Source organism: Paroedura picta, chromosome 4 (genome assembly GCF_049243985.1).
Source record: "Paroedura picta isolate Pp20150507F chromosome 4, Ppicta_v3.0, whole genome shotgun sequence".
Taxonomy (NCBI): Eukaryota; Metazoa; Chordata; class Lepidosauria; order Squamata; family Gekkonidae; genus Paroedura; species Paroedura picta.
In genome coordinates, this window is record NC_135372.1 from 24,805,941 (window position 1) to 24,878,029 (window position 72,089).

A 72,089-nucleotide genomic window follows, 5' to 3' on the forward strand; every position below is an offset into this window, starting at 1 on the left:
ATACAACGCCCACCCGGAACAACATATAAAGCTAAACGAACCGTTCACTGGGCACTTATCCGTACGTAAATCCCTATTGTTTTACCTGTTTTTACAAGGAAATAAAATGTGAAAAAAATGTTTCTACATCCCATGGCCTTTCCCAACCATTTAAATTATTCTCTTACAGGTCTAACACTTCCGAAAAACCAATACAACGCCCACCCGGAACAATATATAAAGCTAAACGAACCGTTCACTGGGCACTTATCCGTACGAAAATCCCTATTGATTTACCTGTTTTTACAAGGAAATAAAATGTGAAAAAATATTTCTACATCCCATGGCCTTTCCCAACCATTTAAATTTTTCTCTTACAGGTCTAATACATCTGAAAAAGCAATAGAACGCCCACCCGGAACAATATATAAAGCTAAACGAACCGTTCACTGGGTACTTACACGTACGAAAATCCCTATTGATTTACATTATTTTACAAGGAAATAAAATGTGAAAGAAATATTTCTACATCCCATGGCCTTTCCCAACCATTTAAATTTTTCTCTTACAGGTCTAACACTTCCGAAAAACCAATACAACGCCCACCTGGAACAATATATAAAGCTAAACGAACCGTTCACTGGGCACTTATCCTTACGAAAATTCCTATTGATTTACCTGTTTTTACAAGGAAATAAAATGTGAAAAAATTATTTCTACATCCCATGGCCTTTCCCAACCATTTAAATTTTTCTCTTACAGGTTTAACACTTTCGAAAAACCAATACAACGCCCACCCGGAACAATATATAAAGCTAAACGAACCGTTCATTGGGTACTTACACGTACGAAAATCCCTATTGATTTACCTGTTTTTACAAGGAAATAAAATGTGAAAAAAATATTTCTACATTCCATGGCCTTTCGCAACCATTTAAATTTTTCTCTTACAGGTCTAACACTTCTGAGAAACCAATACAACGCCTACCCGGAACTATATATGAAGCTAAACGAACCGTTCACTGGGTACTTAGCCGTACGAAAATCCCTATTGATTTACCTGTTTTTACAAGGAAATAAAATGTGAAAAAAATATTTCTACATCCCATGGCCTTTCCCAACCATTTAAATTTTTCTCTTACAGGGCTAACACTTCCGAAAAACCAATACAACGCCCACCCGGAACAATATATAAAGCTAAACGAACCGTTCACTTCGTACTTATCCGTAAGAAAATCCCTATTGATTTATCTGTTTTTACAAGGAAGTAAAATGTGAAAAAAATATTTCTACATCCCATGGCCTTTCCCAACCATTTAAATTTTTCTCTTACAGGTCTAACACTTCCGAAAAACCAATACAACGCCCACCCGGAACAACATATAAAGCTAAACGAACCGTTCACTGGGCACTTATCCGTACGAAAATCCCTATTGTTTTCCCTGTTTTTACAAGGAAATAAAATGTGAAAAAAATATTTCTACATCCCATGGCCTTTCCCAACCATTTAAATTTTTCTCTTACAGGTCTAACACTTCCGAAAAACCAATACAACGCCCACCCGGAACAATATATAAAGCTAAATGAACCGTTCACTGGGCACTTATCGGTACGAAAATCCCTATTGATTTACCTGTTTTAACAAGGAAATAAAATTTGAAAAAAATATTTCTACATCCCATGGCCTTTCCCAACCATTTAAATTTTTCTCTTACAGGGCTAACACTTTCGAAAAACCAATACAACGCCCACCCGGAACAATATATAAAGCTAAACGAACCGTTCATTGGGTACTTACACGTACGAAAATCCCTATTGATTTACCTGTTTTTACAAGGAAATAAAATGTGAAAAAAATATTTCTACATTCCATGGCCTTTCCCAACCATTTAAATTTTTCTCTTACAGGTCTAACACTTCTGAGAAACCAATACAACGCCTACCCGGAACTATATATGAAGCTAAACGAACCGTTCACTGGGTACTTAGCCGTACGAAAATCCCTATAGATTTACCTGTTTTTACAAGGAAATAAAATGTGAAAAAAATATTTCTACATCCCATGGCCTTTCCCAACCATTTAAATTTTTCTCTTACAGGTCTAACACTTCCGAAAAACCAATACAACACCCACCCGGAACAATATATAAAGCTAAACGAACCGTTCACTTGGTACTTATCCGTAAGAAAATCCCTATTGATTTATCTGTTTTTACAAGGAAGTAAAATGTGAAAAAAATATTTCTACATCCCATGTCCTTTCCCAACCATTTAAATTTTTCTCTTACAGGTCTAACACTTCCGAAAAACCAATACAACGCCCACCCGGAACAACATATAAAGCTAAACGAACCGTTCACTGGGCACTTATCCGTACGAAAATCCCTATTGTTTTACCTGTTTTTACAAGAAATAAAATGTGAAAAAAATATTTCTACATCCCATGGCCTTTCCCAACCATTTAAATTTTTCTCTTACAGGTCTAACACATCCGAAAATCCAATACAACGCCCACCCGGAACAATATATAAAGCTAAACGAACCGTTCACTGGATACTTATGCGTACGAAAATCCCTATTGATTTACCTCTTTTTACAAGGAAATAAAATATGAAAAAAATATTTCTACATCCCATGGCCTTTCCCAACCATTTAAATTTTTCTCTTACAGGTCTAACACTTCTGAAAAACCAATACAACGCCCACCCGGAACAATATATAAAGCTAAACGAACCGTTCACTGGGCACTTATCCGTACGTAAATCCCTATTGTTTTACCTGTTTTTACAAGGAAATAAAATGTGAAAAAAATGTTTCTACATCCCATGGCCTTTCCCAACCATTTAAATTTTTCTCTTACAGGTCTAACACTTCCGAAAAACCAATACAACGCCCACCCGGAACAACATATAAAGCTAAACGAACCGTTCACTGGGCACTTATCCGTACGAAAATCCCTATTGTTTTACCTGTTTTTACAAGAAATAAAATGTGAAAAAAATATTTCTACATCCCATGGCCTTTCCCAACCATTTAAATTTTTCTCTTACAGGTCTAACACGTCCGAAAATCCAATACAACGCCCACCCGGAACAATATATAAAGCTAAACGAACCGTTCACTGGATACTTATGCGTACGAAAATCCCTATTGATTTACCTCTTTTTACAAGGAAATAAAATATGAAAAAAATATTTCTACATCCCATGGCCTTTCCCAACCATTTAAATTTTTCTCTTACAGGTCTAACACTTCTGAAAAACCAATACAACGCCCACCCGGAACAATATATAAAGCTAAACGAACCGTTCACTGGGCACTTATCCGTACGTAAATCCCTATTGTTTTACCTGTTTTTACAAGGAAATAAAATGTGAAAAAAATGTTTCTACATCCCATGGCCTTTCCCAACCATTTAAATTTTTCTCTTACAGGTCTAACACTTCCGAAAAACCAATACAACGCCCACCCGGAACAATATATAAAGCTAAACGAACCGTTCACTGGGCACTTATCCGTACGAAAATCCCTATTGATTTACCTGTTTTTACAAGGAAATAAAATGTGAAAAAATATTTCTACATCCCATGGCCTTTCCCAACCATTTAAATTTTTCTCTTACAGGTCTAATACATCTGAAAAAGCAATAGAACGCCCACCCGGAACAATATATAAAGCTAAACGAACCGTTCACTGGGTACTTACACGTACGAAAATCCCTATTGATTTACATTATTTTACAAGGAAATAAAATGTGAAAGAAATATTTCTACATCCCATGGCCTTTCCCAACCATTTAAATTTTTCTCTTACAGGTCTAACACTTCCGAAAAACCAATACAACGCCCACCTGGAACAATATATAAAGCTAAACGAACCGTTCACTGGGCACTTATCCTTACGAAAATTCCTATTGATTTACCTGTTTTTACAAGGAAATAAAATGTGAAAAAATTATTTCTACATCCCATGGCCTTTCCCAACCATTTAAATTTTTCTCTTACAGGTTTAACACTTTCGAAAAACCAATACAACGCCCACCCGGAACAATATATAAAGCTAAACGAACCGTTCATTGGGTACTTACACGTACGAAAATCCCTATTGATTTACCTGTTTTTACAAGGAAATAAAATGTGAAAAAAATATTTCTACATTCCATGGCCTTTCCCAACCATTTAAATTTTTCTCTTACAGGTCTAACACTTCTGAGAAACCAATACAACGCCTACCCGGAACTATATATGAAGCTAAACGAACCGTTCACTGGGTACTTAGCCGTACGAAAATCCCTATTGATTTACCTGTTTTTACAAGGAAATAAAATGTGAAAAAAATATTTCTACATCCCATGGCCTTTCCCAACCATTTAAATTTTTCTCTTACAGGGCTAACACTTCCGAAAAACCAATACAACGCCCACCCGGAACAATATATAAAGCTAAACGAACCGTTCACTTCGTACTTATCCGTAAGAAAATCCCTATTGATTTATCTGTTTTTACAAGGAAGTAAAATGTGAAAAAAATATTTCTACATCCCATGGCCTTTCCCAACCATTTAAATTTTTCTCTTACAGGTCTAACACTTCCGAAAAACCAATACAACGCCCACCCGGAACAACATATAAAGCTAAACGAACCGTTCACTGGGCACTTATCCGTACGAAAATCCCTATTGTTTTACCTGTTTTTACAAGGAAATAAAATGTGAAAAAAATATTTCTACATCCCATGGCCTTTCCCAACCATTTAAATTTTTCTCTTACAGGTCTAACACATCCGAAAATCCAATACAACGCCCACCCGGAACAATATATAAAGCTAAACGAACCGTTCACTGGGTACTTACACGTACGAAAATCCGTATTGATTTACATTATTTTACAAGGAAATAAAATGTGAAAGAAATATTTCTACATCCCATGGCCTTTCCCAACCATTTAAATTTTTCTCTTACAGGTCTAACACTTCCGAAAAACCAATACAACGCCCACCTGGAACAATATATAAAGCTAAACGAACCGTTCACTGGGCACTTATCCTTACGAAAATTCCTATTGATTTACCTGTTTTTACAAGGAAATAAAATGTGAAAAAATTATTTCTACATCCCATGGCCTTTCCCAACCATTTAAATTTTTCTCTTACAGGTTTAACACTTTCGAAAAACCAATACAACGCCCACCCGGAACAATATATAAAGCTAAACGAACCGTTCATTGGGTACTTACACGTACGAAAATCCCTATTGATTTACCTGTTTTTACAAGGAAATAAAATGTGAAAAAAATATTTCTACATTCCATGGCCTTTCCCAACCATTTAAATTTTTCTCTTACAGGTCTAACACTTCTGAGAAACCAATACAACGCCTACCCGGAACTATATATGAAGCTAAACGAACCGTTCACTGGGTACTTAGCCGTACGAAAATCCCTATTGATTTACCTGTTTTTACAAGGAAATAAAATGTGAAAAAAATATTTCTACATCCCATGGCCTTTCCCAACCATTTAAATTTTTCTCTTACAGGGCTAACACTTCCGAAAAACCAATACAACGCCCACCCGGAACAATATATAAAGCTAAACGAACCGTTCACTTCGTACTTATCCGTAAGAAAATCCCTATTGATTTATCTGTTTTTACAAGGAAGTAAAATGTGAAAAAAATATTTCTACATCCCATGGCCTTTCCCAACCATTTAAATTTTTCTCTTACAGGTCTAACACTTCCGAAAAACCAATACAACGCCCACCCGGAACAACATATAAAGCTAAACGAACCGTTCACTGGGCACTTATCCGTACGAAAATCCCTATTGTTTTACCTGTTTTTACAAGGAAATAAAATGTGAAAAAAATATTTCTACATCCCATGGCCTTTCCCAACCATTTAAATTTTTCTCTTACAGGTCTAACACATCCGAAAATCCAATACAACGCCCACCCGGAACAATATATAAAGCTAAACGAACCGTTCACTGGATACTTATGCGTACGAAAATCCCTATTGTTTTACCTGTTTTTACAAGGAAATAAAATGTGAAAAAAATATTTCTACATCCCATGGCCTTTCCCAACCATTTAAATTTTTCTCTCTACAGATCTAACACATCCGAAAATCCAATACAACGCCCACCCGGAACAATATATAAAGCTAAACGAACCGTTCACTGGATACTTATGCGTACGAAAATGCCTATTGATTTACCTCTTTTTACAAGGAAATAAAATAGGAAAAAAATATTTCTACATCCCATGGCCTTTCCCAACCATTTAAATTTTTCTCTTACAGGTCTAACACTTCTGAAAAACCAATACAACGCCCACCCGGAACAATATATAAAGCTAAACGAACCGTTCACTGGGCACTTATCCGTACGAAAATCCCTATTGTTTTACCTGTTTTTACAAGGAAATAAAATGTGAAAAAAATGTTTCTACATCCCATGGCCTTTCCCAACCATTTAAATTTTTCTCTTACAGGTCTAACACATCCGAAAATCCAATACAACGCCCACCCGGAACAATATATAAAGCTAAACGAACCGTTCACTGGATACTTATGCGTACGAAAATCCCTATTGTTTTACCTGTTTTTACAAGGAAATAAAATGTGAAAAAAATATTTCTACATCCCATGGCCTTTCCCAACCATTTAAATTTTTCTCTCTACAGATCTAACACATCCGAAAATCCAATACAACGCCCACCCGGAACAATATATAAAGCTAAACGAACCGTTCACTGGATACTTATGCGTACGAAAATGCCTATTGATTTACCTCTTTTTACAAGGAAATAAAATATGAAAAAAATATTTCTACATCCCATGGCCTTTCCCAACCATTTAAATTTTTCTCTTACAGGTCTAACACTTCTGAAAAACCAATACAACGCCCACCCGGAACAATATATAAAGCTAAACGAACCGTTCACTGGGCACTTATCCGTACGAAAATCCCTATTGTTTTACCTGTTTTTACAAGGAAATAAAATGTGAAAAAAATGTTTCTACATCCCATGGCCTTTCCCAACCATTTAAATTTTTCTCTTACAGGTCTAACACTTCCGAAAAACCAATACAACGCCCACCCGGAACAATATATAAAGCTAAACGAACCGTTCACTGGGCACTTATCCGTACGAAAATCCCTATTGATTTACCTGTTTTTACAAGGAAATAAAACGTGAAAAAATATTTCTACATCCCATGGCCTTTCCCAACCATTTAAATTTTTCTCTTACAGGTCTAACACTTCCGAAAAACCAATACAACGCCCACCCGGAACAATATATAAAGCCAAACGAACCGTTCACTGGGCACTTATCCGTACGAAAATCCCTATTGATTTACCTGATTTTACAAGGAAATAAAATGTGAAAAAAATATTTCTACATCCCATGGCCTTTCCCAACCATTTAAATTTTTCTCTTACAGGTCTAACACTTCCGAAAAACCAATACAACGACGACCCGGAACAATATCTAAAGCTCAACGAACCGTTCACTGGGTACTTATCCGTAAGAAAATCCCTATTGATTTACCTGTTTTTACAAGGAAATAAAATGTGAAAAAATATTTCTACATCCCATGGCCTTTCCCAACCATTTACATTTTTCTCTTACAGGTCTAATACTTCCGAAAAACCAATACAACGCCCACCCGGAACAATATATAAAGCTAATAGAACCGTTCACTGGGTACTTACACGTACGAAAATCCCTATTGATTTACCTGATTTTACAAGGAAATAAAATGTGAAAAAAATATTTCTACATCCCATGGCCTTTCCCAACCATTTAAATTTTTCTCTTACAGGTCTAATACATCCGAAAAAGCAATACAACGCCCACCCGGAACAATATATAAAGCTAAACGAACCGTTCACTGGGTACTTACACGTACGAAAATCCCTATTGATTTACCTTATTTTACAAGGAAATAAAATGTGAAAAAAATATTTCTACATCCCATGGCCTTTCCCAACCATTTAAATTTTTCTCTTACAGGTCTAACACTTCCGAAAAACCAATACAACGCCCACCCGGAACAATATATAAAGCTAAACGAACCGTTCACTGGGCACTTATCCGTACGAAAATCCCTATTGATTTACCTGTTTTAACAAGGAAATAAAATGTGAAAAAAATATTTCTACATTCCATGGCCTTTCCCAACCATTTAAATTTTTCTCTTACAGGTCTAACACTTCTGAGAAACCAATACAACGCCCACCCGGAACAATATATGAAGCTAAACGAACCGTTCACTGGGTACTTAGCCGTACGAAAAACCCTATTGATTTACCTGTTTTTACAAGGAAATAAAATGTGAAAAAAATATTTCTACATCCCATGGCCTCTCCCAACCATTTAAATTTTTCTCTTACAGGTCTAACACTTCCGAAAAACCAATACAACACCCACCCGGAACAATATATAAAGCTAAACGAACCGTTCACTGGGTACTTATCTGTAAGAAAATCCCTATTGATTTATCTGTTTTTACAAGGAAGTAAAATGTAAAAAAAAATATTTCTACATCCCATGGCCTTTCCCAACCATTTAAATTTTTCTCTTACAGGTCTAACACTTCCGAAAAACCAATAAAACGCCCACCCGGAACAATATATAAAGCTAAACGAACCGTTCACTGGGTACTTAACCGTACTAAAATCCCTATAGATTTACCTGTTTTTACAACGAAATAAAATGTGAAAAAAGTATTTCTACATCCCATGGCCTTTCCCAACCATTTAAATTTTTCTCTTACAGGGCTAAAACTTCCGAAAAACCAATACAACGCCCACCCGGAACAATATATAAAGCTAAACGAACCGTTCACTTGGTACTTATCCGTAAGAAACTCCCTATTGATTTATCTGTTTTTACAAGCAAGTAAAATGTGAAAAAAATATTTCTACATCCCATGGCCTTTCCCAACCATTTAAATTTTTCTCTTACAGGTCTAACACTTCCGAAAAACCAATACAACGCCCACCCGGAACAACATATAAAGCTAAACGAACCGTTCACTGGGCACTTATCCGTACGAAAATCCCTATTGTTTTACCTGTTTTTACAAGGAAATAAAATGTGAAAAAAATATTTCTACATCCCATGGCCTTTCCCAACCATTTAAATTTTTCTCTTACAGGTCTAACACATCCGAAAATCCAATACAACGCCCACCCGGAACAATATATAAAGCTAAACGAACCGTTCACTGGATACTTATACGTACGAAAATCCCTATTGATTTACCTCTTTTTACAAGGAAATAAAATATGAAAAAAATATTTCTACATCCCATGGCCTTTCCCAACCCTTTAAATTTTTCTCTTACAGGTCTAACACTTCTGAAAAACCAATACAACGCCCACCCGGAACAATATATAAAGCTAAACGAACCGTTCACTGGGCACTTATCCGTACGAAAATCCCTATTGTTTTACCTGTTTTTACAAGGAAATAAAATGTGAAAAAAATGTTTCTACATCCCATGGCCTTTCCCAACCATTTAAATTTTTCTCTTACAGGTCTAACACTTCCGAAAAACCAATACAACGCCCACCCGGAACAATATATAAAGCTAAACGAACCGTTCACTGGGCACTTATCCGTACGAAAATCCCTATTGATTTACCTGTTTTTACAAGGAAATAAAATGTGAAAAAATATTTCTACATCCCATGGCCTTTCCCAACCATTTAAATTTTTCTCTTACAGGTCTAATACATCTGAAAAAGCAATAGAACGCCCACCCGGAACAATATATAAAGCTAAACGAACCGTTCACTGGGTACTTATCCGTACGAAAATCCCTATTGATTTACCTGTTTTTACAAGGAAATAAAATGTGAAAAAAATATTTCTACATCCCATGGATTTTCCCAACCATTTTAATTTTTCTCTTACAGGTCTAACACTTCCAAAAAACCAATACAACGCCCACCCGGAACAATATATAAAGCTAAACGAACCGTTCACTGGGCACTTACCCGTACGAAAATCCCTATTGTTTTACCTGTTTTTACAAGGAAATAAAATGTGAAAAAAATATTTCTACATCCCATGGCCTTTCCAAACCATTTAAATTTTTCTCTTACAGGTCTAACACTTCCGAAAAACCAATACAACGCCCACCCGGAACAATATATAAAGCTAAACGAACCGTTCACTGGGCACTTATCCGTACGAAAATCCCTATTGATTTACCTGTTTTAACAAGGAAATAAAATGTGAAAAAAATATTTCTACATCCCATGGCCTTTCCCAACCATTTAAATTTTTCTCTTACAGGTCTAACACTTCCGAAAAACCAATACAACGCCCACCCGGAACAATATATAAAGCTAAACGAACCGTTCACTGGGCACTTATCCGTACGAAAATCCCTATTGATTTACCTGTTTTAACAAGGAAATAAAATGTGAAAAAAATATTTCTACATCCCATGGCCTTTCCCAACCATTTAAATTTTTCTCTTACAGGGCTAACACTTCTGAAAAACCAATACAACACCCACCCGTAAAAATGTATAAAGCTAAACGAACCGTTCACTTGGAACTTATCCGTAAGAAAATCCCTATTGATTTATCTGTTTTTACAAGGAAGTAAAATGTGAAAAAAATATTTCTACATTCCATGGCCTTTCCCAACCATTTAAATTTTTCTCTTACAGGTCTAACGCTTCCGAAAAACCAATACAACGCCCACCCGGAACAATATATAAAGCTAAACGAACCGTTCACTGGGTACTTATCCGTACGAAAATCCCTATTGATTTACCTGTTTTTACAAGGAAATAAAATGTGAAAAAAATATTTCTACATCCCATGGCTTTTCCCAACCATTTTAATTTTTCTCTTACAGGTCTAACACTTCCAAAAAACCAATACAACGCCCACCCGGAACAATATATAAAGCTAAACGAACCGTTCACTGGGCACTTATCCGTACGAAAATCCCTATTGTTTTACCTGTTTTTACAAGGAAATAAAATGTGAAAAAAATATTTCTACATCACATGGCCTTTCCAAACCATTTAAATTTTTCTCTTACAGGTCTAACACTTCCAAAAAACCAATACAACGCCCTCCCAGAACAATATATAAAGCTAAACGAACCGTTCACTGGGCACTTATTCGTACGAAAATCCCTATTGATTTACCTGATTTTACAAGGAAATAAAGTGTGAAAAAAATATTTCTACATCCCATGGCCTTTTCCAACCATTTAAATTTTTCTCTTACAGGTCTAACCCTTCCAAAAAACCAATACAACGCTCACCCGGAACAATATATAAAGCTAAACAAACCGTTCACTGGGCACTTATCCGTACGAAAATCCCTATTGATTTACCTGTTTTTACAAGGAAATAAAATGTGAAAAAATATTTCTACATCCCATGGCCTTTGCCAACCATTGAAATTTTTCTCTTACAGGTCTAACACTTCCGAAAAACCAATACAACGCCCACCCGGAACAATATATAAAGCTAAACGAACCGTTCACTGGGTACTTACACGTACGAAAATCCCTATTGATTTACCTGATTTTACAAGGAAATAAAATGTGAAAAAAATATTTCTACATCCCATGGCCTTTCCCAACCATTAAAATTTTTCTCTTACAGGTCTAACACTTCCGAAAAACCAATACAACGACCACCCGGAACAATATCTAAAGCTAAATGAACCGTTCACTGGGTACATATCCATAAGAAAATCCCTATTGATTTACCTGTTTTTACAAGGAAATAAAATGTGAAAAAATATTTCTACATCCCATGGCCTTTCCCAACCATTGAAATTTTTCTCTTACAGATCTAACACTTCCGAAAAACCAATACAATGCCCAACCGGAACAATATATAAAGCTAAATGAACCGTTCACTGGGTACTTATCCATAAGAAAATCCCTATTGATTTACCTTATTTTACAAGGAAATAAAATGTGAAAAAAATATTTCTACATCCCATGGCGTTTCCCAACCATTTAAATTTTTCTCTTACAGGTCTAACACTTCCGAAAAACCAATACAACGCCCCCCCGGAACAATATATAAAGCTAAACGAACCGTTCACTGGGCACTTATCCATAAGAAAATCCCTATTGATTTACCTTATTTTACAAGGAAATAAAATGTGAAAAAAATATTTCTACATCCCATGGCGTTTCCCAACCATTTAAATTTTTCTCTTACAGGTCTAACACTTCCGAAAAACCAATACAACGCCCCCCCGGAACAATATATAAAGCTAAACGAACCGTTCACTGGGCACTTATCCGTACGAAAATCCCTATTGATTTACCTGTTTTAACAAGGAAATAAAATGTGAAAAAAATATTTCTACATCCCATGGATTTTCCCAACCATTTTAATTTTTCTCTTACAGGTCTAACACTTCCAAAAAACCAATACAACGCCCACCCGGAACAATATATAAAGCTAAACGAACCGTTCACTGGGCACTTACCCGTACGAAAATCCCTATTGTTTTACCTGTTTTTACAAGGAAATAAAATGTGAAAAAAATATTTCTACATCCCATGGCCTTTCCAAACCATTTAAATTTTTCTCTTACAGGTCTAACACTTCCGAAAAACCAATACAACGCCCACCCGGAACAATATATAAAGCTAAACGAACCGTTCACTGGGCACTTATCCGTACGAAAATCCCTATTGATTTACCTGTTTTAACAAGGAAATAAAATGTGAAAAAAATATTTCTACATCCCATGGCCTTTCCCAACCATTTAAATTTTTCTCTTACAGGTCTAACACTTCCGAAAAACCAATACAACGCCCACCCGGAACAATATATAAAGCTAAACGAACCGTTCACTGGGCACTTATCCGTACGAAAATCCCTATTGATTTACCTGTTTTAACAAGGAAATAAAATGTGAAAAAAATATTTCTACATCCCATGGCCTTTCCCAACCATTTAAATTTTTCTCTTACAGGGCTAACACTTCTGAAAAACCAATACAACACCCACCCGTAAAAATGTATAAAGCTAAACGAACCGTTCACTTGGAACTTATCCGTAAGAAAATCCCTATTGATTTATCTGTTTTTACAAGGAAGTAAAATGTGAAAAAAATATTTCTACATTCCATGGCCTTTCCCAACCATTTAAATTTTTCTCTTACAGGTCTAACGCTTCCGAAAAACCAATACAACGCCCACCCGGAACAATATATAAAGCTAAACGAACCGTTCACTGGGTACTTATCCGTACGAAAATCCCTATTGATTTACCTGTTTTTACAAGGAAATAAAATGTGAAAAAAATATTTCTACATCCCATGGCTTTTCCCAACCATTTTAATTTTTCTCTTACAGGTCTAACACTTCCAAAAAACCAATACAACGCCCACCCGGAACAATATATAAAGCTAAACGAACCGTTCACTGGGCACTTATCCGTACGAAAATCCCTATTGTTTTACCTGTTTTTACAAGGAAATAAAATGTGAAAAAAATATTTCTACATCACATGGCCTTTCCAAACCATTTAAATTTTTCTCTTACAGGTCTAACACTTCCGAAAAACCAATACAACGCCCTCCCAGAACAATATATAAAGCTAAACGAACCGTTCACTGGGCACTTATTCGTACGAAAATCCCTATTGATTTACCTGATTTTACAAGGAAATAAAGTGTGAAAAAAATATTTCTACATCCCATGGCCTTTTCCAACCATTTAAATTTTTCTCTTACAGGTCTAACCCTTCCAAAAAACCAATACAACGCCCACCCGGAACAATATATAAAGCTAAACAAACCGTTCACTGGGCACTTATCCGTACGAAAATCCCTATTGATTTACCTGTTTTTACAAGGAAATAAAATGTGAAAAAATATTTCTACATCCCATGGCCTTTGCCAACCATTGAAATTTTTCTCTTACAGGTCTAACACTTCCGAAAAACCAATACAACGCCCACCCGGAACAATATATAAAGCTAAACGAACCGTTCACTGGGTACTTACACGTACGAAAATCCCTATTGATTTACCTGATTTTACAAGGAAATAAAATGTGAAAAAAATATTTCTACATCCCATGGCCTTTCCCAACCATTAAAATTTTTCTCTTACAGGTCTAACACTTCCGAAAAACCAATACAACGACCACCCGGAACAATATCTAAAGCTAAATGAACCGTTCACTGGGTACATATCCATAAGAAAATCCCTATTGATTTACCTGTTTTTACAAGGAAATAAAATGTGAAAAAATATTTCTACATCCCATGGCCTTTCCCAACCATTGAAATTTTTCTCTTACAGATCTAACACTTCCGAAAAACCAATACAATGCCCAACCGGAACAATATATAAAGCTAAATGAACCGTTCACTGGGTACTTATCCATAAGAAAATCCCTATTGATTTACCTTATTTTACAAGGAAATAAAATGTGAAAAAAATATTTCTACATCCCATGGCGTTTCCCAACCATTTAAATTTTTCTCTTACAGGTCTAACACTTCCGAAAAACCAATACAACGCCCCCCCGGAACAATATATAAAGCTAAACGAACCGTTCACTGGGCACTTATCCGTACGAAAATCCCTATTGATTTACCTGTTTTAACAAGGAAATAAAATGTGAAAAAAATATTTCTACATCCCATGGCCTTTCCCAACCATTTAAATTTTTCTCTTACAGGCCTAACACTTCCGAAAAACCAATACAACGCCCACCCGGAACAATATATAAAGCTAAACGAACCGTTCACTGGGCACTTATCCGTACGAAAATCCCTATTGATTTACCTGTTTTAACAAGGAAATAAAATGTGAAAAAAATATTTCTATATCCCATGGCCTTTCCCAACCATTTAAATTTTTCTCTTACAGGGCTAACACTTCTGAAAAACCAATACAATACCCACCCGGAAAAATGTATAAAGCTAAACGAACCGTTCACTTGGTACTTATCTGTAAGAAAATCCCTATTGATTTATCTGTTTTTACAAGGAAGTAAAATGTGAAAAAAATATTTCTACATTCCATGGCCTTTCCCAACCATTTAAATTTTTCTCTTACAGGTCTAACACTTCCGAAAAACCAATACAACGCCAAGCCGGAACAATATATAAAGCTAAACGAACCGTTCACTGGGTACTTATCCGTCCGAAAATCCCTATTGATTTACCTGTTTTTACAAGGAAATAAAATGTGAAAAAAATATTTCTACATCCCATGGCTTTTCCCAACCCTTTTAATTTTTCTCTTACAGGTCTAACACTTCCAAAAAACCAATACAACGCCCACCCGGAACAATATATAAAGCTAAACGAACCGTTCACTGGGCACTTATTCGTACGAAAATCCCTATTGATTTACCTGATTTTACAAGGAAATAAAGTGTGAAAAAAATATTTCTACATCCCATGGCCTTTCCCAACCATTTAAATTTTTCTCTTACAGGTCTAACCCTTCCAAAAAACCAATACAACGCCCACCCGGAACAATATATAAAGCTAAACAAACCGTTCACTGGGCACTTATTCGTACGAAAATCCCTATTGATTTACCTGATTTTACAAGGAAATAAAGTGTGAAAAAAATATTTCTACATCCCATGGCCTTTCCCAACCATTTAAATTTTTCTCTTACAGGTCTAACCCTTCCAAAAAACCAATACAACGCCCACCCGGAACAATATATAAAGCTAAACAAACCGTTCACTGGGTACTTACACGTACGAAAATCCCTATTGATTTACCTGATTTTACAAGGAAATAAAATGTGAAAAAAATATTTCTACATCCCTTGGCCTTTCCCAACCATTTAAATTTTTCTCTTACAGGTCTAACACTTCCGAAAAACCAATACAACGCCCACCCGGAACAATATATAAAGCTAAACGAACCGTTCACTGGGCACTTATCCGTACGAAAATCCCTATTGATTTACCTGATTTTACAAGGAAATAAAATGTGAAAAAAATATTTCTACATCCCATGGCCTTTCCCAACCATTTAAATTTTTCTCTTACAGGTCTAACACTTCCGAAAAACCAATACAACGACCACCCGGAACAATATCTAAAGCTAAACGAACCGTTCACTGGGTACTTATCCGTTAGAAAATCCCTATTGATTTACCTGTTTTTACAAGGAAATAAAATGTGAAAAAATATTTCTACATCCCATGGCTTTTCCCAACCATTTAAATTTTTCCCTTACAGGTCTAATACTTCCGAAAAACCAATACAACGCCCACCCGGAACAATATATAAAGCTAAACAAACCGTTCACTGGGCACTTATCCGTACGAAAATCCCTATTGATTTACCTGTTTTTACAAGGAAATAAAATGTGAAAAAATATTTCTACATCCCATGGCCTTTGCCAACCATTGAAATTTTTCTCTTACAGGTCTAACACTTCCGAAAAACCAATACAACGCCCACCCGGAACAATATATAAAGCTAAACGAACCGTTCACTGGGTACTTACACGTACGAAAATCCCTATTGATTTACCTGATTTTACAAGGAAATAAAATGTGAAAAAAATATTTCTACATCCCATGGCCTTTCCCAACCATTAAAATTTTTCTCTTACAGGTCTAACACTTCCGAAAAACCAATACAACGACCACCCGGAACAATATCTAAAGCTAAATGAACCGTTCACTGGGTACATATCCATAAGAAAATCCCTATTGATTTACCTGTTTTTACAAGGAAATAAAATGTGAAAAAATATTTCTACATCCCATGGCCTTTCCCAACCATTGAAATTTTTCTCTTACAGATCTAACACTTCCGAAAAACCAATACAATGCCCAACCGGAACAATATATAAAGCTAAATGAACCGTTCACTGGGTACTTATCCATAAGAAAATCCCTATTGATTTACCTTATTTTACAAGGAAATAAAATGTGAAAAAAATATTTCTACATCCCATGGCGTTTCCCAACCATTTAAATTTTTCTCTTACAGGTCTAACACTTCCGAAAAACCAATACAACGCCCCCCCGGAACAATATATAAAGCTAAACGAACCGTTCACTGGGCACTTATCCGTACGAAAATCCCTATTGATTTACCTGTTTTAACAAGGAAATAAAATGTGAAAAAAATATTTCTACATCCCATGGCCTTTCCCAACCATTTAAATTTTTCTCTTACAGGCCTAACACTTCCGAAAAACCAATACAACGCCCACCCGGAACAATATATAAAGCTAAACGAACCGTTCACTGGGCACTTATCCGTACGAAAATCCCTATTGATTTACCTGTTTTAACAAGGAAATAAAATGTGAAAAAAATATTTCTATATCCCATGGCCTTTCCCAACCATTTAAATTTTTCTCTTACAGGGCTAACACTTCTGAAAAACCAATACAATACCCACCCGGAAAAATGTATAAAGCTAAACGAACCGTTCACTTGGTACTTATCTGTAAGAAAATCCCTATTGATTTATCTGTTTTTACAAGGAAGTAAAATGTGAAAAAAATATTTCTACATTCCATGGCCTTTCCCAACCATTTAAATTTTTCTCTTACAGGTCTAACACTTCCGAAAAACCAATACAACGCCAAGCCGGAACAATATATAAAGCTAAACGAACCGTTCACTGGGTACTTATCCGTCCGAAAATCCCTATTGATTTACCTGTTTTTACAAGGAAATAAAATGTGAAAAAAATATTTCTACATCCCATGGCTTTTCCCAACCCTTTTAATTTTTCTCTTACAGGTCTAACACTTCCAAAAAACCAATACAACGCCCACCCGGAACAATATATAAAGCTAAACGAACCGTTCACTGGGCACTTATTCGTACGAAAATCCCTATTGATTTACCTGATTTTACAAGGAAATAAAGTGTGAAAAAAATATTTCTACATCCCATGGCCTTTCCCAACCATTTAAATTTTTCTCTTACAGGTCTAACCCTTCCAAAAAACCAATACAACGCCCACCCGGAACAATATATAAAGCTAAACAAACCGTTCACTGGGCACTTATTCGTACGAAAATCCCTATTGATTTACCTGATTTTACAAGGAAATAAAGTGTGAAAAAAATATTTCTACATCCCATGGCCTTTCCCAACCATTTAAATTTTTCTCTTACAGGTCTAACCCTTCCAAAAAACCAATACAACGCCCACCCGGAACAATATATAAAGCTAAACAAACCGTTCACTGGGTACTTACACGTACGAAAATCCCTATTGATTTACCTGATTTTACAAGGAAATAAAATGTGAAAAAAATATTTCTACATCCCTTGGCCTTTCCCAACCATTTAAATTTTTCTCTTACAGGTCTAACACTTCCGAAAAACCAATACAACGCCCACCCGGAACAATATATAAAGCTAAACGAACCGTTCACTGGGCACTTATCCGTACGAAAATCCCTATTGATTTACCTGATTTTACAAGGAAATAAAATGTGAAAAAAATATTTCTACATCCCATGGCCTTTCCCAACCATTTAAATTTTTCTCTTACAGGTCTAACACTTCCGAAAAACCAATACAACGACCACCCGGAACAATATCTAAAGCTAAACGAACCGTTCACTGGGTACTTATCCGTTAGAAAATCCCTATTGATTTACCTGTTTTTACAAGGAAATAAAATGTGAAAAAATATTTCTACATCCCATGGCTTTTCCCAACCATTTAAATTTTTCCCTTACAGGTCTAATACTTCCGAAAAACCAATACAACGCCCACCCGGAACAATATATAAAGCTAAACGAACCGTTCACTGGGTACTTACACGTACGAAAATCCCTATTGATTTACCTGATTTTACAAGGAAATAAAATGTGAAAAAAAAATTTCTACATACCTTGGCCTTTCCCAACCATTTAAATTTTTCTCTTACAGGTCTAACACTTTCGAAAAACCAATACAACGCCCACCCGGAACAATATATAAAGCTAAACGAACCGTTCACTGGGCACTTATCCGTACGAAAATTCCTATTGATTTACCTGATTTTACAAGGAAATAAAATGTGAAAAAAATATTTCTACATCCCATGGCCTTTCCCAACCATTTAAATTTTTCTCTTACAGGTCTAATACATCCGAAAAAGCAATACAACGCCCACCCGGAACAATATATAAAGCTAAACGAACCGTTCACTGGGTACTTACACGTACGAAAATCCCTATTGATTTACCTTATTTTACAAGGAAATAAAATGTGAAAAAAATATTTCTACATCCCATGGCCTTTCCCAACCATTTAAATTTTTCTCTTACAGGTCTAACACTTCCGAAAAACCAATACAACGCCCACCCGGAACAATATATAAAGCTAAACGAACCGTTCACTGGGCACTTATCCTTACTAAAATCCCTATTAATTTACCTGTTTTTACAAGGAAATAAAATGTGAAAAAAATAGTTCTACAACCCATGGCCTTTCCCAACCATTTAAATTTTTCTCTTACAGGTCTAACACTTCCGAAAAACCAATACAACGCCCACCCGGAACAATATATAAAGCTAAACGTACCGTTCACTGGGCACTTATCCGTACGAAAATCCCTATTGATTTACCTGTTTTTACAAGGAAATAAAATGTGAAAAAAATATTTCTACATCCCATGGCCTTTCCCAACCATTTAAATTTTTCTCTTACAGGTCTAACAGTTCCGAAAAACCAATACAACGACCACCCGGAACAATATATAAAGCTAAACGAACCGTTCACTGGGCCCTTATCCGTACGAAAATCCCTATTGGTTTACCTGTTTTAACAAGGAAATAAAATGTGAAAAAAATATTTCTACATCCCATGGCCTTTCGAAACCATTTAAATTTTTCTCTTACAGGTCTAACACTTCCGAAAAACCAATACAACGCCCACCCGGAACAATATATAAAGCTAAACGAACCGTTCACTGGGCACTTATCCGTACGAAAATCCCTATTGATTTACCTGATTTTACAAGGAAATAAAATGTGAAAAAAAAATTTCTACATCCCATGGCCTTTCCCAACCATTTAAATTTTTCTCTTACAGGTCTAACACTTCCGAAAAACCAATACAACGACCACCCGGAACAATATCTAAAGCTAAATGAACCGTTCACTGGGTACTTATCCGTAAGAAAATCCCTATTGATTTACCTGTTTTTACAAGGAAATAAAATGTGAAAAAATATTTCTACATCCCATGGCCTTTCCCAACCATTTAAATTTTTCTCTTACAGGTCTAATATATCTGAAAAAGCAATAGAACGCCCACCCGGAACAATATATAAAGCTAACCGAACCTTTCACTGGGTACTTACACGTACGAAAATCCCTATTGATTTACATTATTTTACAAGGAAAAAAAATGTGAAAGAAATATTTCTACATCCCATGGCCTTTCCCAACCATTTAAATTTTTCTCTTACAGGTCTAACACTTCTGAGAAACCAATACAAAGCCCACCCGGAACAATATATAAAGCTAAACGAACCGTTCACTGGGCACTTATCCGTACGAAAATCCCTATTGATTTACCTGATTTTACAAGGAAATAAAATGTAAAAAAAAAATTTCTACATCCCATGGCCTTTCCCAACCATTTAAATTTTTCTCTTACAGGTCTAACACTTCCGAAAAACCAATACAACGACCACCCGGAACAATATCTAAAGCTAAATGAACCGTTCACTGGGTACTTATCCGTAAGAAAATCCCTATTGATTTACCTGTTTTTACAAGGAAATAAAATGTGAAAAAATATTTCTACATCCCATGGCCTTTCCCAACCATTTAAATTTTTCTCTTACAGGTCTAATATATCTGAAAAAGCAATAGAACGCCCACCCGGAACAATATATAAAGCTAAACGAACCGTTCACTGGGTACTTACACGTACGAAAATCCCTATTGATTTACATTATTTTACAAGGAAAAAAAATGTGAAAGAAATATTTCTACATCCCATGGCCTTTCCCAACCATTTAAATTTTTCTCTTACAGGTCTAACACTTCTGAGAAACCAATACAAAGCCCACCCGGAACAATATATAAAGCTAAACGAACCGTTCACTGGGCACTTATCCGTAAGAAAATCCCTATTGATTTACCTGTTTTAACAAGGAAATAAAATGTGAAAAAAATATTTCTACATCCCATGGCCTTTCCCAACCATTTAAATTTTTCTCTTACAGGTCTATTACTTCCGAAAAACCAATACAACGCCCACCCGGAACAATATATAAAGCTAAACGAACCGTTCACTGGGTACTTACACGTACGAAAATCCCTATTGATTTACCTGATTTTACAAGGAAATAAAATGTGAAAAAAATATTTCTACATCCCTTGGCCTTTCCCAACCATTTAAATTTTTCTCTTACAGGTCTACAACTTCCGAAAAACCAATACAACGCCCACCCGGAACAATATATAAAGCTAAACGAACCGTTCACTGGGCACTTATCCGTACGAAAATCCCTATTGATTTACCTGATTTTACAAGGAAATAAAATGTGAAAAAAATATTTCTACATCCCATCGCCTTTCCCAACCATTTAAATTTTTCTCTTACAGGTCTAACACTTCCGAAAAACCAATACAACGACCACCCGGAACAATATCTAAAGCTAAACGAACAGTTCACTGGGTACTTATCCGTTAGAAAATCCCTATTGATTTACCTGTTTTTACAAGGAAATAAAATGTGAAAAAATATTTCTACATCCCATGGCTTTTCCCAACCATTTAAATTTTTCCCTTACAGGTCTAATACTTCCGAAAAACCAATACAACGCCCACCCGGAACAATATATAAAGCTAAACGAACCGTTCACTGGGTACTTACACGTACGAAAATCCCTATTGATTTACATTATTTTACAAGGAAAAAAAATGTGAAAGAAATATTTCTACATCCCATGGCCTTTCCCAACCATTTAAATTTTTCTCTTACAGGTCTAACACTTCTGAGAAACCAATACAAAGCCCACCCGGAACAATATATAAAGCTAAACGAACCGTTCACTGGGCACTTATCCGTAAGAAAATCCCTATTGATTTACCTGTTTTAACAAGGAAATAAAATGTGAAAAAAATATTTCTACATCCCATGGCCTTTCCCAACCATTAAAATTTTTCTCTTACAGGTCTATTACTTCCGAAAAACCAATACAACGCCCACCCGGAACAATATATAAAGCTAAACGAACCGTTCACTGGGTACTTACACGTACGAAAATCCCTATTGATTTACCTGATTTTACAAGGAAATAAAATGTGAAAAAAATATTTCTACATCCCTTGGCCTTTCCCAACCATTTAAATTTTTCTCTTACAGGTCTACAACTTCCGAAAAACCAATACAACGCCCACCCGGAACAATATATAAAGCTAAACGAACCGTTCACTGGGCACTTATCCGTACGAAAATCCCTATTGATTTACCTGATTTTACAAGGAAATAAAATGTGAAAAAAATATTTCTACATCCCATCGCCTTTCCCAACCATTTAAATTTTTCTCTTACAGGTCTAACACTTCCGAAAAACCAATACAACGACCACCCGGAACAATATCTAAAGCTAAACGAACAGTTCACTGGGTACTTATCCGTTAGAAAATCCCTATTGATTTACCTGTTTTTACAAGGAAATAAAATGTGAAAAAATATTTCTACATCCCATGGCTTTTCCCAACCATTTAAATTTTTCCCTTACAGGTCTAATACTTCCGAAAAACCAATACAACGCCCACCCGGAACAATATAAAAAGCTAAACGAACCGTTCACTGGGTACTTACACGTACGAAAATCCCTATTGATTTACCTGATTTTACAAGGAAATAAAATGTGAAAAAAAAAATTTCTACATCCCTTGGCCTTTCCCAACCATTTAAATTTTTCTCTTACAGGTCTAACACTTTCGAAAAACCAATACAACGCCCACCCGGAACAATATATAAAGCTAAACGAACCGTTCACTGGGCACTTATCCGTACGAAAATTCCTATTGATTTACCTGATTTTACAAGGAAATAAAATGTGAAAAAAATATTTCTACATCCCATGGCCTTTCCCAACCATTTAAATTTTTCTCTTACAGGTCTAATACATCCGAAAAAGCAATACAACGCCCACCCGGAACAATATATAAAGCTAAACGAACCGTTCACTGGGTACTTACACGTACGAAAATCCCTATTGATTTACCTTATTTTACAAGGAAATAAAATGTGAAAAAAATATTTCTACATCCTATGGCCTTTCCCAACCATTTAAATTTTTCTCTTACAGGTCTAATATATCTGAAAAAGCAATAGAACGCCCACCCGGAACAATATATAAAGCTAACCGAACCTTTCACTGGGTACTTACACGTACGAAAATCCCTATTGATTTACATTATTTTACAAGGAAAAAAAATGTGAAAGAAATATTTCTACATCCCATGGCCTTTCCCAACCATTTAAATTTTTCTCTTACAGGTCTAACACTTCTGAGAAACCAATACAAAGCCCACCCGGAACAATATATAAAGCTAAACGAACCGTTCACTGGGCACTTATCCGTACGAAAATCCCTATTGATTTACCTGATTTTACAAGGAAATAAAATGTAAAAAAAAAATTTCTACATCCCATGGCCTTTCCCAACCATTTAAATTTTTCTCTTACAGGTCTAACACTTCCGAAAAACCAATACAACGACCACCCGGAACAATATCTAAAGCTAAATGAACCGTTCACTGGGTACTTATCCGTAAGAAAATCCCTATTGATTTACCTGTTTTTACAAGGAAATAAAATGTGAAAAAATATTTCTACATCCCATGGCCTTTCCCAACCATTTAAATTTTTCTCTTACAGGTCTAATATATCTGAAAAAGCAATAGAACGCCCACCCGGAACAATATATAAAGCTAAACGAACCGTTCACTGGGTACTTACACGTACGAAAATCCCTATTGATTTACATTATTTTACAAGGAAAAAAAATGTGAAAGAAATATTTCTACATCCCATGGCCTTTCCCAACCATTTAAATTTTTCTCTTACAGGTCTAACACTTCTGAGAAACCAATACAAAGCCCACCCGGAACAATATATAAAGCTAAACGAACCGTTCACTGGGCACTTATCCGTAAGAAAATCCCTATTGATTTACCTGTTTTAACAAGGAAATAAAATGTGAAAAAAATATTTCTACATCCCATGGCCTTTCCCAACCATTTAAATTTTTCTCTTACAGGTCTATTACTTCCGAAAAACCAATACAACGCCCACCCGGAACAATATAAAAAGCTAAACGAACCGTTCACTGGGTACTTACACGTACGAAAATCCCTATTGATTTACCTGATTTTACAAGGAAATAAAATGTGAAAAAAATATTTCTACATCCCTTGGCCTTTCCCAACCATTTAAATTTTTCTCTTACAGGTCTACAACTTCCGAAAAACCAATACAACGCCCACCCGGAACAATATATAAAGCTAAACGAACCGTTCACTGGGCACTTATCCGTACGAAAATCCCTATTGATTTACCTGATTTTACAAGGAAATAAAATGTGAAAAAAATATTTCTACATCCCATCGCCTTTCCCAACCATTTAAATTTTTCTCTTACAGGTCTAACACTTCCGAAAAACCAATACAACGACCACCCGGAACAATATCTAAAGCTAAACGAACCGTTCACTGGGTACTTTTCCGTTAGAAAATCCCTATTGATTTACCTGTTTTTACAAGGAAATAATATGTGAAAAAATATTTCTACATCCCATGGCTTTTCCCAACCATTTAAATTTTTCCCTTACAGGTCTAATACTTCCGAAAAACCAATACAACGCCCACCCGGAACAATATATAAAGCTAAACGAACCGTTCACTGGGTACTTACACGTACGAAAATCCCTATTGATTTACCTGATTTTACAAGGAAATAAAATGTGAAAAAAATATTTCTACATCCCATGGCCTTTCCCAACCATTTAAATTTTTCTCTTACAGGTCTAATACATCCGAAAAAGCAATACAACGCCCACCCGGAACAATATATAAAGCTAAACGAACCGTTCACTGGGTACTTACACGTACGAAAATCCCTATTGATTTACCTTATTTTACAAGGAAATAAAATGTGAAAAAAATATTTCTACATCCCATGGCCTTTCCCAACCATTTAAATTTTTCTCTTACAGGTCTAACACTTCCGAAAAACCAATACAACGCCCACCCGGAACAATATATAAAGCTAAACGAACCGTTCACTGGGCACTTATCCTTACTAAAATCCCTATTAATTTACCTGTTTTTACAAGGAAATAAAATGTGAAAAAAATAGTTCTACAACCCATGGCCTTTCCCAACCATTTAAATTTTTCTCTTACAGGTCTAACACTTCCGAAAAACCAATACAACGCCCACCCGGAACAATATATAAAGCTAAACGTACCGTTCACTGGGCACTTATCCGTACGAAAATCCCTATTGATTTACCTGTTTTTACAAGGAAATAAAATGTGAAAAAAATATTTCTACATCCCATGGCCTTTCCCAACCATTTAAATTTTTCTCTTACAGGTCTAACAGTTCCGAAAAACCAATACAACGACCACCCGGAACAATATATAAAGCTAAACGAACCGTTCACTGGGCACTTATCCGTACGAAAATCCCTATTGTTTTACCTGTTTTAACAAGGAAATAAAATGTGAAAAAAATATTTCTACATCCCATGGCCTTTCGAAACCATTTAAATTTTTCTCTTACAGGTCTAACACTTCCGAAAAACCAATACAACGCCCACCCGGAACAATATATAAAGCTAACCGAACCGTTCACTGGGTACTTACACGTACGAAAATCCCTATTGATTTACATTATTTTACAAGGAAAAAAAATGTGAAAGAAATATTTCTACATCCCATGGCCTTTCCCAACCATTTAAATTTTTCTCTTACAGGTCTAACACTTCTGAGAAACCAATACAAAGCCCACCCGGAACAATATATAAAGCTAAACGAACCGTTCACTGGGCACTTATCCGTACGAAAATCCCTATTGATTTACCTGATTTTACAAGGAAATAAAATGTAAAAAAAAAATTTCTACATCCCATGGCCTTTCCCAACCATTTAAATTTTTCTCTTACAGGTCTAACACTTCCGAAAAACCAATACAACGACCACCCGGAACAATATCTAAAGCTAAATGAACCGTTCACTGGGTACTTATCCGTAAGAAAATCCCTATTGATTTACCTGTTTTTACAAGGAAATAAAATGTGAAAAAATATTTCTACATCCCATGGCCTTTCCCAACCATTTAAATTTTTCTCTTACAGGTCTAATATATCTGAAAAAGCAATAGAACGCCCACCCGGAACAATATATAAAGCTAAACGAACCGTTCACTGGGTACTTACACGTACGAAAATCCCTATTGATTTACATTATTTTACAAGGAAAAAAAATGTGAAAGAAATATTTCTACATCCCATGGCCTTTCCCAACCATTTAAATTTTTCTCTTACAGGTCTAACACTTCTGAGAAACCAATACAAAGCCCACCCGGAACAATATATAAAGCTAAACGAACCGTTCACTGGGCACTTATCCGTAAGAAAATCCCTATTGATTTACCTGTTTTAACAAGGAAATAAAATGTGAAAAAAATATTTCTACATCCCATGGCCTTTCCCAACCATTAAAATTTTTCTCTTACAGGGCTTACACTTCCGAAAAACCAATACAACACCCACCCGGAACAATATATAAAGCTAAATGAACCGTTCACTTGGTACTTATCCGTAAGAAAATCCCTATTGATTTATCTGTTTTTACAAGGAAGTAAAATGTGAAAAAAATATTTCTACATTCCATGGCCTTTCCCAACCATTTAAATTTTTCTCTTACAGGTCTAACACTTCCGAAAAACCAATACAACGCCCACCCGGAACAATATATAAAGCTAAACGAACCGTTCACTGGGCACTTATCCGTACGAAAATCCCTATTGTTTTACCTGTTTTTACAAGGAAATAAAATGTGAAAAAAATGTTTCTACATCCCATGGCCTTTCCCAACCATTTAAATTTTTCTCTTACAGGTCTAACACTTCCGAAAAACCAATACAACGCCCACCCGGAACAATATATAAAGCTAAACGAACCGTTCACTGGGCACTTATCCGTAAGAAAATCCCTATTGATTTACCTGTTTTTACAAGGAAATAAAATGTGAAAAAATATTTCTACATCCCATGGCTTTTCCCAACCATTTAAATTTTTCTCTTACAGGTCTAATACTTCCGAAAAACCAATACAACGCCCACCCGGATCAATATATAAAGCTAAACGAACCGTTCACTGGGTACTTACACGTACGAAAATCCCTATTGATTTACCTGATTTTACAAGGAAATAAAATGTGAAAAAAATATTTCTACATCCCTTGGCCTTTCCCAACCATTTAAATTTTTCTCTTACAGGTCTAACACTTCCGAAAAACCAATACAACGCCCACCCGGAACAATATATAAAGCTAAACGAACCGTTCACTGGGCACTTATCCGTACGAAAATTCCTATTGATTTACCTGATTTTACAAGGAAATAAAATGTGAAAAAATATTTCTACATCCCATGGCCTTTCCCAACCATTTAAATTTTTCTCTTACAGGTCTAACACTTCCGAAAAACCAATACAACGCCCACCCGGAACAATATATAAAGCTAAACGAACCGTTCACTGGGCACTTATCCGTACTAAAATCCCTATTGATTTACCTGTTTTAACAAGGAAATAAAATGTGAAAAAAATATTTCTACATCCCATGGCCTTTCCCAACCATTTAAATTTTTCTCTTACAGGGCTAACAGTTCCGAAAAACCAATACAACACCCACCCAGAACAATATATAAAGCTAAACGAACCGTTCACTTGGTACTTATCCGTAAGAAAATCCCTATTTATTTACCTGATTTTACAAGGAAATAAAATGTGAAAAAAATATTTCTACATCCCATGGCCTTTCCCAACCATTTAAATTTTTCTCTTACAGGTCTAATACTTCCGAAAAACCAATACAACGCCCACCCGGAACAATATATAAAGCTAAACGAACCGTTCACTGGGCACTTATCCGTACAAAAATCCCTATTGATTTACCTGATTTTACAAGGAAATAAAATGTGAAAAAAATATTTCTACATCCCATCGCCTTTCCCAACCATTTAAATTTTTCTCTTACAGGTCTAACACTTCCGAAAAACCAATACAACGACCACCCGGAACAATATATAAAGCTAAACGAACCGTTCACTGGGTACTTACACGTACGAAAATCCCTATTGATTTACCTGATTTTACAAGGAAATAAAATGTGAAAAAAATATTTCTACATCCCTTGGCCTTTCCCAACCATTTAAATTTTTCTCTTACAGGTCTAACACTTCCGAAAAACCAATACAAAGCCCACCCGGAACAATATATAAAGCTAAACGAACCGTTCACTGGGCACTTATCCGTACGAAAATCCCTATTGATTTACCTGATTTTACAAGGAAATAAAATGTAAAAAAAAAATTTCTACATCCCATGGCCTTTCCCAACCATTTAAATTTTTCTCTTACAGGTCTAACACTTCCGAAAAACCAATACAACGACCACCCGGAACAATATCTAAAGCTAAATGAACCGTTCACTGGGTACTTATCCGTAAGAAAATCCCTATTGATTTACCTGTTTTTACAAGGAAATAAAATGTGAAAAAATATTTCTACATCCCATGGCCTTTCCCAACCATTTAAATTTTTCTCTTACAGGTCTAATATATCTGAAAAAGCAATAGAACGCCCACCCGGAACAATATAAAAAGCTAAACAAACCGTTCACTGGGTACTTACACGTACGAAAATCCCTATTGATTTACATTATTTGACAAGGAAAAAAAATGTGAAAGAAATATTTCTACATCCCATGGCCTTTCCCAACCATTTAAATTTTTCTCTTACAGGTCTAACACTTCTGAGAAACCAATACAAAGCCCACCCGGAACAATATATAAAGCTAAACGAACCGTTCACTGGGCACTTATCCGTAAGAAAATCCCTATTGATTTACCTGTTTTAACAAGGAAATAAAATGTGAAAAAAATATTTCTACATCCCATGGCCTTTCCCAACCATTAAAATTTTTCTCTTACAGGGCTTACACTTCCGAAAAACCAATACAACACCCACCCGGAACAATATATAAAGCTAAATGAACCGTTCACTTGGTACTTATCCGTAAGAAAATCCCTATTGATTTATCTGTTTTTACAAGGAAGTAAAATGTGAAAAAAATATTTCTACATTCCATGGCCTTTCCCAACCATTTAAATTTTTCTCTTACAGGTCTAACACTTCCGAAAAACCAATACAACGCCCACCCGGAACAATATATAAAGCTAAACGAACCGTTCACTGGGCACTTATCAGTACGAAAATCCCTATTGTTTTACCTGTTTTTACAAGGAAATAAAATGTGAAAAAAATGTTTCTACATCCCATGGCCTTTCCCAACCATTTAAATTTTTCTCTTACAGGTCTAACACTTCCGAAAAACCAATACAACGCCCACCCGGAACAATATATAAAGCTAAACGAACCGTTCACTGGGCACTTATCCGTAAGAAAATCCCTATTGATTTACCTGTTTTTACAAGGAAATAAAATGTGAAAAAATATTTCTACATCCCATGGCTTTTCCCAACCATTTAAATTTTTCTCTTACAGGTCTAATACTTCCGAAAAACCAATACAACGCCCACCCGGAACAATATATAAAGCTAAACGAACCGTTCACTGGGTACTTACACGTACGAAAATCCCTATTGATTTACCTGATTTTACAAGGAAATAAAATGTGAAAAAAATATTTCTACATCCCATGGCCTTTCCCAACCATTTAAATTTTTCTCTTACAGGGCTAACAGTTCCGAAAAACCAATACAACACCCACCCGGAACAATATATAAAGCTCAACGAACCGTTCACTTGGTACTTATCCGTAAGAAAATCCCTATTTATTTACCTGATTTTACAAGGAAATAAAATGTGAAAAAAATATTTCTACATCCCATGGCCTTTCCCAACCATTTAAATTTTTCTCTTACAGGTCTAATACTTCCGAAAAACCAATACAACGCCCACCCGGAACAATATATAAAGCTAAACGAACCGTTCACTGGGCACTTATCCGTACAAAAATCCCTATTGATTTACCTGATTTTACAAGGAAATAAAATGTGAAAAAAATATTTCTACATCCCATCGCCTTTCCCAACCATTTAAATTTTTCTCTTACAGGTCTAACACTTCCGAAAAACCAATACAACGACCACCCGGAACAATATCTAAAGCTAAACGAACCGTTCACTGGGTACTTATCCGTTAGAAAATCCCTATTGATTTACCTGTTTTTACAAGGAAATAAAATGTGAAAAAATATTTCTACATCCCATGGCCTTTCCCAACCATTTAAATTTTTCTCTTACAGGTCTAATACTTCCGAAAAACCAATACAACGCCCACCCGGAACAATATATAAAGCTAAACGAACCGTTCACTGGGTACTTACACGTACGAAAATCCCTATTGATTTACCTGATTTTACAAGGAAATAAAATGTGAAAAAAATATTTCTACATCCCATGGCCTTTCCCAACCATTTAAATTTTTCTCTTACAGGTCTAACACTTCCGAAAAACCAATACAACGCCCACCCGGAACAATATATAAAGCTAAACGAACCGTTCACTGGGCACTTATCCTTACTAAAATCCCTATTAATTTACCTGTTTTTACAAGGAAATAAAATGTGAAAAAAATAGTTCTACAACCCATGGCCTTTCCCAACCATTTAAATTTTTCTCTTACAGGTCTAACACTTCCGAAAAACCAATACAACGCCCACCCGGAACAATATATAAAGCTAAACGTACCGTTCACTGGGCACTTATCCGTACGAAAATCCCTATTGATTTACCTGTTTTAACAAGGAAATAAAATGTGAAAAAAATATTTCTACATCCCATGGCCTTTCCCAACCATTTAAATTTTTCTCTTACAGGTCTAACACTTCCGAAAAACCAATACAACGACCACCCGGAACAATATATAAAGCTAAACGAACCGTTCACTGGGCACTTATACGTACGAAAATCCCTATTGTTTTACCTGTTTTAACAAGGAAATAAAATGTGAAAAAAATATTTCTACATCCCATGGCCTTTCGAAACCATTTAAATTTTTCTCTTACAGGTCTAACACTTCCGAAAAACCAATACAACGCCCACCCGGAACAATATATAAAGCTAAACGAACCGTTCACTGGGCACTTATCCGTACGAAAATCCCTATTGATTTACCTGATTTTACAAGGAAATAAAATGTGAAAAAAAAATTTCTACATCCCATGGCCTTTCCCAACCATTTAAATTTTTCTCTTACAGGTCTAACACTTCCGAAAAACCAATACAACGACCACCCGGAACAATATCTAAAGCTAAATGAACCGTTCACTGGGTACTTATCCGTAAGAAAATCCCTATTGATTTTCCTGTTTTTACAAGGAAATAAAATGTGAAAAAATATTTCTACATCCCATGGCCTTTCCCAACCATTTAAATTTTTCTCTTACAGGTCTAATATATCTGAAAAAGCAATAGAACGCCCACCCGGAACAATATATAAAGCTAAACGAACCGTTCACTGGGTACTTACACGTACGAAAATCCCCATTGATTTACATTATTTTACAAGGAAAAAAAATGTGAAAGAAATATTTCTACATCCCATGGCCTTTCCCAACCATTTAAATTTTTCTCTTACAGGTCTAACACTTCTGAGAAACCAATACAAAGCCCACCCGGAACAATATATAAAGCTAAACGAACCGTTCACTGGGCACTTATCCGTAAGAAAATCCCTATTGATTTACCTGTTTTAACAAGGAAATAAAATGTGAAAAAAATATTTCTACATCCCATGGCCTTTCCCAACCATTAAAATTTTTCTCTTACAGGGCTAACACTTCCGAAAAACCAATACAACACCCACCCGGAACAATATATAAAGCTAAATGAACCGTTCACTTGGTACTTATCCGTAAGAAAATCCCTATTGATTTATCTGTTTTTACAAGGAAGTAAAATGTGAAAAAAATATTTCTACATTCCATGGCCTTTCCCAACCATTTAAATTTTTCTCTTACAGGTCTAACACTTCCGAAAAACCAATACAACGCCCACCCGGAACAATATATAAAGCTAAACGAACCGTTCACTGGGCACTTATCCGTACGAAAATCCCTATTGTTTTACCTGTTTTTACAAGGAAATAAAATGTGAAAAAAATGTTTCTACATCCCATGGCCTTTCCCAACCATTTAAATTTTTCTCTTACAGGTCTAACACTTCCGAAAAACCAATACAACGCCCACCCGGAACAATATATAAAGCTAAACGAACCGTTCACTGGGCACTTATCCGTAAGAAAATCCCTATTGATTTACCTGTTTTTACAAGGAAATAAAATGTGAAAAAATATTTCTACATCCCATGGCTTTTCCCAACCATTTAAATTTTTCTCTTACAGGTCTAATACTTCCGAAAAACCAATACAACGCCCACCCGGAACAATATATAAAGCTAAACGAACCGTTCACTGGGTACTTACACGTACGAAAATCCCTATTGATTTACCTGATTTTACAAGGAAATAAAATGTGAAAAAAATATTTCTACATCCCATGGCCTTTCCCAACCATTTAAATTTTTCTCTTACAGGTCTAACACTTCCGAAAAACCAATACAACGACCACCCGGAACAATATCTAAAGCTAAACGAACCGTTCACGGGGTACTTATCGGTTAGAAAATCCCTATTGATTTACCAGTTTTTACAAGGAAATAAAATGTGAAAAAATATTTCTACATCCCATGGCCTTTCCCAACCATTTAAATTTTGCTCTTACAGGTCTAATACTTCCGAAAAACCAATACAACGCCCACTCGGATCAATATATAAAGCTAAACGAACCGTTCACTGGGTACTTACACGTACGAAAATCCCTATTGATTTACCTGATTTTACAAGGAAATAAAATGTGAAAAAAATATTTCTACATCCCTTGGCCTTTCCCAACCATTTAAATTTTTCTCTTACAGGTCTAACACTTCCGAAAAACCAATACAACGCCCACCCGGAACAATATATAAAGCTAAACGAACCGTTCACTGGGCACTTATCCGTACGAAAATTCCTATTGATTTACCTGATTTTACAAGGAAATAAAATGTGAAAAAATATTTCTACATCCCATGGCCTTTCCCAACCATTTAAATTTTTCTCTTACAGGTCTAACACTTCCGAAAAACCAATACAACGCCCACCCGGAACAATATATAAAGCTAAACGAACCGTTCACTGGGCACTTATCCGTACTAAAATCCCTATTGATTTACCTGTTTTAACAAGGAAATAAAATGTGAAAAAAATATTTCTACATCCCATGGCCTTTCCCAACCATTTAAATTTTTCTCTTACAGGGCTAACAGTTCCGAAAAACCAATACAACACCCACCCGGAACAATATATAAAGCTAAACGAACCGTTCACTTGGTACTTATCCGTAAGAAAATCCCTATTTATTTATCTGTTTTTACAAGGAAGTAAAATGTGAAAAAAATATTTCTACATCCCATGGCCTTTCCCAACCATTTAAATTTTTCTCTTACAGGTCTAATACTTCCGAAAAACCAATACAACGCCCACCCGGAACAATATATAAAGCTAAACGAACCGTTCACTGGGCACTTATCCGTACGAAAATCCCTATTGATTTACCTGATTTTACAAGGAAATAAAATGTGAAAAAAATATTTCTACATCCCATCGCCTTTCCCAACCATTTAAATTTTTCTCTTACAGGTCTAACACTTCCGAAAAACCAATACAACGACCACCCGGAACAATATCTAAAGCTAAACGAACCGTTCACTGGGTACTTATCCGTTAGAAAATCCCTATTGATTTACCTGTTTTTACAAGGAAATAAAATGTGAAAAAATATTTCTACATCCCATGGCCTTTCCCAACCATTTAAATTTTTCTCTTACAGGTCTAATACTTCCGAAAAACCAATACAACGCCCACCCGGAACAATATATAAAGCTAAACGAACCGTTCACTGGGTACTTACACGTACGAAAATCCCTATTGATTTACCTGATTTTACAAGGAAATAAAATGTGAAAAAAATATTTCTACATCCCTTGGCCTTTCCCAACCATTTAAATTTTTCTCTTACAGGTCTAACACTTCCGAAAAACCAATACAACGCCCACCCGGAACAATATATAAAGCTAAACGAACCGTTCACTGGGCACTTATCCGTACGAAAATTCCTATTGATTTACCTGATTTTACAAGGAAATAAAATGTGAAAAAAATATTTCTACATCCCATGGCCTTTCCCAACCATTTAAATTTTTCTCTTACAGGTCTAATACATCCGAAAAAGCAATACAACGCCCACCCGGAACAATATATAAAGCTAAACGAACCGTTCACTGGGTACTTACACGTACGAAAATCCCTATTGATTTACCTTATTTTACAAGGAAATAAAATGTGAAAAAAATATTTCTACATCCCATGGCCTTTCCCAACCATTTAAATTTTTCTCTTACAGGTCTAACACTTCCGAAAAACCAATACAACGCCCACCCGGAACAATATATAAAGCTAAACGAACCGTTCACTGGGCACTTATCCTTACTAAAATCCCTATTAATTTACCTGTTTTTACAAGGAAATAAAATGTGAAAAAAATAGTTCTACAACCCATGGCCTTTCCCAACCATTTAAATTTTTCTCTTACAGGTCTAACACTTCCGAAAAACCAATACAACGCCCACCCGGAACAATATATAAAGCTAAACGTACCGTTCACTGGGCACTTATCCGTACGAAAATCCCTATTGATTTACCTGTTTTTACAAGGAAATAAAATGTGAAAAAAATATTTCTACATCCCATGGCCTTTCCCAACCATTTAAATTTTTCTCTTACAGGTCTAACACTTCCGAAAAACCAATACAACGACCACCCGGAACAATATATAAAGCTAAACGAACCGTTCACTGGGCACTTATACGTACGAAAATCCCTATTGTTTTACCTGTTTTAACAAGGAAATAAAATGTGAAAAAAATATTTCTACATCCCATGGCCTTTCGAAACCATTTAAATTTTTCTCTTACAGGTCTAACACTTCCGAAAAACCAATACAACGCCCACCCGGAACAATATATAAAGCTAAACGAACCGTTCACTGGGCACTTATCCGTACGAAAATCCCTATTGATTTACCTGATTTTACAAGGAAATAAAATGTGAAAAAAAAATTTCTACATCCCATGGCCTTTCCCAACCATTTAAATTTTTCTCTTACAGGTCTAACACTTCCGAAAAACCAATACAACGACCACCCGGAACAATATCTAAAGCTAAATGAACCGTTCACTGGGTACTTATCCGTAAGAAAATCCCTATTGATTTACCTGTTTTTACAAGGAAATAAAATGTGAAAAAATATTTCTACATCCCATGGCCTTTCCCAACCATTTAAATTTTTCTCTTACAGGTCTAATATATCTGAAAAAGCAATAGAACGCCCACCCGGAACAATATATAAAGCTAAACGAACCGTTCACTGGGTACTTACACGTACAAAAATCCCCATTGATTTACATTATTTTACAAGGAAAAAAAATGTGAAAGAAATATTTCTACATCCCATGGCCTTTCCCAACCATTTAAATTTTTCTCTTACAGGTCTAACACTTCTGAGAAACCAATACAAAGCCCACCCGGAACAATATATAAAGCTAAACGAACCGTTCACTGGGCACTTATCCGTAAGAAAATCCCTATTGATTTACCTGTTTTAACAAGGAAATAAAATGTGAAAAAAATATTTCTACATCCCATGGCCTTTCCCAACCATTTAAATTTTTCTCTTACAGGGCTAACACTTCCGAAAAACCAATACAACACCCACCCGGAACAATATATAAAGCTAAATGAACCGTTCACTTGGTACTTATCCGTAAGAAAATCCCTATTGATTTATCTGTTTTTACAAGGAAGTAAAATTTGAAAAAAATATTTCTACATTCCATGGCCTTTCCCAACCATTTAAATTTTTCTCTTACAGGTCTAACACTTCCGAAAAACCAATACAACGCCCACCCGGAACAATATATAAAGCTAAACGAACCGTTCACTGGGCACTTATCCGTACGAAAATCCCTATTGTTTTACCTGTTTTTACAAGGAAATAAAATGTGAAAAAAATGTTTCTACATCCCATGGCCTTTCCCAACCATTTAAATTTTTCTCTTACAGGTCTAACACTTCCGAAAAACCAATACAACGCCCACCCGGAACAATATATTAAGCTAAACGAACCGTTCACTGGGCACTTATCCGTACGAAAATCCCTATTGATTTACCTGATTTTACAAGGAAATAAAATGTGAAAAAAAAATTTCTACATCCCATGGCCTTTCCCAACCATTTAAATTTTTCTCTTACAGGTCTAACACTTCCGAAAAACCAATACAACGACCACCCGGAACAATATCTAAAGCTAAATGAACCGTTCACTGGGTACTTATCCGTAAGAAAATCCCTATTGATTTACCTGTTTTTACAAGGAAATAAAATGTGAAAAAATATTTCTACATCCCATGGCCTTTCCCAACCATTTAAATTTTTCTCTTACAGGTCTAATATATCTGAAAAAGCAATAGAACGCCCACCCGGAACAATATATAAAGCTAAACGAACCGTTCACTGGGTACTTACACGTACAAAAATCCCCATTGATTTACATTATTTTACAAGGAAAAAAAATGTGAAAGAAATATTTCTACATCCCATGGCCTTTCCCAACCATTTAAATTTTTCTCTTACAGGTCTAACACTTCTGAGAAACCAATACAAAGCCCACCCGGAACAATATATAAAGCTAAACGAACCGTTCACTGGGCACTTATCCGTAAGAAAATCCCTATTGATTTACCTGTTTTAACAAGGAAATAAAATGTGAAAAAAATATTTCTACATCCCATGGCCTTTCCCAACCATTTAAATTTTTCTCTTACAGGGCTAACACTTCCGAAAAACCAATACAACACCCACCCGGAACAATATATAAAGCTAAATGAACCGTTCACTTGGTACTTATCCGTAAGAAAATCCCTATTGATTTATCTGTTTTTACAAGGAAGTAAAATGTGAAAAAAATATTTCTACATTCCATGGCCTTTCCCAACCATTTAAATTTTTCTCTTACAGGTCTAACACTTCCGAAAAACCAATACAACGCCCACCCGGAACAATATATAAAGCTAAACGAACCGTTCACTGGGCACTTATCCGTACGAAAATCCCTATTGTTTTACCTGTTTTTACAAGGAAATAAAATGTGAAAAAAATGTTTCTACATCCCATGGCCTTTCCCAACCATTTAAATTTTTCTCTTACAGGTCTAACACTTCCGAAAAACCAATACAACGCCCACCCGGAACAATATATAAAGCTAAACGAACCGTTCACTGGGCACTTATCCGTAAGAAAATCCCTATTGATTTACCTGTTTTTACAAGGAAATAAAATGTGAAAAAATATTTCTACATCCCATGGCTTTTCCCAACCATTTAAATTTTTCTCTTACAGGTCTAATACTTCCGAAAAACCAATACAACGCCCACCCGGAACAATATATAAAGCTAAACGAACCGTTCACTGGGTACTTACACGTACGAAAATCCCTATTGATTTACCTGATTTTACAAGGAAATAAAATGTGAAAAAAATATTTCTACATCCCATGGCCTTTCCCAACCATTTAAATTTTTCTCTTACAGGTCTAACACTTCCGAAAAACCAATACAACGACCACCCGGAACAATATCTAAAGCTAAACGAACCGTTCACTGGGTACTTATCGGTTAGAAAATCCCTATTGATTTACCTGTTTTTACAAGGAAATAAAATGTGAAAAAATATTTCTACATCCCATGGCCTTTCCCAACCATTGAAATTTTGCTCTTACAGGTCTAATACTTCCGAAAAACCAATACAACGCCCACTCGGATCAATATATAAAGCTAAACGAACCGTTCACTGGGTACTTACACGTACGAAAATCCCTATTGATTTACCTGATTTTACAAGGAAATAAAATGTGAAAAAAATATTTCTACATCCCTTGGCCTTTCCCAACCATTTAAATTTTTCTCTTACAGGTCTAAAACTTCCGAAAAACCAATACAACGCCCACCCGGAACAATATATAAAGCTAAACGAACCGTTCACTGGGCACTTATCCGTACGAAAATTCCTATTGATTTACCTGATTTTACAAGGAAATAAAATGTGAAAAAAATATTTCTACATCCCATGGCCTTTCCCAACCATTTAAATTTTTCTCTTACAGGTCTAACACTTCCGAAAAACCAATACAACGCCCACCCGGAACAATATATAAAGCTAAACGAACCGTTCACTGGGCACTTATCCGTACTAAAATCCCTATTGATTTACCTGTTTCAACAAGGAAATAAAATGTGAAAAAAATATTTCTACATCCCATGGCCTTTCCCAACCATTTAAATTTTTCTCTTACAGGGCTAACAGTTCCGAAAAACCAATACAACACCCACCCGGAACAATATATAAAGCTAAACGAACCGTTCACTTGGTACTTATCCGTAAGAAAATCCCTATTTATTTATCTGTTTTTACAAGGAAGTAAAATGTGAAAAAAATATTTCTACATCCCATGGCCTTTCCCAACCATTTAAATTTTTCTCTTACAGGTCTAATACTTCCGAAAAACCAATACAACGCCCACCCGGAACAATATATAAAGCTAAACGAACCGTTCACTGGGCACTTATCCGTACGAAAATCCCTATTGATTTACCTGATTTTACAAGGAAATAAAATGTGAAAAAAATATTTCTACATCCCATCGCCTTTCCCAACCATTTAAATTTTTCTCTTACAGGTCTAACACTTCCGAAAAACCAATACAACGACCACCCGGAACAATATCTAAAGCTAAACGAACCGTTCACTGGGTACTTATCCGTTAGAAAATCCCTATTGATTTACCTGTTTTTACAAGGAAATAAAATGTGAAAAAATATTTCTACATCCCATGGCCTTTCCCAACCATTTAAATTTTTCTCTTACAGGTCTAATACTTCCGAAAAACCAATACAACGCCCACCCGGAACAATATATAAAGCTAAACGAACCGTTCACTGGGTACTAACACGTACGAAAATTCCTATTGATTTACCTGATTTTACAAGGAAATAAAATGTGAAAAAAATATTTCTACATCCCTTGGCCTTTCCCAACCATTTAAATTTTTCTCTTACAGGTCTAACACTTCCGAAAAACCAATACAACGCCCACCCGGAACAATATATAAAGCTAAACGAACCGTTCACTGGGCACTTATCCGTACGAAAATTCCTATTGATTTACCTGATTTTATAAGGAAATAAAATGTGAAAAAAATATTTCTACATCCCATCGCCTTTCCCAACCATTTAAATTTTTCTCTTACAGGTCTAACACTTCCGAAAAACCAATACAACGACCACCCGGAACAATATCTAAAGCTAAACGAACCATTCACTGGGTACTTATCCGTTAGAAAATCCCTATTGATTTACCTGTTTTTACAAGGAAATAAAATGTGAAAAAATATTTCTACATCCCATGGCCTTTCCCAACCATTTAAATTTTTCTCTTACAGGTCTAATACTTCCGAAAAACCAATACAACGCCCACCCGGAACAATATATAAAGCTAAACGAACCGTTCACTGGGTACTTACACGTACGAAAATCCCTATTGATTTACCTGATTTTACAAGGAAATAAAATGTGAAAAAAATATTTCTACATCCCTTGGCCTTTCCCAACCATTTAAATTTTTCTCTTACAGGTCTAACACTTCCGAAAAACCAATACAACGCCCACCCGGAACAATATATAAAGCTAAACGAACCGTTCACTGGGCACTTATCCGTACGAAAATCCCTATTGATTTACCTGTTTTTACAAGGAAATAAAATGTGAAAAAATATTTCTACATCCCATGGCCTTTCCCAACCATTTAAATTTTTCTCTTACAGGTCTAATACTTCCGAAAAACCAATACAACGCCCACCCGGAACAATATATAAAGCTAAACGAACCGTTCACTGGGTACTTACACGTACGAAAATTCCTATTGATTTACCTGATTTTACAAGGAAATAAAATGTGAAAAAAATATTTCTACATCCCTTGGCCTTTCCCAACCATTTAAATTTTTCTCTTATAGGTCTAACACTTCCGAAAAACCAATACAACGCCCACCCGGAACAATATATAAAGCTAAACGAACCGTTCACTGGGCACTTATCCGTACGAAAATTCCTATTGATTTACCTAATTTTAAAAGGAAATAAAATGTGAAAAAAATATTTCTACATCCCATCGCCTTTCCCAACCATTTAAATTTTTCTCTTACAGGTCTAACACTTCCGAAAAACCAATACAACGACCACCCGGAACAATATCTAAAGCTAAACGAACCATTCACTGGGTACTTATCCGTTAGAAAATCCCTATTGATTTACCTGTTTTTACAAGGAAATAAAATGTGAAAAAATATTTCTACATCCCATGGCCTTTCCCAACCATTTAAATTTTTCTCTTACAGGTCTAATACTTCCGAAAAACCAATACAACGCCCACCCGGAACAATATATAAAGCTAAACGAACCGTTCACTGGGTACTTACACGTACGAAAATCCCTATTGATTTACCTGATTTTACAAGGAAATAAAATGTGAAAAAAATATTTCTACATCCCTTGGCCTTTCCCAACCATTTAAATTTTTCTCTTACAGGTCTAACACTTCCGAAAAACCAATACAACGCCCACCCGGAACAATATATAAAGCTAAACGAACCGTTCACTGGGCACTTATCCGTACGAAAATTCCTATTGATTTACCTGATTTTACAAGGAAATAAAATGTGAAAAAAATATTTCTACATCCCATGGCCTTTCCCAACCATTTAAATTTTTCTCTTACAGGTCTAACACTTCCGAAAAACCAATACAACGCCCACCCGGAACAATATATAAAGCTAAACGAACCGTTCACTGGGCACTTATCCGTACTAAAATCCCTATTGATTTACCTGTTTCAACAAGGAAATAAAATGTGAAAAAAATATTTCTACATCCCATGGCCTTTCCCAACCATTTAAATTTTTCTCTTACAGGGCTAACAGTTCCGAAAAACCAATACAACACCCACCCGGAACAATATATAAAGCTAAACGAACCGTTCACTTGGTACTTATCCGTAAGAAAATCCCTATTTATTTATCTGTTTTTACAAGGAAGTAAAATGTGAAAAAAATATTTCTACATCCCATGGCCTTTCCCAACCATTTAAATTTTTCTCTTACAGGTCTAATACTTCCGAAAAACCAATACAACGCCCACCCGGAACAATATATAAAGCTAAACGAACCGTTCACTGGGCACTTATCCGTACGAAAATCCCTATTGATTTACCTGATTTTACAAGGAAATAAAATGTGAAAAAAATATTTCTACATCCCATCGCCTTTCCCAACCATTTAAATTTTTCTCTTACAGGTCTAACACTTCCGAAAAACCAATACAACGACCACCCGGAACAATATCTAAAGCTAAACGAACCGTTCACTGGGTACTTATCCGTTAGAAAATCCCTATTGATTTACCTGTTTTTACAAGGAAATAAAATGTGAAAAAATATTTCTACATCCCATGGCCTTTCCCAACCATTTAAATTTTTCTCTTACAGGTCTAATACTTCCGAAAAACCAATACAACGCCCACCCGGAACAATATATAAAGCTAAACGAACCGTTCACTGGGTACTAACACGTACGAAAATTCCTATTGATTTACCTGATTTTACAAGGAAATAAAATGTGAAAAAAATATTTCTACATCCCTTGGCCTTTCCCAACCATTTAAATTTTTCTCTTACAGGTCTAACACTTCCGAAAAACCAATACAACGCCCACCCGGAACAATATATAAAGCTAAACGAACCGTTCACTGGGCACTTATCCGTACGAAAATTCCTATTGATTTACCTGATTTTATAAGGAAATAAAATGTGAAAAAAATATTTCTACATCCCATCGCCTTTCCCAACCATTTAAATTTTTCTCTTACAGGTCTAACACTTCCGAAAAACCAATACAACGACCACCCGGAACAATATCTAAAGCTAAACGAACCATTCACTGGGTACTTATCCGTTAGAAAATCCCTATTGATTTACCTGTTTTTACAAGGAAATAAAATGTGAAAAAATATTTCTACATCCCATGGCCTTTCCCAACCATTTAAATTTTTCTCTTACAGGTCTAATACTTCCGAAAAACCAATACAACGCCCACCCGGAACAATATATAAAGCTAAACGAACCGTTCACTGGGTACTTACACGTACGAAAATCCCTATTGATTTACCTGATTTTACAAGGAAATAAAATGTGAAAAAAATATTTCTACATCCCTTGGCCTTTCCCAACCATTTAAATTTTTCTCTTACAGGTCTAACACTTCCGAAAAACCAATACAACGCCCACCCGGAACAATATATAAAGCTAAACGAACCGTTCACTGGGCACTTATCCGTACGAAAATCCCTATTGATTTACCTGTTTTTACAAGGAAATAAAATGTGAAAAAATATTTCTACATCCCATGGCCTTTCCCAACCATTTAAATTTTTCTCTTACAGGTCTAATACTTCCGAAAAACCAATACAACGCCCACCCGGAACAATATATAAAGCTAAACGAACCGTTCACTGGGTACTTACACGTACGAAAATTCCTATTGATTTACCTGATTTTACAAGGAAATAAAATGTGAAAAAAATATTTCTACATCCCTTGGCCTTTCCCAACCATTTAAATTTTTCTCTTACAGGTCTAACACTTCCGAAAAACCAATACAACGCCCACCCGGAACAATATATAAAGCTAAACGAACCGTTCACTGGGCACTTATCCGTACGAAAATTCCTATTGATTTACCTGATTTTATAAGGAAATAAAATGTGAAAAAAATATTTCTACATCCCATCGCCTTTCCCAACCATTTAAATTTTTCTCTTACAGGTCTAACACTTCCGAAAAACCAATACAACGACCACCCGGAACAATATCTAAAGCTAAACGAACCATTCACTGGGTACTTATCCGTTAGAAAATCCCTATTGATTTACCTGTTTTTACAAGGAAATAAAATGTGAAAAAATATTTCTACATCCCATGGCCTTTCCCAACCATTTAAATTTTTCTCTTACAGGTCTAATACTTCCGAAAAACCAATACAACGCCCACCCGGAACAATATATAAAGCTAAACGAACCGTTCACTGGGTACTTACACGTACGAAAATCCCTATTGATTTACCTGATTTTACAAGGAAATAAAATGTGAAAAAAATATTTCTACATCCCTTGGCCTTTCCCAACCATTTAAATTTTTCTCTTACAGGTCTAACACTTCCGAAAAACCAATACAACGCCCACCCGGAACAATATATAAAGCTAAACGAACCGTTCACTGGGCACTTATCCGTACGAAAATTCCTATTGATTTACCTGATTTTACAAGGAAATAAAATGTGAAAAAAATATTTCTACATCCCATGGCCTTTCCCAACCATTTAAATTTTTCTCTTACAGGTCTAACACTTCCGAAAAACCAATACAACGCCCACCCGGAACAATATATAAAGCTAAACGAACCGTTCACTGGGCACTTATCCGTACGAAAATTCCTATTGATTTACCTGATTTTACAAGGAAATAAAATGTGAAAAAAATATTTCTACATCCCATCGCCTTTCCCAACCATTTAAATTTTTCTCTTACAGGTCTAACACTTCCGAAAAACCAATACAACGACCACCCGGAACAATATCTAAAGCTAAACGAACCATTCACTGGGTACTTATCCGTTAGAAAATCCCTTTTTATTTTACCTGTTTTTACAAGGAAATAAAATGTGAAAAAATATTTCTACATCCCATGGCCTTTCCCAACCATTTAAATTTTTCTCTTACAGGTCTAATACTTCCGAAAAACCAATACAACGCCCACCCGGAACAATATATAAAGCTAAACGAACCGTTCACTGGGCACTTATCCGTACTAAAATCCCTATTGATTTACCTGTTTTAACAAGGAAATAAAATGTGAAAAAAATATTTCTACATCCCATGGCCTTTCCCAACCATTTGAATTTTTCTCTTACAGGTCTAACCCTTCCGAAAAACCAATACAACGACCACCCGGAACAATATCTAAAGCTAAACGAACCGTTCACTGGGCACTTATCCGTACGAAAATCCCTATTGATTTACCTGTTTTTACAAGGAAATAAAATGTGAAAAAAATATTTCTACATCCCATGGCCTTTCCCAACCATTTAAATTTTTCTCTTACAGGTCTAACACTTCCGAAAAACCTATACAACGCCCACCTGGAACAATATATAAAGCTAAACAAACCGTTCACTGGGCACTTATCCGTACGAAAATCCCTATTGATTTACCTGTTTTTACAAGGAAATAAAATGTGAAAGAAATATTTCTACATCCCATGGCCTTTCCCAACCATTTAAATTTTTCTCTTACAGGTGTAATACATCCGAAAAAGCAATAGAACGCCCACCCGGAACAATATATAAAGCTAAACGAACCGTTCACTGGGTACTTACACGTACGAAAATCCCTAATGATTTACATTATTTTACAAGGAAATAAAATGTGAAAAAATATTTCTACATCCCATGGCCTTTCCCAACCATTTAAATTTTTCTCTTACAGGTCTAACACTTCCGAAAAACCTATACAACGCCCACCCGGAACAATATATAAAGCTAAACGAACCGTTCACTGGACACTTATCCGTACGAAAATCCCTATTGATTTACCTGATTTTACAAGGAAATAAAATGTGAAAAAAATATTTCTACATCCCATGGCCTTTCCCAACCATTTAAATTTTTCTCTTACAGGTCTAACACTTCCGAAAAACCAATACAACGACCACCCGGAACAATATCTAAAGCTAAATGAACCGTTCACTGGGTACTTATCCGTAAGAAAATCCCTATTGATTTACCTGTTTTTACAAGGAAATAAAATGTGAAAAAATATTTCTACATCCCATGGCCTTTCCCAACCATTTAAATTTTTCTCTTACAGGTCTAATACATCTGAAAAAGCAATAGAACGCCCACCCGGAACAATATATAAAGCTAAACGAACCGTACACTGGGTACTTACACGTACGAAAATCCCTATTGATTTACATTATTTTACAAGGAAATAAAATGTGAAAGAAATATTTCTACATCCCATGGCCTTTCCCAACCATTTAAATTTTTCTCTTACAGGTCTAACACTTCCAAAAAACCAATACAACGCCCACCAGGAACAATATATAAAGCTAAACAAACCGTTCAGTGGGCACTTCTCCGTACGAAAATCCCTATTGATTTACCTGTTTTTACAAGGAAATAAAATGTGAAAAAAATATTTCTACATCCCATGGCCTTTCCCAACCATTTGAATTTTTCTCTTACAGGTCTAACCCTTCCGAAAAACCAATACAACGACCACCCGGAACAATATCTAAAGCTAAACGAACCGTTCACTGGGTACTTACACGTACGAAAATCCGTATTGATTTACATTATTTTACAAGGAAATAAAATGTGAAAGAAATATTTCTACATCCCATGGCCTTTCCCAACCATTTAAATTTTTCTCTTACAGGTCTAATACATCTGAAAAAGCAATAGAACGCCCACCCGGAACAATATATAAAGCTAAACGAACCATACACTGGGTACTTACACGTACGAAAATCCCTATTGATTTACATTATTTTACAAGGAAATAAAATGTGAAAGAAATATTTCTACATCCCATGGCCTTTCCCAACCATTTAAATTTTTCTCTTACAGGTCTAACACTTCCGAAAAACCAATACAACGCCCACCCGGAACAATATATAAAGCTAAACGAACCATTCACTGGGCACTTATCCGTACGAAAATCCCTATTGATTTACCTGATTTTACAAGGAAATAAAATGTGAAAAAAATATTTCTACATCCCATGGCCTTTCCCAACCATTTAAATTTTTCTCTTACAGGTCTAATACATCCGAAAAACCAATACAACGACCACCCGGAACAATATCTAAAGCTAAACGAACCGTTCACTGGGTACTTATCCGTAAGAAAATCCCTATTGATTTACCTGTTTTTACAAGGAAATAAAATGTGAAAAAATATTTCTACATCCCATGGCCTTTCCCAACCATTTAAATTTTTCTCTTACAGGTCTAATACTTCCGAAAAACCAATACAACGCCCACCCGGAACAATATATAAAGCTAAACGAACCGTTCACTGGGCACTTATCCGTACGAAAATCCCTATTGATTTACCTGATTTTACAAGGAAATAAAATGTGAAAAAAATATTTCTACATCCCATGGCCTTTCCCAACCATTTAAATTTTTCTCTTACAGGTCTAACCCTTCCAAAAAACCAATACAACGCCCACCCGGAACAATATATAAAGCTAAACAAACCGTTCACTGGGCACTTCTCCGTACGAAAATCCCTATTGATTTACCTGTTTTTACAAGGAAATAAAATGTGAAAAAAATATTTCTACATCCCATGGCCTTTCCCAACCATTTGAATTTTTCTCTTACAGGTCTAACCCTTCCGAAAAACCAATACAACGACCACCCGGAACAATATCTAAAGCTAAACGAACCGTTCACTGGGCACTTATCCGTACGAAAATCCCTATTGATTTACCTGTTTTTACAAGGAAATAAAATGTGAAAAAAATATTTCTACATCCCATGGCCTTTCCCAACCATTTAAATTTTTCTCTTACAGGTCTAACACTTCCGAAAAACCTATACAACGCCCACCCGGAACAATATATAAAGCTAAACAAACCGTTCACTGGGCACTTATCCGTACGAAAATCCCTATTGATTTACCTGTTTTTACAAGGAAATAAAATGTGAAAAAATATTTCTACATCCCATGGCCTTTCCCAACCATTTAAATTTTTCTCTTACAGGTCTAATACATCCGAAAAAGCTATAGAACGCCCACCCGGAACAATATATAAAGCTAAACGAACCGTTCACTGGGTACTTACACGTACAAAAATCCCTATTGATTTACATTATTTTACAAGGAAATAAAATGTGAAAGAAATATTTCTACATCCCATGGCCTTTCCCAACCATTTAAATTTTTCTCTTACAGGTCTAACACTTCCGAAAAACCAATACAACGCCCACCCGGAACAATATATAAAGCTAAACGAACCGTTCACTGGGCACTTATCCGTACGAAAATCCCTATTGATTTACCTGTTTTAACAAGGAAATAAAATGTGAAAAAAATATTTCTACATCCCATGGCCTTTCCCAACCATTTAAAATTTTCTCTTAAAGGGCTAACACTTCCGAAAAACCAATACAACACCCACCCGGAACAATATCTAAAGCTAAATGAACCGTTCACTGGGTACTTATCCGTAAGAAAATCCCTATTGATTTACCTGTTTTTACAAGGAAATAAAATGTGAAAAAATATTTCTACATCCCATGGCCTTTCCCAACCATTTAAATTTTTCTCTTACAGGTCTAATACATCTGAAAAAGCAATAGAACGCCACCCGGAACAATATATAAAGCTAAACGAACCGTACACTGGGTACTTACACGTACGAAAATCCCTATTGATTTACATTATTTTACAAGGAAATAAAATGTGAAAGAAATATTTCTACATCCCATGGCCTTTCCCAACCATTTAAATTTTTCTCTTACAGGTCTAACACTTCCAAAAAACCAATACAACGCCCACCAGGAACAATATATAAAGCTAAACAAACCGTTCAGTGGGCACTTCTCCGTACGAAAATCCCTATTGATTTACCTGTTTTTACAAGGAAATAAAATGTGAAAAAAATATTTCTACATCCCATGGCCTTTCCCAACCATTTGAATTTTTCTCTTACAGGTCTAACCCTTCCGAAAAACCAATACAACGACCACCCGGAACAATATCTAAAGCTAAACGAACCGTTCACTGGGTACTTACACGTACGAAAATCCGTATTGATTTACATTATTTTACAAGGAAATAAAATGTGAAAGAAATATTTCTACATCCCATGGCCTTTCCCAACCATTTAAATTTTTCTTTTACAGGTCTAATACATCTGAAAAAGCAATAGAACGCCCACCCGGAACAATATATAAAGCTAAACGAACCATACACTGGGTACTTACACGTACGAAAATCTCTATTGATTTACATTATTTTACAAGGAAATAAAATGTGAAAGAAATATTTCTACATCCCATGGCCTTTCCCAAACATTTAAATTTTTCTCTTACAGGTCTAACACTTCCGAAAAACCAATACAACGCCCACCCGGAACAATATATAAAGCTAAACGAACCATTCACTGGGCACTTATCCGTACGAAAATCCCTATTGATTTACCTGATTTTACAAGGAAATAAAATGTGAAAAAAATATTTCTACATCCCATGGCCTTTCCCAACCATTTAAATTTTTCTCTTACAGGTCTAATACATCCGAAAAACCAATACAACGACCACCCGGAACAATATCTAAAGCTAAACGAACCGTTCACTGGGTACTTATCCGTAAGAAAATCCCTATTGATTTACCTGTTTTTACAAGGAAATAAAATGTGAAAAAATATTTCTACATCCCATGGCCTTTCCCAACCATTTAAATTTTTCTCTTACAGGTCTAATACTTCCGAAAAACCAATACAACGCCCACCCGGAACAATATATAAAGCTAAACGAACCGTTCACTGGGCACTTATCCGTACGAAAATCCCTATTGATTTACCTGATTTTACAAGGAAATAAAATGTGAAAAAAATATTTCTACATCCCATGGCCTTTCCCAACCATTTAAATTTTTCTCTTACAGGTCTAACCCTTCCAAAAAACCAATACAACGCCCACCCGGAACAATATATAAAGCTAAACAAACCGTTCACTGGGCACTTCTCCGTACGAAAATCCCTATTGATTTACCTGTTTTTACAAGGAAATAAAATGTGAAAAAAATATTTCTACATCCCATGGCCTTTCCCAACCATTTGAATTTTTCTCTTACAGGTCTAACCCTTCCGAAAAACCAATACAACGACCACCCGGAACAATATCTAAAGCTAAACGAACCGTTCACTGGGCACTTATCCGTACGAAAATCCCTATTGATTTACCTGTTTTTACAAGGAAATAAAATGTGAAAAAAATATTTCTACATCCCATGGCCTTTCCCAACCATTTAAATTTTTCTCTTACAGGTCTAACACTTCCGAAAAACCAATACAACGCCCACCCGGAACAATATATAAAGCTAAACGAACCGTTCACTGGGCACTTATCCGTACGAAAATCCCTATTGATTTACCTGTTTTAACAAGGAAATAAAATGTGAAAAAAATATTTCTACATCCCATGGCCTTTCCCAACCATTTAAAATTTTCTCTTACAGGGCTAACACTTCCGAAAAACCAATACAACACCCACCCGGAACAATATATAAAGCTAAACGAACCGTTCACTTGGTACTTATCCGTAAGAAAATCCCTATTGATTTATCTGTTTTTACAAGGAAGTAAAATGTGAAAAAAATATTTCTACATTCCATGGCCTTTCCCAACCATTTAAATTTTTCTCTTACAGGTCTCACACTTCCGTAAAACCAATACAACGCCCACCCGGACCAATATCTAAAGCTAAACGAACCGTTCACTGGGCACTTATCCGTACGAAAATCCCTATTGATTTACCTGTTTTTACAAGGAAATAAAATGTGAAACAAATATTTCTACATCCCATGGCCTTTCCCAACCATTTAAATTTTTCTCTTACAGGTCTAACACTTCCGAAAAACCTATACAACGCCCACCCGGAACAATATATAAAGCTAAACAAACCGTTCACTGGGCACTTATCCGTACGAAAATCCCTATTGATTTACCTGTTTTTACAAGGAAATAAAATGTGAAAAAATATTTCTACATCCCATGGCCTTTCCCAACCATTTAAATTTTTCTCTTACAGGTCTAATACATCCGAAAAAGCAATAGAACGCCCACCCGGAACAATATATAAAGCTAAACGAACCGTTCACTGGGTACTTACACGTACGAAAATCCCTATTGATTTACATTATTTTACAAGGAAATAAAATGTGAAAGAAATATTTCTACATCCCATGGCCTTTCCCAACCATTTAAATTTTTCTCTTACAGGTCTAACACTTCCGAAAAACCTATACAACGCCCACCCGGAACAATATATAAAGCTAAACGAACCGTTCACTGGACACTTATCCGTACGAAAATCCCTATTGATTTACCTGATTTTACAAGGAAATAAAATGTGAAAAAATATTTCTACATCCCATGGCCTTTCCCAACCATTTAAATTTTTCTCTTACAGGTCTAATACATCTGAAAAAGCAATAGAACGCCCACCCGGAACAATATATAAAGCTAAACGAACCGTACACTGGGTACTTACACGTACGAAAATCCCTATTGATTTACATTATTTTACAAGGAAATAAAATGTGAAAGAAATATTTCTACATCCCATGGCCTTTCCCAACCATTTAAATTTTTCTCTTACAGGTCTAACACTTCCGAAAAACCAATACAACGCCCACCCGGAACAATATATAAAGCTAAACGAACCGTTCACTGGGCACTTATCCGTACGAAAATCCCTATTGATTTACCTGTTTTAACAAGGAAATAAAATGTGAAAAAAATATTTCTACATCCCATGGCCTTTCCCAACCATTTAAAATTTTCTCTTACAGGGCTAACACTTCCGAAAAACCAATACAACACCCACCCGGAACAATATATAAAGCTAAACGAACCGTTCACTTGGTACTTATCCGTAAGAAAATCCCTATTGATTTATCTGTTTTTACAAGGAAGTAAAATGTGAAAAAAATATTTCTACATTCCATGGCCTTTCCCAACCATTTAAATTTTTCTCTTACAGGTCTCACACTTCCGTAAAACCAATACAACGCCCACCCGGACCAATATCTAAAGCTAAACGAACCGTTCACTGGGCACTTATCCGTACGAAAATCCCTATTGATTTACCTGTTTTTACAAGGAAATAAAATGTGAAAAAATATTTCTACATCCCATGGCCTTTCCCAACCATTTAAATTTTTCTCTTACATGTCTAACACTTCCGAAAAACCTATACAACGCCCACCCGGAACAATATATAAAGCTAAACAAACCGTTCACTGGGCACTTATCCGTACGAAAATCCCTATTGATTTACCTGTTTTTACAAGGAAATAAAATGTGAAAAAATATTTCTACATCCCATGGCCTTTCCCAACCATTTAAATTTTTCTCTTACAGGTCTAATACATCCAAAAAAGCAATAGAACGCCCACCCGGAACAATATATAAAGCTAAACGAACCGTTCACTGGGTACTTACACGTACGAAAATCCCTACTGATTTACATTATTTTACAAGGAAATAAAATGTGAAAGAAATATTTCTACATCCCATGGCCTTTCCCAACCATTTAAATTTTTCTCTTACAGGTCTAACACTTCCGAAAAACCAATACAACGCCCACCCGGAACAATATATAAAGCTAAACGAACCGTTCACTGGGCACTTATCCGTACGAAAATCCCTATTGATTTACCTGTTTTAACAAGGAAATAAAATGTGAAAAAAAATATTTCTACATCCCATGGCCTTTCCCAACCATTTAAAATTTTCTCTTACAGGGCTAACACTTCCGAAAAACCAATACAACACCCACCCGGAACAATATATAAAGCTAAACGAACCGTTCACTTGGTACTTATCCGTAAGAAAATCCCTATTGATTTATCTGTTTTTACAAGGAAGTAAAATGTGAAAAAAATATTTCTACATTCCATAGCCTTTCCCAACCATTTAAATTTTTCTCTTACAGGTCTCACACTTCCGTAAAACCAATACAACGCCCACCCGGACCAATATCTAAAGCTAAACGAACCGTTCACTGGGCACTTATCCGTACGAAAATCCCTATTGATTTACCTGTTTTTACAAGGAAATAAAATGTGAAAAAAATATTTCTACATCCCATGGCCTTTCCCAACCATTTAAATTTTTCTCTTACAGGTCTAACACTTCCGAAAAACCTATACAACGCCCACCCGGAACAATATATAAAGCTAAACAAACCGTTCACTGGGCACTTATCCGTACGAAAATCCCTATTGATTTACCTGTTTTTACAAGGAAATAAAATGTGAAAAAATATTTCTACATCCCATGGCCTTTCCCAACCATTTAAATTTTTCTCTTACAGGTCTAATACATCCGAAAAAGCAATAGAACGCCCACCCGGAACAATATATAAAGCTAAACGAACCGTTCACTGGGTACTTACACGTACGAAAATCCCTATTGATTTACATTATTTTACAAGGAAATAAAATGTGAAAGAAATATTTCTACATCCCATGGCCTTTCCCAACCATTTAAATTTTTCTCTTACAGGTCTAACACTTCCGAAAAACCAATACAACGCCCACCCGGAACAATATATAAAGCTAAACGAACCGTTCACTGGGCACTTATCCGTACGAAAATCCCTATTGATTTACCTGTTTTAACAAGGAAATAAAATGTGAAAAAAATATTTCTACATCCCATGGCCTTTCCCAACCATTTAAAATTTTCTCTTACAGGGCTAACACTTCCGAAAAACCAATACAACACCCACCCGGAACAATATATAAAGCTAAACGAACCGTTCACTTGGTACTTATCCGTAAGAAAATCCCTATTGATTTATCTGTTTTTACAAGGAAGTAAAATGTGAAAAAAATATTTCTACATTCCATGGCCTTTCCCAACCATTTAAATTTTTCTCTTACAGGTCTCACACTTCCGTAAAACCAATACAACGCCCACCCGGACCAATATCTAAAGCTAAACGAACCGTTCACTGGGCACTTATCCGTACGAAAATCCCTATTGATTTACCTGTTTTTACAAGGAAATAAAATGTGAAAAAAATATTTCTACATCCCATGGCCTTTCCCAACCATTTAAATTTTTCTCTTACAGGTCTAACACTTCCGAAAAACCTATAAAACGCCCACCCGGAACAATATATAAAGCTAAACAAACCGTTCACTGGGCACTTATCCGTACGAAAATCCCTATTGATTTACCTGTTTTTACAAGGAAATAAAATGTGAAAAAATATTTCTACATCCCATGGCCTTTCCCAACCATTTAAATTTTTCTCTTACAGGTCTAATACATCCGAAAAAGCAATAGAACGCCCACCCGGAACAATATATAAAGCTAAACGAACCGTTCACTGGGTACTTACACGTACGAAAATCCCTATTGATTTACATTATTTTACAAGGAAATAAAATGTGAAAGAAATATTTCTACATCCCATGGCCTTTCCCAACCATTTAAATTTTTCTCTTACAGGTCTAACACTTCCGAAAAACCAATACAACGCCCACCCGGAACAATATATAAAGCTAAACGAACCGTTCACTGGGCACTTATCCGTACGAAAATCCCTATTGATTTACCTGTTTTAACAAGGAAATAAAATGTGAAAAAAATATTTCTACATCCCATGGCCTTTCCCAACCATTTAAAATTTTCTCTTACAGGGCTAACACTTCCGAAAAACCAATACAACACCCACCCGGAACAATATATAAAGCTAAACGAACCGTTCACTTGGTACTTATCCGTAAGAAAATCCCTATTGATTTATCTGTTTTTACAAGGAAGTAAAATGTGAAAAAAATATTTCTACATTCCATGGCCTTTCCCAACCATTTAAATTTTTCTCTTACAGGTCTCACACTTCCGTAAAACCAATACAACGCCCACCCGGACCAATATCTAAAGCTAAACGAACCGTTCACTGGGCACTTATCCGTACGAAAATCCCTATTGATTTACCTGTTTTTACAAGGAAATAAAATGTGAAAAAAATATTTCTACATCCCATGGCCTTTCCCAACCATTTAAATTTTTCTCTTACATGTCTAACACTTCCGAAAAACCTATACAACGCCCACCCGGAACAATATATAAAGCTAAACAAACCGTTCACTGGGCACTTATCCGTACGAAAATCCCTATTGATTTACCTGTTTTTACAAGGAAATAAAATGTGAAAAAATATTTCTACATCCCATGGCCTTTCCCAACCATTTAAATTTTTCTCTTACAGGTCTAATACATCCGAAAAAGCAATAGAACGCCCACCCGGAACAATATATAAAGCTAAACGAACCGTTCACTTGGTACTTATCCGTAAGAAAATCCCTATTGATTTATCTGTTTTTACAAGGAAGTAAAATGTGAAAAAAATATTTCTACATTCCATAGCCTTTCCCAACCATTTAAATTTTTCTCTTACAGGTCTCACACTTCCGTAAAACCAATACAACGCCCACTCGGACCAATATCTAAAGCTAAACGAACCGTTCACTGGGCACTTATCCGTACGAAAATCCCTATTGATTTACCTGTTTTTACAAGGAAATAAAATGTGAAAAAAATATTTCTACATCCCATGGCCTTTCTCAACCATTTAAATTTTTCTCTTACAGGTCTAACACTTCCGAAAAACCTATACAATGCCCACCCGGAACAATATATAAAGCTAAACAAACCGTTCACTGGGCACTTATCCGTACGAAAATCCCTATTGATTTACCTGTTTTTACAAGGAAATAAAATGTGAAAAAATATTTCTACATCCCATGGCCTTTCCCAACCATTTAAATTTTTCTCTTACAGGTCTAATACATCCGAAAAAGCAATAGAACGCCCATCGGGAACAATATATAAAGCTAAACGAACCGTTCACTGGGTACTTACACGTACGAAATTCCCTATTGATTTACATTATTTTACAAGGAAATAAAATGTGAAAGAAATATTTCTACATCCCATGGCCTTTCCCAACCATTTAAATTTTTCTCTTACAGGTCTAACACTTCCGAAAAACCTATACAACGCCCACCCGGAACAATATATAAAGCTAAACGAACCGTTCACTGGACACTTATCCGTACGAAAATCCCTATTGATTTACCTGATTTTACAAGGAAATAAAATGTGAAAAAAATATTTCTACATCCCATGGCCTTTCCCAACCATTTAAATTTTTCTCTTACAGGTCTAACACTTCCGAAAAACCAATACAACGACCACCCAGAACAATATCTAAAGCTAAATGAACCGTTCACTGGGTACTTATCCGTAAGAAAATCCCTATTGATTTACCTGTTTTTACAAGGAAATAAAATGTGAAAAAATATTTCTACATCCCATGGCCTTTCCCAACCATTTAAATTTTTCTCTTACAGGTCTAATACATCTGAAAAAGCAATAGAACGCCCACCCGGAACAATATATAAAGCTAAACGAACCGTACACTGGGTACTTACACGTACAAAAATCCCTATTGATTTACATTATTTTACAAGGAAATAAAATGTGAAAGAAATATTTCTACATCCCATGGCCTTTCCCAACCATTTAAATTTTTCTCTTACAGGTCTAACACTTCCGAAAAACCAATACAACGCCCACCCGGAACAATATATAAAGCTAAACGAACCGTTCACTGGGCACTTATCCGTACGAAAATCCCTATTGATTTACCTGATTTTACAAGGAAATAAAATGTGAAAAAAATATTTCTACATCCCATGGCCTTTCCCAACCATTTAAATTTTTCTCTTACAGGTCTAACACTTCCGAAAAACCAATACAACGACCACCCGGAACAATATCTAAAGCTAAACGAACCGTTCACTGGGCACTTATCCGTAAGAAAATCCCTATTGATTTACCTGTTTTTACAAGGAAATAAAATGTGAAAAAATATTTCTACATCCCATGGCCTTTCCCAACCATTTAAATTTTTCTCTTACAGGTCTAATACTTCCGAAAAACCAATACAACGCCCACCCGGAACAATATATAAAGCTAAACGAACCGTTCACTGGGCACTTATCCGTACAAAAATCCCTATTGATTTACCTGATTTTACAAGGAAATAAAATGTGAAAAAAATATTTCTACATCCCATGGCCTTTCCCAACCATTTAAATTTTTCTCTTACAGGTCTAACCCTTCCAAAAAACCAATACAACGCCCACCCGGAACAATATATAAAGCTAAACAAACCGTTCACTGGGCACTTCTCCGTACGAAAATCCGTATTGATTTACCTGTTTTTACAAGGAAATAAAATGTGAAAAAAATATTTCTACATCCCATGGCCTTTCCCAACCATTTGAATTTTTCTCTTACAGGTCTAACCCTTCCGAAAAACCAATACAACGACCACCCGGAACAATATCTAAAGCTAAACGAACTGTTCACTGGGTACTTACACGTAAGAAAATCCCTATTGATTTATCTGTTTTTACAAGGAAGTAAAATGTGAAAAAAATATTTCTAAATTCCATGGCCTTTCCCAACCATTTAAATTTTTCTCTTACAGGTCTCACACTTCCGTAAAACCAATACAACGCCCACCCGGACCAATATCTAAAGCTAAACGAACCGTTCACTGGGCACTTATCCGTACGAAAATCCCTATTGATTTACCTGTTTTTACAAGGAAATAAAATGTGAAAAAAATATTTCTACATCCCATGGCCTTTCCCAACCATTTAAATTTTTCTCTTACAGGTCTAACACTTCCGAAAAACCTATACAACGCCCACCCGGAACAATATATAAAGCTAAACAAACCGTTCACTGGGCACTTATCCGTACGAAAATCCCTATTGATTTACCTGTTTTTACAAGGAAATAAAATGTGAAAAAATATTTCTACATCCCATGGCCTTTCCCAACCATTTAAATTTTTCTCTTACAGGTCTAATACATCCGAAAAAGCAATAGAACGCCCACCCGGAACAATATATAAAGCTAAACGAACCGTTCACTGGGTACTTACACGTACGAAAATCCCTATTGATTTACATTATTTTACAAGGAAATAAAATGTGAAAGAAATATTTCTACATCCCATGGCCTTTCCCAACCATTTAAATTTTTCTCTTACAGGTCTAACACTTCCGAAAAACCTATACAACGCCCACCCGGAACAATATATAAAGCTAAACGAACCGTTCACTGGACACTTATCCGTACGAAAATCCCTATTGATTTACCTGATTTTACAAGGAAATAAAATGTGAAAAAAATATTTCTACATCCCATGGCCTTTCCCAACCATTTAAATTTTTCTCTTACAGGTCTAACACTTCCGAAAAACCAATACAACGACCACCCAGAACAATATCTAAAGCTAAATGAACCGTTCACTGGGTACTTATCCGTAAGAAAATCCCTATTGATTTACCTGTTTTTACAAGGAAATAAAATGTGAAAAAATATTTCTACATCCCATGGCCTTTCCCAACCATTTAAATTTTTCTCTTACAGGTCTAATACATCTGAAAAAGCAATAGAACGCCCACCCGGAACAATATCTAAAGCTAAACGAACCGTACACTGGGTACTTACACGTACGAAAATCCCTATTGATTTACATTATTTTACAAGAAAATAAAATGTGAAAGAAATATTTCTACATCCCATGGCCTTTCCCAACCATTTAAATTTTTCTCTTACAGGTCTAACACTTCCGAAAAACCAATACAACGCCCACCCGGAACAATATATAAAGCTAAACGAACCATTCACTGGGCACTTATCCGTACGAAAATCCCTATTGATTTACCTGATTTTACAAGGAAATAAAATGTGAAAAAATATTTCTACATCCCATGGCCTTTCCCAACCATTTAAATTTTTCTCTTACAGGTCTAATACATCCGAAAAACCCATACAACGACCACCCGGAACAATATCTAAAGCTAAACGAACCGTTCACTGGGTACTTATCCGTAAGAAAATCCCTATTGATTTACCTGTTTTTACAAGGAAATAAAATGTGAAAAAATATTTCTACATCCCATGGCCTTTCCCAACCATTTAAATTTTTCTCTTACAGGTCTAATACTTCCGAAAAACCAATACAACGCCCACCCGGAACAATATATAAAGCTAAACGAACCGTTCACTGGGCACTTATCCGTACGAAAATCCCTATTGATTTACCTGATTTTACAAGGAAATAAAATGTGAAAAAAATATTTCTACATCCCATGGCCTTTCCCAACCATTTAAATTTTTCTCTTACAGGTCTAACCCTTCCAAAAAACCAATACAACGCCCACCCGGAACAATATATAAAGCTAAACAAACCGTTCACTGGGCACTTCTCCGTACGAAAATCCCTATTGATTTACCTGTTTTTACAAGGAAATAAAATGTGAAAAAAATATTTCTACATCCCATGGCCTTTCCCAACCATTTGAATTTTTCTCTTACAGGTCTAACCCTTCCGAAAAACCAATACAACGCCCACCCGGAACAATATCTAAAGCTAAACGAACCGTTCACTGGGCACTTATCCGTACGAAAATCCCTATTGATTTACCTGTTTTTACAAGGAAATAAAATGTGAAAAAATATTTCTACATCCCATGGCCTTTCCCAACCATTTAAATTTTTCTCTTACAGGTCTAATACATCCGAAAAAGCAATAGAACGCCCACCCGGAACAATATATAAAGCTAAACGAACCGTTCACTGGGTACTTACACGTACGAAATTCCCTATTGATTTACATTATTTTACAAGGAAATAAAATGTGAAAGAAATATTTCTACATCCCATGGCCTTTCCCAACCATTTAAATTTTTCTCTTACAGGTCTAACACTTCCGAAAAACCTATACAACGCCCACCCGGAACAATATATAAAGCTAAACGAACCGTTCACTGGACACTTATCCGTACGAAAATCCCTATTGATTTACCTGATTTTACAAGGAAATAAAATGTGAAAAAAATATTTCTACATCCCATGGCCTTTCCCAACCATTTAAATTTTTCTCTTACAGGTCTAACACTTCCGAAAAACCAATACAACGACCACCCAGAACAATATCTAAAGCTAAATGAACCGTTCAATGGGTACTTATCCGTAAGAAAATCCCTATTGATTTACCTGTTTTTACAAGGAAATAAAATGTGAAAAAATATTTCTACATCCCATGGCCTTTCCCAACCATTTAAATTTTTCTCTTACAGGTCTAATACATCTGAAAAAGCAATAGAACGCCCACCCGGAACAATATATAAAGCTAAACGAACCGTACACTGGGTACTTACACGTACGAAAATCCCTATTGATTTACATTATTTTACAAGGAAATAAAATGTGAAAGAAATATTTCTACATCCCATGGCCTTTCCCAACCATTTAAATTTTTCTCTTACAGGTCTAACACTTCCGAAAAACCAATACAACGCCCACCCGGAACAATATATAAAGCTAAACGAACCGTTCACTGGGCACTTATCCGTACGAAAATCCCTATTGATTTACCTGATTTTACAAGGAAATAAAATGTGAAAAAAATATTTCTACATCCCATGGCCTTTCCCAACCATTTAAATTTTTCTCTTACAGGTCTAACACTTCCGAAAAACCAATACAACGACCACCCGGAACAATATCTAAAGCTAAACGAACCGTTCACTGGGCACTTATCCGTAAGAAAATCCCTATTGATTTACCTGTTTTTACAAGGAAATAAAATGTGAAAAAATATTTCTACATCCCATGGCCTTTCCCAACCATTTAAATTTTTCTCTTACAGGTCTAATACTTCCGAAAAACCAATACAACGCCCACCCGGAACAATATATAAAGCTAAACGAACCGTTCACTGGGCACTTATCCGTACAAAAATCCCTATTGATTTACCTGATTTTACAAGGAAATAAAATGTGAAAAAAATATTTCTACATCCCATGGCCTTTCCCAACCATTTAAATTTTTCTCTTACAGGTCTAACCCTTCCAAAAAACCAATACAACGCCCACCCGGAACAATATATAAAGCTAAACAAACCGTTCACTGGGCACTTCTCCGTACGAAAATCCGTATTGATTTACCTGTTTTTACAAGGAAATAAAATGTGAAAAAAATATTTCTACATCCCATGGCCTTTCCCAACCATTTGAATTTTTCTCTTACAGGTCTAACCCTTCCGAAAAACCAATACAACGACCACCCGGAACAATATCTAAAGCTAAACGAACTGTTCACTGGGTACTTACACGTACGAAAATCCCTATTGATTTACATTATTTTACAAGGAAATAAAATGTGAAAGAAATATTTCTACATCCCATGGCCTTTCCCAACCATTTAAATTTTTCTCTTACAGGTCTAACACTTCCGAAAAACCAATACAACGCCCACCCGGAACAATATATAAAGCTAAACGAACCATTCACTGGGCACTTATCCGTACGAAAATCCCTATTGATTTACCTGATTTTACAAGGAAATAAAATGTGAAAAAAATATTTCTACATCCCATGGCCTTTCCCAACCATTTAAATTTTTCTCTTACAGGTCTAACACTTCCGAAAAACCAATACAACGACCACCCGGAACAATATCTAAAGCTAAACGAACCGTTCACTGGGTACTTATCCGTAAGAAAATCCCTATTGATTTACCTGTTTTTACAAGGAAATAAAATGTGAAAAAATATTTCTACATCCCATGGCCTTTCCCAACCATTTAAATTTTTCTCTTACAGGTCTAATACTTCCGAAAAACCAATACAACGCCCACCCGGAACAATATATAAAGCTAAACGAACCGTTCACTGGGTACTTATCCGTATGAAAATCCCTATTGATTTACCTGATTTTACAAGGAATTAAAATGTGAAAAAAATATTTCTACATCCCATGGCCTTTCCCAACCATTTAAATTTTTCTCTTACAGGTCTAACCCTTCCAAAAAACCAATACAACGCCCACCCGGAACAATATATAAAGCTAAACAAACCGTTCACTGGGCACTTCTCCGTACGAAAATCCCTATTGATTTACCTGTTTTTACAAGGAAATAAAATGTGAAAAAAATATTTCTACATCCCATGGCCTTTCCCAACCATTTGAATTTTTCTCTTACAGGTCTAACCCTTCCGAAAAACCAATACAACGACCACCCGGAACAATATCTAAAGCTAAACGAACCGTTCACTGGGCACTTATCCGTACGAAAATCCCTATTGATTTACCTGTTTTTACAAGGAAATAAAATGTGAAAAAAATATTTCTACATCCCATGGCCTTTCCCAACTATTTAAATTTTTCTCTTACAGGTCTAACACTTCCGAAAAACCTATACAACGCCCACCCGGAACAATATATAAAGCTAAACAAACCGTTCACTGGGCACTTATCCGTACGAAAATCCCTATTGATTTACCTGTTTTTACAAGGAAATAAAATGTGAAAAAATATTTCTACATCCCATGGCCTTTCCCAACCATTTAAATTTTTCTCTTACAGGTCTAATACATCCGAAAAAGCAATAGAACGCCCACCCGGAACAATATATAAAGCTAAACGAACCGTTCACTGGGTACTTACACGTACGAAAATCCCTATTGATTTACATTATTTTACAAGGAAATAAAATGTGAAAGAAATATTTCTACATCCCATGGCCTTTCCCAACCATTTAAATTTTTCTCTTACAGGTCTAACACTTCTGAAAAACCAATACAACGCCCACCCGGAACAATATATAAAGCTAAACGAACCGTACACTGGGCACTTATCCGTACGAAAATCCCTATTGATTTACCTGTTTTAACAAGGAAATAAAATGTGAAAAAAATATTTCTACATCCCATGGCCTTTCCCAACCATTTAAAATTTTCTCTTACAGGGCTAACACTTCCGAAAAACCAATACAACACCCACCCGGAACAATATATAAAGCTAAACGAACCATTCACTTGGTACTTATCCGTAAGAAAATCCCTATTGATTTATCTGTTTTTACAAGGAAGTAAAATGTGAAAAAAATATTTCTACATTCCATGGCCTTTCCCAACCATTTAAATTTTTCTCTTACAGGTCTCACACTTCCGTAAAACCAATACAACGCCCACCCGGACCAATATATAAAGCTAAACGAACCGTTCACTGGGCACTTATCCGTACGAAAATCCCTATTGTTTTACCTGTTTTTACAAGGAAATAAAATGTGAAAAAAATGTTTCTACATCCCATGGCCTTTCCCAACCATTTAAATTTTTCTCTTACAGGTCTAACACTTCCGAAAAACCAATACAACGCCCACCCGGAACAATATATAAAGCTAAACGAACCGTTCACTGGGCACTTATCCGTAAGAAAATCCCTATTGATTTACCTGTTTTTACAAGGAAATAAAATGTGAAAAAATATTTCTACATCCCATGGCCTTTCCCAACCATTTAAATTTTTCTCTTACAGGTCTAATACTTCCGAAAAACCAATACAACGCCCACCCGGAACAATATATAAAGCTAAACGAACCGTTCACTGGGCACTTATCCGTACGAAAATCCCTATTGATTTACCTGTTTTTACAAGGAAATAAAATGTGAAAAAAATATTTCTACATCCCATGGCCTTTCCCAACCATTTGAATTTTTCTCTTACAGGTCTAACCCTAACGAAAAACCAATACAACGACCACCCGGAACAATATCTAAAGCTAAACGAACCGTTCACTGGGCACTTATCCGTACGAAAATCCCTATTGATTTACCTGTTTTTACAAGGAAATAAAATGTGAAAAAAATATTTCTACATCCCATGGCCTTTCCCAACCATTTAAATTTTTCTCTTACAGGTCTAACACTTCCGAAAAACCTATACAACGCCCACCCGGAACAATATATAAAGCTAAACAAACCGTTCACTGGGCACTTATCCGTACGAAAATCCCTATTGATTTACCTGTTTTTACAAGGAAATAAAATGTGAAAAAATATTTCTACATCCCATGGCCTTTCCCAACCATTTAAATTTTTCTCTTACAGGTCTAATACATCCGAAAAAGCAATAGAACGCCCACCCGGAACAATATATAAAGCTAAACGAACCCTTCACTGGGTACTTACACGTACGAAAATCCCTATTGATTTACATTATTTTACAAGGAAATAAAATGTGAAAGAAATATTTCTACATCCCATGGCCTTTCCCAACCATTTAAATTTTTCTCTTACAGGTCTAACACTTCCGAAAAACCAATACAACGCCCACCCGGAACAATATATAAAGCTAAACGAACCGTTCACTGGGCACTTATCCGTACGAAAATCCCTATTGATTTACCTGTTTTAACAAGGAAATAAAATGTGAAAAAAATATTTCTACATCCCATGGCCTTTCCCAACCATTTAAAATTTTCTCTTACAGGGCTAACACTTCCGAAAAACCAATACAACACCCACCCGGAACAATATATAAAGCTAAACGAACCGTTCACTTGGTACTTATCCGTAAGAAAATCCCTATTGATTTATCTGTTTTTACAAGGAAGTAAAATGTGAAAAAAATATTTCTACATTCCATGGCCTTTCCCAACCATTTAAATTTTTCTCTTACAGGTCTCACACTTCCGTAAAACCAATACAACGCCCACCCGGACCAATATATAAAGCTAAACGAACCGTTCACTGGGCACTTATCCGTACGAAAATCCCTATTGTTTTACCTGTTTTTACAAGGAAATAAAATGTGAAAAAAATGTTTCTACATCCCATGGCCTTTCCCAACCATTTAAATTTTTCTCTTACAGGTCTAACACTTCCGAAAAACCAATACAACGCCCACCCGGAACAATATATAAAGCTAAACGAACCGTTCACTGGGCACTTATCCGTAAGAAAATCCCTATTGATTTACCTGTTTTTACAAGGAAATAAAATGTGAAAAAATATTTCTACATCCCATGGCCTTTCCCAACCATTTAAATTTTTCTCTTACAGGTCTAATACTTCCGAAAAACCAATACAACGCCCACCCGGAACAATATATAAAGCTAAACGAACCGTTCACTGGGCACTTCTCCGTACGAAAATCCCTATTGATTTACCTGATTTTACAAGGAAATAAAATGTGAAAAAAATATTTCTACATCCGATGGCCTTTCCCAACCATTTAAATTTTTCTCTTACAGGTCTAACCCTTCCAAAAAACCAATACAACGCCCACCCGGAACAATATATAAAGCTAAACAAACCGTTCACTGGGCACTTCTCGGTACGAAAATCCCTATTGATTTACCTGTTTTTACAAGGAAATAAAATGTGAAAAAAATATTTCTACATCCCATGGCCTTTCCCAACCATTTGAATTTTTCTCTTACAGGTCTAACCCTAACGAAAAACCAATACAACGACCACCCGGAACAATATCTAAAGCTAAACGAACCGTTCACTGGGCACTTATCCGTACGAAAATCCCTATTGATTTACCTGTTTTTACAAGGAAATAAAATGTGAAAAAAATATTTCTACATCCCATGGCCTTTCCCAACCATTTAAATTTTTCTCTTACAGGTCTAACACTTCCGAAAAACCTATACAACGCCCACCCGGAACAATATATAAAGCTAAACAAACCGTTCACTGGGCACTTATCCGTACGAAAATCCCTATTGATTTACCTGTTTTTACAAGGAAATAAAATGTGAAAAAATATTTCTACATCCCATGGCCTTTCCCAACCATTTAAATTTTTCTCTTACAGGTCTAATACATCCGAAAAAGCAATAGAACGCCCACCCGGAACAATATATAAAGCTAAACGAACCCTTCACTGGGTACTTACATGTACGAAAATCCCTATTGATTTACATTATTTTACAAGGAAATAAAATGTGAAAGAAATATTTCTACATCCCATGGCCTTTCCCAACCATTTAAATTTTTCTCTTACAGGTCTAACACTTCCGAAAAACCAATACAACGCCCACCCGGAACAATATATAAAGCTAAACGAACCGTTCACTGGGCACTTATCCGTACGAAAATCCCTATTGATTTACCTGTTTTAACAAGGAAATAAAATGTGAAAAAAATATTTCTACATCCCATGGCCTTTCCCAACCATTTAAATTTTTCTCTTACAGGTCTAACACTTCCGAAAAACCAATACAACGCCCACCCGGAACAATATATAAAGCTAAACGAACCGTTCACTGGGCACTTATCCGTAAGAAAATCCCTATTGATTTACCTGTTTTTACAAGGAAATAAAATGTGAAAAAATATTTCTACATCCCATGGCCTTTCCCAACCATTTAAATTTTTCTCTTACAGGTCTAATACTTCCGAAAAACCAATACAACGCCCACCCGGAACAATATATAAAGCTAAACGAACCGTTCACTGGGCACTTCTCGGTACGAAAATCCCTATTGATTTACCTGTTTTTACAAGGAAATAAAATGTGAAAAAAATATTTCTACATCCCATGGCCTTTCCCAACCATTTGAATTTTTCTCTTACAGGTCTAACCCTAACGAAAAACCAATACAACGACCACCCGGAACAATATCTAAAGCTAAACGAACCGTTCACTGGGCACTTATCCGTACGAAAATCCCTATTGATTTACCTGTTTTTACAAGGAAATAAAATGTGAAAAAAATATTTCTACATCCCATGGCCTTTCCCAACCATTTAAATTTTTCTCTTACAGGTCTAACACTTCCGAAAAACCTATACAACGCCCACCCGGAACAATATATAAAGCTAAACAAACCGTTCACTGGGCACTTATCCGTACGAAAATCCCTATTGATTTACCTGTTTTTACAAGGAAATAAAATGTGAAAAAATATTTCTACATCCCATGGCCTTTCCCAACCATTTAAATTTTTCTCTTACAGGTCTAATACATCCGAAAAAGCAATAGAACGCCCACCCGGAACAATATATAAAGCTAAACGAACCCTTCACTGGGTACTTACACGTACGAAAATCCCTATTGATTTACATTATTTTACAAGGAAATAAAATGTGAAAGAAATATTTCTACATCTCATGGCCTTTCCCAACCATTTAAATTTTTCTCTTACAGGTCTAACACTTCCGAAAAACCAATACAACGCCCACCCGGAACAATATATAAAGCTAAACGAACCGTTCACTGGGCACTTATCCGTACGAAAATCCCTATTGATTTACCTGTTTTAACAAGGAAATAAAATGTGAAAAAAATATTTCTACATCCCATGGCCTTTCCCAACCATTTAAAATTTTCTCTTACAGGGCTAACACTTCCGAAAAACCAATACAACACCCACCCGGAACAATATATAAAGCTAAACGAACCGTTCACTTGGTACTTATCCGTAAGAAAATCCCTATTGATTTATCTGTTTTTACAAGGAAGTAAAATGTGAAAAAAATATTTCTACATTCCATGGCCTTTCCCAACCATTTAAATTTTTCTCTTACAGGTCTCACACTTCCGTAAAACCAATACAACGCCCACCCGGACCAATATATAAAGCTAAACGAACCGTTCACTGGGCACTTATCCGTACGAAAATCCCTATTGTTTTACCTGTTTTTACAAGGAAATAAAATGTGAAAAAAATGTTTCTACATCCCATGGCCTTTCCCAACCATTTAAATTTTTCTCTTACAGGTCTAACACTTCCGAAAAACCAATACAACGCCCACCCGGAACAATATATAAAGCTAAACGAACCGTTCACTGGGCACTTATCCGTAAGAAAATCCCTATTGATTTACCTGTTTTTACAAGGAAATAAAATGTGAAAAAATATTTCTACATCCCATGGCCTTTCCCAACCATTTAAATTTTTCTCTTACAGGTCTAATACTTCCGAAAAACCAATACAACGCCCACCCGGAACAATATATAAAGCTAAACGAACCGTTCACTGGGCACTTCTCCGTACGAAAATCCCTATTGATTTACCTGATTTTACAAGGAAATAAAATGTGAAAAAAATATTTCTACATCCCATGGCCTTTCCCAACCATTTAAATTTTTCTCTTACAGGTCTAACCCTTCCAAAAAACCAATACAACGCCCACCCGGAACAATATATAAAGCTAAACAAACCGTTCAATGGGCACTTCTCGGTACGAAAATCCCTATTGATTTACCTGTTTTTACAAGGAAATAAAATGTGAAAAAAATATTTCTACATCCCATGGCCTTTCCCAACCATTTGAATTTTTCTCTTACAGGTCTAACCCTAACGAAAAACCAATACAACGACCACCCGGAACAATATCTAAAGCTAAACGAACCGTTCACTGGGCACTTATCCGTACGAAAATCCCTATTGATTTACCTGTTTTTACAAGGAAATAAAATGTGAAAAAAATATTTCTACATCCCATGGCCTTTCCCAACCATTTAAATTTTTCTCTTACAGGTCTAACACTTCCGAAAAACCTATACAACGCCCACCCGGAACAATATATAAAGCTAAACAAACCGTTCACTGGGCACTTATCCGTACGAAAATCCCTATTGATTTACCTGTTTTTACAAGGAAATAAAATGTGAAAAAATATTTCTACATCCCATGGCCTTTCCCAACCATTTAAATTTTTCTCTTACAGGTCTAATACATCCGAAAAAGCAATAGAACGCCCACCCGGAACAATATATAAAGCTAAACGAACCCTTCACTGGGTACTTACACGTACGAAAATCCCTATTGATTTACATTATTTTACAAGGAAATAAAATGTGAAAGAAATATTTCTACATCCCATGGCCTTTCCCAACCATTTAAATTTTTCTCTTACAGGTCTAACACTTCCGAAAAACCAATACAACGCCCACCCGGAACAATATATAAAGCTAAACGAACCGTTCACTGGGCACTTATCCGTACGAAAATCCCTATTGATTTACCTGTTTTAACAAGGAAATAAAATGTGAAAAAAATATTTCTACATCCCATGGCCTTTCCCAACCATTTAAAATTTTCTCTTACAGGGCTAACACTTCCGAAAAACCAATACAACACCCACCCGGAACAATATATAAAGCTAAACGAACCGTTCACTTGGTACTTATCCGTAAGAAAATCCCTATTGATTTATCTGTTTTTACAAGGAAGTAAAATGTGAAAAAAATATTTCTACATTCCATGGCCTTTCCCAACCATTTAAATTTTTCTCTTACAGGTCTCACACTTCCGTAAAACCAATACAACGCCCACCCGGACCAATATATAAAGCTAAACGAACCGTTCACTGGGCACTTATCCGTACGAAAATCCCTATTGTTTTACCTGTTTTTACAAGGAAATAAAATGTGAAAAAAATGTTTCTACATCCCATGGCCTTTCCCAACCATTTAAATTTTTCTCTTACAGGTCTAACACTTCCGAAAAACCAATACAACGCCCACCCGGAACAATATATAAAGCTAAACGAACCGTTCACTGGGCACTTATCCGTAAGAAAATCCCTATTGATTTACCTGTTTTTACAAGGAAATAAAATGTGAAAAAATATTTCTACATCCCATGGCCTTTCCCAACCATTTAAATTTTTCTCTTACAGGTCTAATACTTCCGAAAAACCAATACAACGCCCACCCGGAACAATATATAAAGCTAAACGAACCGTTCACTGGGCACTTCTCCGTACGAAAATCCCTATTGATTTACCTGTTTTTACAAGGAAATAAAATGTGAAAAAAATATTTCTACATCCCATGGCCTTTCCCAACCATTTGAATTTTTCTCTTACAGGTCTAACCCTTCCGAAAAACCAATACAACGACCACCCGGAACAATATCTAAAGCTAAACGAACCGTTCACTGGGCACTTATCCGTACGAAAATCCCTATTGATTTACCTGTTTTTACAAGGAAATAAAATGTGAAAAAAATATTTCTACATCCCATGGCCTTTCCCAACCATTTAAATTTTTCTCTTACAGGTCTAACACTTCCGAAAAACCTATACAACGCCCACCCGGAACAATATATAAAGCTAAACAAACCGTTCACTGGGCACTTATCCGTACGAAAATCCCTATTGATTTACCTGTTTTTACAAGGAAATAAAATGTGAAAAAATATTTCTACATCCCATGGCCTTTCCCAACCATTTAAATTTTTCTCTTACAGGTCTAATACATCCGAAAAAGCAATAGAACGCCCACCCGGAACAATATATAAAGCTAAACGAACCGTTCACTGGGTACTTACACGTACGAAAATCCCTATTGATTTACATTATTTTACAAGGAAATAAAATGTGAAAGAAATATTTCTACATCCCATGGCCTTTCCCAACCATTTAAATTTTTCTCTTACAGGTCTAACACTTCCGAAAAACCAATACAACGCCCACCCGGAACAATATATAAAGCTAAACGAACCGTTCACTGGGCACTTATCCGTACGAAAATCCCTATTGATTTACCTGTTTTAACAAGGAAATAAAATGTGAAAAAAATATTTCTACATCCCATGGCCTTTCCCAACCATTTAAAATTTTCTCTTACAGGGCTAACACTTCCGAAAAACCAATACAACACCCACCCGGAACAATATATAAAGCTAAACGAACCGTTCACTTGGTACTTATCCGTAAGAAAATCCCTATTGATTTATCTGTTTTTACAAGGAAGTAAAATGTGAAAAAAATATTTCTACATTCCATGGCCTTTCCCAACCATTTAAATTTTTCTCTTACAGGTCTCACACTTCCGTAAAACCAATACAACGCCCACCCGGACCAATATCTAAAGCTAAACGAACCGTTCACTGGGCACTTATCCGTACGAAAATCCCTATTGATTTACCTGATTTTACAAGGAAATAAAATGTGAAAAAAATATTTCTACATTCCATGGCCTTTCCCAACCATTTAAATTTTTCTCTTACAGGTCTCACACTTCCGTAAAACCAATACAACGCCCACCCGGACCAATATCTAAAGCTAAACGAACCGTTCACTGGGCACTTATCCGTACGAAAATCCCTATTGATTTACCTGATTTTACAAGGAAATAAAATGTGAAAAAAATATTTCTACATCCCATGGCCTTTCCCAACCATTTAAATTTTTCTCTTACAGGTCTAACACTTCCGAAAAACCTATACAACGCCCACCCGGAACAATATATAAAGCTAAACAAACCGTTCACTGGGCACTTATCCGTACGAAAATCCCTATTGATTTACCTGTTTTTACAAGGAAATAAAATGTGAAAAAATATTTCTACATCCCATGGCCTTTCCCTACCATTTAAATTTTTCTCTTACAGGTCTAACACTTCCGAAAAACCAATACAACGACCACCCGGAACAATATATAAAGCTAAACGAACCGTTCACTGGACACTTATCCGTACGAAAATCCCTATTGATTTACCTGATTTTACAAGGAAATAAAATGTGAAAAAAATATTTCTACATCCCATGGCCTTTCCCAACCATTTAAATTTTTCTCTTACAGGTCTAACACTTCCGAAAAACCAATACAACGACCACCCAGAACAATATCTAAAGCTAAATGAACCGTTCACTGGGTACTTATCCGTAAGAAAATCCCTATTGATTTACCTGTTTTTACAAGGAAATAAAATGTGAAAAAATATTTCTACATCCCATGGCCTTTCCCAACCATTTAAATTTTTCTCTTACAGGTCTAATACATCTGAAAAAGCAATAGAACGCCCACCCGGAACAATATATAAAGCTAAACGAACCGTACACTGGGTACTTACACGTACGAAAATCCCTATTGATTTACATTATTTTACAAGGAAATAAAATGTGAAAGAAATATTTCTACATCCCATGGCCTTTCCCAACCATTTAAATTTTTCTCTTACAGGTCTAACACTTCCGAAAAACCAATACAACGCCCACCCGGAACAATATATAAAGCTAAACGAACCATTCACTGGGCACTTATCCGTACGAAAATCCCTATTGATTTCCCTGATTTTACAAGGAAATAAAATGTGAAAAAAATATTTCTACATCCCATGGCCTTTCCCAACCATTTAAATTTTTCTCTTACAGGTCTAACACTTCCGAAAAACCAATACAACGACCACCCGGAACAATATCTAAAGCTAAACGAACCGTTCACTGGGTACTTATCCGTAAGAAAATCCCTATTGATTTACCTGTTTTTACAAGGAAATAAAATGTGAAAAAATATTTCTACATCCCATGGCCTTTCCCAACCATTTAAATTTTTCTCTTACAGGTCTAATACTTCCGAAAAACCAATACAACGCCCACCCGGAACAATATATAAAGCTAAACGAACCGTTCACTGGGCACTTATCCGTACGAAAATCCCTATTGATTTACCTGATTTTACAAGGAAATAAAATGTGAAAAAAATATTTCTACATCCCATGGCCTTTCCCAACCATTTAAATTTTTCTCTTACAGGTCTAACCCTTCCAAAAAACCAATACAACGCCCACCCGGAACAATATATAAAGCTAAACAAACCGTTCACTGGGCACTTCTCCGTACGAAAATCCCTATTGATCTACCTGTTTTTACAAGGAAATAAAATGTGAAAAAAATATTTCTACATCCCATGGCCTTTCCCAACCATTTGAATTTTTCTCTTACAGGTCTAACCCTTCCGAAAAACCAATACAACGACCACCCGGAACAATATCTAAAGCTAAACGAACCGTTCACTGGGCACTTATCCGTACGAAAATCCCTATTGATTTACCTGTTTTTACAAGGAAATAAAATGTGAAAAAAATATTTCTACATCCCATGGCCTTTCCCAACCATTTAAATTTTT